Source organism: Lepus europaeus, chromosome 21, assembly GCF_033115175.1.
Source record: "Lepus europaeus isolate LE1 chromosome 21, mLepTim1.pri, whole genome shotgun sequence".
NCBI lineage: Eukaryota > Metazoa > Chordata > Mammalia > Lagomorpha > Leporidae > Lepus > Lepus europaeus.
This window is the reverse complement of record NC_084847.1, coordinates 59,548,479-59,612,467: the sequence shown is the minus strand read 5'-3', so window position 1 is coordinate 59,612,467 and position 63,989 is coordinate 59,548,479. Positions and strand designations below refer to the sequence as shown.

Genomic DNA, 63,989 nt, shown 5'->3' with positions numbered 1-63,989 from the left:
CTGGGCTGGTCCTGGGCTGGATGGGGTTGGTTCTGTGCTGGTCCCTGGTTTGGGTCCTGGGCTGGGTTGGGCTGGTCCCTGGTTTGGGTCCTGGGCTGAGCTGGGCTGGGTTGCGCTGGGTTGAGCTGGTGCCTGGTTTGGGTCCTGGGCTGGGCTGGGCTGGGTTGGGCTGGGTTGAGCTGGTCCCTGGTTTGGGTCCTGGGCTGGGCTGGGTCCTGCTTTGGGCCCCTGGTTTGCTCCCTGCCGCTGGGCCCCTGCAGCCAGCCATTTTGGGTCTCGGGCAGGGCTGTTGCTGCTGGCCGAGGACCTCGGCTTGAGCAGGAAGGCCGGGACCAGGGCAGGGCCAGCCGCCGGGGGAGAGGAAATGCCATGGCTTCCGTCCTCCGAGGAGTCACCCTTGTTCCTGGCGCCCTGTGGCGGGCGCTGCCTGCCCAGCCCCGCGCCCAGCAGCCTGGGGTTCCTGGGGCCAGCCGGGGAGAGGCCCTCGCCTGTGCCCCACTTAGGACCCCCTCCCGTGGGGTGAAACGGACAGGGTACAAAGGTGCTGGCCAGCTACAGACATGTTCTGAGTGCAGGCTACTGCCTGTGAGGCCACGCACACGCACCGGGACCCTGCATAGCACCCGCCCGCCCCCGGGCAGCCACACATCGCCTTCTGCCACTTGGCTCTCTGGCAGCTCAGGAGACAGGTGCACGAGGCCCCGCCCACTGGGCTCCGCCTCCATCTGCACCTGGCTCCGCCTCTCTCGGGAGGAGCCCCCCCCACACCAAGTGCAGCAGGATTGAACCTGGGGGACACACAGGCTCATCCCAGGGCGACTCCTGGGTGGGGCGGGGCGGAGGGCTGTCCAGCCCCGCACCAGCGCCTCCCCTGTTCCGGACCCTGCCAACCTGGCTCCCGCCCCGGGGACCTCGATGTGCGCTGGTCCCTGAGTGTGTGTTGAGGGCATCTCATGTCCCTTCACCTTGCTCCAGGGACCCAGATGTCACCTCCACGTCTTCCTTTATTCTCCCACCCACTGGCTCACTCCCCCAAATGCCACAACGGCTGCGGCTGGAGCCAGGAGCTCCGGGCGGGTCTCCCCCGTGGGGGCGGGGGCCCAAGTGCCCATCAGCAGGGAGCTGGAATTGGGTGTGCAGCCCAGGACCGAGCTAGGGGCACAGCATCCACACCGCCCAGTTAACTGTTGGGCCGAGTGCAGCTCCTCCATCCCCTGGGACCCCGAATCACATGGCCTGGAGCCGCCCCCGGAGCCGCCCCCAGACCCGGCCTGCCTGGGCCCCACCCCCAGGACTGCGCCCCACCCCAGTCAGCGCCAGCGAGATGGGTGACAGGTGCGGATGCCGACTCCCCCAGCCTGGACTCCCTTGCTGTGACCCTGGGGCCTGCCCGGCCCCACCTGGTGCCGCTGTGGGACACTGTCCCCACCACAGAGCAGACCCCAGGGGCTGGGGCAGAGGGTGCAGCTGCGTGTGGTTTAACTGCCCCAAGCCAGGAAGCAGCTGCTGCCGTGTGTGCAGCCTGGGCCTGCACGGCCAGCGCCCCCCGGGGCCCTGGGCTCCCGGCCTGGGTCCAGCACCCCCAGTTCGGACCAGGCCCACTGCTCCCAAGGGGCCTCCCCAAACCCTTCCTGCCCCGCCCGCCCCCAGGGCAGCTGCCCCCTAGCTGGCATCGCTCACCTGGGGTGGGGCAGACCCCATCTAGGCAGGCAGGGCCATGGCCACACCCAGACGGAGCGGGGAGGGGCAGCGTCCCCAGGGTGCCCTCAGCCCCAGCTCTGTGCCCTCGGAGCCGGGCGGGCAGCCACAGGAGAGTGGGGAGTGGAAGCTGGGGCCCTGAGCCCCCAGAGGACCAGCGCTTCCTCTGCAGACCCCCCGCCCCCTAGGGCAGCCCCCAGCCCTCTCCAGCAGCCTGCACTCCCGGCCTCTCCCTTCCCCGTGTCCCACCGCCCGCCCAGGTCCCAGTGCCCGGGAGCCCCCGCCGCCCCCACGGCCCGTGTTCCACCCACCCCAGCCTGATGCACGCCACTGATGCTGACTGCTTAAAATTTTAAAAAATATGTTCATTTGAGGTCTGGGCGTTTGGCCTCACGGTGGAGATGCCCACATCCCACACTGGGGAGCCCCCGGGGTTGGGGTCCCAGCTCCCCTTGCGGCTCAGACACTTGTGTGTTTGGGGACTGAGAGAGTCCTCCCTGCAAATAAATAAGATAAATGTGTGCACGTTCTGTTTGTGAAGCTGTGAGCACTTGAGAGGCGGGGGAGCCCGGTGCGCTAACCTCACCGCTGCCCCCAGCCCTCACCGCTGCCCCCAGGGCCTGCAGGGCAAGAAGCTGCAGCAAGGGCGGGGCTGGGACTCGAACCCAGGCTCAGGATGTCGTCATGGTGAGGCCACCCCCAGGAGCAGCAGCCACAGGTGCGCGGGGGGAGGGGGGACGCTGCCCCCAGGGGGAGAGTCACGCCACCTGACTTCTGCACCCTCCATGGCCCCCCAGGGGACCTCCAGCTGGGGGGCAGGGCGGAATGGGGCCCTCAGGAGGCGTCTCCACCCCGCATCTGGCCCGGGGCTCACTCGTGGGGCCACTGATCTCCACGCGCATGTACGTGTGTGTGCAGGTGTGTGTCAGGCTCTCATTAGACCCCTCGAGCCGGGCCGGCTCTGCCCGCCCGTCCAGGCCTGTGTCTCTGAGGCCGGCTGCAGCTGCCTCCCCCAGGGGAGAAACAGAGACTCCGGGCAGCCCAGAAGCTGGGGAGACTCCAGCCCCCTAGCAACTGTTCCCAGCCCACAGGGCTGCCGAAGGGCCCGGGACATCCGAGTCTCGGTGCAGACATCACGGGCGGCGGGCCTGTCCCCAGAGCCGGACAGGAGTGGGCCCAAACCCGCCGACACCCCAGCACCGGGAACCTGGGCAGGCGACTTGCTTCCGGAATGTTCAGCCTGGGGGCCTGGGGGGTCTGTGGGGGGGGGCAGCCGCATGTTCCTCGGATGGGGTGGGGACAGAGCAGACAAGGAAGGGGCAGGGAGAGGCTGGGAGCCTCCTAGGGCCAGCAGCGGTCACCAACCCCAGGGGGCCGAGGCCAAGGCCGGTACCCAGAACAGAGAGACTGAACCGGAGCTGGGGGAACCTGCAGGGAGCAAGGGGCACCTGCACCCCACATCTTTGAGCCCCTGCCTCCTGGGAGGCCGCTGGTGAGGCTCGAGTCCCTGGGGCCCTGCCACCTCCTCGGGAGACCTGCGTGGACGTCCTGGCTCTTGGCTTCAGCCTGGCCAAGAGCTGGGAGCAGCTGAAGAGTGAACCAGCGGACGGAAGCTCCCTCGCTCCCTCTCTCTCTCTCTCTCCCGCTCCCTCTCCCGCTCCCTCTCTCGCTCGCTCCCTCTTTCTCTGTTACTCTGCCTTTCGAATAATTGTTCTTATATACACCTTGCTGGTGAGGACGTGAGAGGGAACGGCTGTGCCCTGGCCCGGATGCCGGCGCTCTCCCCCCTCCCCTGGTACGGCACTGGGCAGACGGCCTGTGTGAGCCTCAGCTTAGCTGCCTGGGAAAAGGACACAGGGACGTCCTGCCCTCCAAGGGCCCTCGGCCAGCCGCTGCCCCCGAACCCCAGCTCAGGGCGGGCAGGGGGCTGGGGGTGCCCTAGGGGGTTCCCACCCATGCTGCCCCACGTTTAGCCCCCACTTCTCCCACGCTGGAAGCCGGGTCTGTCTCGGAGCCGGGAGTCGGGGGGCGCCTCTCAGACCCGAGGTGCCCGGCCAGAGGTGGCGGGCAGCGTGAGCCCCAGGTCCACTGCAGAGCACCCCCGTGAGTCCATGCACTGGGGCGCACGGCCCCCCGGGAGGCACGGCAGTGGCTCCAGCAGCGGCACTTGGGACGCCGGGCAGCCAGGCCTTGGTGGGGAGTGGAAGGCGGGCAGTTGTCCGAAGTCAGAGGAGATGCTGCAGGCAGGATGGCCGTGGGGCAGGGAGGGCACCCAGGGCCCTGTGGGAGACAGTGAGACTGGGGGCACCCTCCCCCAAAGGAGCCCCAGAGAACTCCAGGCCAGGGGCGCTGGAGGGAGGACCTGCCCTGGGGTCCTGGCCGACCCCGGTGGGGGCAGGCCCCAGCCCCGCTGTGCCCGTGGCCTCCTGAGCACCGTGTCTGTCCGCGGTGGACCCCAGAGCCGTGGTGCTGGCTCAGAAATCGGGTCTGAGTGGACGTTCCCCGGGTGCCTGGGCTTCTCGGCCGAGGAGGGCCGCGTTCCCAGGCACCAGGTGGGCGCTGCTGGTTTCCTGGGGCGTGCAGGGTGGGGGCTCACAGCCCAGGCTTTCTGCCCTCAAGGCTCCGGGGTCAGCCGCGCTGAGCCGGGCAGTTGTGTCAGGGCGCCCATCGTGTGGCTGCAGGAGGAAGTGGCCGGGCTGCCCTCCCTGGTGCTGGCCGTGGGCTGGGCCTCCACAGGAGCCCACACCGTCCCTCAGTTAACGCTGATCTTTTTTAAAGCTGGTGCTGTGGCGCAGTGGGCTAAGCCTCTACCTGCGGCACCAGCATCCCATATGGGTCCCGGCTGCTCCACTTCCCATCCAGCTCTGCTGTGGCCTGGGAGAGCAGTGGAGGATGGCCCAAGTCCTTGGGTCTCTGCACCCGCGTGGGAGACAGGGAGGAAGCTCCTGGCTCCTGGCCTCTGATGGGCTGTTGTGGCCATTTGGGGAGTGAACCAGCAGAGGGAAGACCTCTCTGTCTCTCCTCTCTATCTAACTCTACCTCTAAAATAAATACATAAAGTCCTTTAAAAAAAAAGTTATTTTTATCACATTAAAAAAAGGTGACAGAGAAAAGAGGGTCAGGCCGGAAGCCGGCAGCAGGGGCCCACGCGCTTGGTCCGTCCTCGGCTGCTGTCCCAGGCCATTAACAGGGAGCTGGATCAGAAGCCGAGCGACTGGGACTGGAACCGGCGCCCACGTGGACGCCGGCGTGGCAGGCGGTGGCTTCACCTGCTGCGCCACAGCACGGCCTCCCAGTCAGAACCTTCAACTCCAACTGAGCTGGGGAGAGGAGGGGCTGGGGTGGGGTTGGTCATCCCCGTGGAGATCAGGACCCTAAAGGACACGGAGCTTCCGCACGGGCGGCCACCTTTCCGAGCTGGGCGGGGGACACTTCGTGTGGCTGCCGGGCAGCCTCCCCCAGGCCCGGGCGACGATGGCCTTTCCCGAGTCCGCCTTGTCCTGTTACAGAGAATGTCCCAGCCTCGGTCGGACCCACGTTTTCAGTCAGGGAGCGGGAGCCCCCTGCAGAGTGCTCACCCGAGTCACCGGGCATGGCCGAACCGCAGCTCCCTGCCAGGCTCGGGGCCCGGCCCCCGGAGGGCTGTGGTCGCCTTCTCTGTTTGGCTACCGGCCCTTCCGGAAAGGAATCCGGCCGCTCTGAGCACGGCCACTGAGGCCCAGGGCCCTGAGCCGTGACTGCCCAGCACGCGCAGGTGCCGGTGTGCAGGGCCCACGCCTTCCCGCGGTGTCTGCGTGGTTGGTGGGCAGGCTCAGAACGCCCGGTCCTGCTACCAGCCAGGGGGGACGGTGCAGGGAGCCTCACCTGGGCCAGCTTGAGAGAGAGAGAGAGATTTCTCAGCCGCTGGTTTGCTGCCCAAACGGCAGGAGCCGGGACCCTGCAGCTGGGCTCCCACTGGAATGCCAGGGACATCGGCCGCCTCCTGGGCTGGGTGCAGTAGCAGGGAGCTGCATCCGGGCCTGGGCTGGAACCTGAGGAGGTCCAAGTGGCAGCGCCACAACTCCCACCCCAACGTCCCCCTCTGACCCCCACTTAGGGGCTGGGAGACGCTCGGAGATGGCGGCTGACCCACCCCAGGCCACACAGAAGCCGGATCCACCCCCTGGCTCTCCAGGCCTAGGGGTCTCAGGACCACCCCTCCCCAAGTGCAAACCTGGGCCTCTCTCTGGCTTCCAGGTGAGGGACAAAGCAGGCAGAGCGGCCCCGGCCCCTCCCAAGCCCCGGCAAGACCCCTGGCTTCGGCTGCTTCCTGGCAAAAGGAGAGCAGGGTACGAGGCCAGTCGGACACCTGCCGGCCTGAGAGGAGGCACCTGCTGCGGCCCGGGGAGCAGGCGAAGGCGCAGGGCAGTGAGAGCGTCCGGTCAGCTCCCCCACGTCTGCAGCGGCCAGGGCTGTGCCAGAGCAGGGGCCGGCATCGGAACCCGGCGACCCCGCACCCAGGCTCAGGAGGCCTCACGCCCTCCTGCCCCTGTCCAGTTCCCCCGTGCAGCCCGCAGAGACCGGCCTGTCAGACCCGGCGCGCCCGTGCTGGGGCGGCTCAAGCACCAGAGTGCCCGTGGGAAGCTTGGCGGCCCGGTCACCTCCGGCACGCAGGGGTGTTCCACTCGGTCCCCCCTCCACCAGCCCTGGTCCCCGAGCTGGTCCTCAGAGCGGGCGGGTCCCCCGGCCACGGCAGCAGCCGAAGCCCCCGGCCCAGAGCCACCCCCACCTGCGGATTGCTGTACTCACGGGATCTGGGGACCAGGGCCACCCGACCTCACCTGGGGCCTACCTCGCGAGGGCCTACATGGGGCCCTGTGCCCCCAGCTGCCCCCTCCGCCTAGGGCCGCATCCACGGAGGATGCTGATCCTCCCGACCCTCTGCTGCGGCCCGCGGGGGTCGTCAGGCGTCTATACCCGTGCTGTGGAGTGGCAGCTATGACCCCGCGCTCGCCCCAGCGCACCTGGGACCCAGCAGGGACCCCTGCAGCGTACAGGTGGGCGGCGGAGGCGCAGACCGCACGCGTGGCATGCGGAATATGGGGTGCGGGAGCCATCGTCGTTCAGGGTCTCCCCCGCACCCCGACTCTGCAGAGGAAGGAGCGCAGGTGCCCCGGCTCAGGTGCGCGCCGCAGCCCGCGGAGCAGCCGGGGGCGGGGCCAGCGAGGGGCGGGGCCGGGAGGGAAGGTCGCTTCCTGGGGGGCGTGGCCGTCCGGGGCGGGGCCTGAGGGCCGGGGCGGGGCCGCAATGGCGCACGGAGTCCGCGCACTATGGGGCGGGGCCGGCGAGGGCGGGGCCTGGACAGGAGAGCGTGGGCGGAAAGGGTAGCGGCCTGGGGGCGGGGCCGTTCGGGGGCGGGGCCTGGGGGCCGGGGCGGGGCCGCGATGGGGCTCGGCGTCCGCGCACTGTGGGGCGGGGCCGGCGAGGGCGGGGCCTGGACAGGAGAGCGTGGGAGGAAAGGGTAGCGGCCTGGGGGCGGGGCCGTTGGGGGGCGGGGCCTGAGGGCCGGGGCGGGGCCGCGATGGGGCTCGGCGTCGCGCACTATGGGGCGGGGCCGGCGAGGGGCGGGGCCGGCGAGGGCGGGGCCTGGACAGGAGAGCGTGGGAGGAAAGGGTCGCGGCCCGGGGGCGGGGCCGTTCGGGGGCGGGGCCTGAGGGCCGGGGCGGGGCCGCGATGGGGCTCGGCGTCGCGCACTATGGGGCGGGGCCGGCGAGGGCGGGGCCTGGGCACGAGAGCGTGGGAGGAAAGGGTCGCGGCCCGGGGGCGGGGCCGCCCGGGGGCGGGGCCTGCGGGCGGGGCGGGGCCGCGGCGTGACGCGCGCCGACGCGATCCCGGAAGCGGTGTCAGATGCTGGGAGCCGGCGGCGCGCGGGCGGCGGGCGCGGGGGGGGAACTTGTTGTTCTTCGCGAAGTCGGAGCCCGAGCGGGAGGCGGCGGCGGCCGAGGGGGAGCGCGGGAGTGAGCGCGAGCGCGAAGAGAGCGCGTGCCCGCGAGGAGCCGCCGCGCGCCCGCCCGCGCGAGCCAGGTGAGCGCGGCGGGCGCGGGGCGCGGGGCCCGTGGGGGGCGGGGGGCGCCCGGGGGGCCGCGCGGCCGCGGAGTCACGGCTGCCGGGGGCGGGCCCGGCGCTGCGAGCCGAGGGGCGCGGACCCAGGCCCGGCCGGGGCCCTGGCACCTGCGGGGCGGGACGGCGGCGCGCGGGGCCGCCACGTGCGGGTGCGGGGCCGCGACCGCGTGTCCGGGGGCGGCAGGTGCCTGGCGTCGCGGAGCGGGGCCGGGCGCGCCCCGCCCTCGCCACGTGCCCCGGCAGACTGGGGCCCGAGGCCGGGGAGGGTCTGGGCCGGACTGGACACTGGAAGCCCTGGGCAGGTGCGGCGCCCGGAGCTCTAACACAGGTGTCGGCCCGGCCGGTGGGTGGGGCCTGGGGGCGCGCAGCTGGGCGGGACGCACCTGCGGGGCTTGGCTGGGGAGGACCTCCTGGTGCGAATGCCCAGGGGCCCTGCCCGGAGGACCCGGCCCGCGGTAGCACGGTCATGAAGGCAGCCCCGGGGCCAGGGTCCCAGGGAGCGCCCGGGACGGCGGGAGTCGGTTTAGAGCCTGGGGCGAAGCGGACCCAGAAGAAGCCGTGCCTGTTGGCGGCCCGGCGGCTCCGGGTCTAAAGGTTCCTGGAGTGGACGTTCTGGGTTCCGGGTGCAGTCCGCACGGGAAGTGGCGATCGGGCCAGCTGGGAGCGCTCTCCCGGGCTGTAAACAGTGACTCACGCGCTCCGTCGCCTGGATGGGAGGCGCCGCTCCCGCACGCACGGGGGCTGCAGGAAGCGGGAAGTTATCTGACAGTGCAGGGCAGGTGGGGGTGGGGCGCCACCCCGGGCCGCGGGGTCCCCTGCCCCCTGCCTGGCTCGCCCGCCGGCTCAGCTCCGTGGGGTCTTGGGGGAGAGCAGGTGCCTCCCACGAGGAAGGTAGTGGGGAGAACCTTCTGGAAGAAGCAGCGTTGGGGGAGGGCTGGGTGCCCGGTGCACCTGGGAGCTGTCAGGAGCGAAAGGTAGAGGCCAGGGACGGTGACAGGGACCCACCCACGTGCACCTCAGGGCTGCGGCCGAGCAGGGGCAGCTGCCCCTTGGGGGCGAGGTCATCGAGCTGGGTCAGCACAGACAGGGGAGAGAGCCCGGGGTCAGGGTGAGGGCGAGGCTGTGCGGTGCAGCGGGTGGGGTGGGGTGCTGTTACCTGAGCTGAGGCGGGCCGGGTCTGTGGGCTTTCCCAGGGCTCGTCCCCGGCTGACCGCGGAGCTTGGGGCCTTGCTGAAGCGCCTGGGTGGCCGGCAGAGGGCCGGCTCCGTGAGCGGGGCTGTGTCAGCCTCACCCTGGCTCACCTCTGGGCATAGCAGCTTCCTCAGCCCAGACGCAAGGCCACCGGACATCCTACAGGCCTGTGGCTGCCGGTGGGGGGCACTGTGGGCACCTCCCACCTGCCCGCCGAGGGGCCATGTCCCGGCCAGGCTGGGGTGCTGGGGGACACTGTGGGCACCTCCCACCTGCCCGCCGAGGGGCCATGTCCCGGCCAGGCTGGGGTGCTGGGGGACACTGTGGGCACCTCCCACCTGCCCGCCGAGGGGCCATGTCCCGGCCAGGCTGGGGTGCTGGGGGGGTATGGTGGGCACCTCCCACCTGCCTGCAGAGGGACTGTGTCCAGGGCCAGGCCGGGTGCTGGGGGGCACCGTGGACACGTCCCACCTGCCCGCAGAGGGGCCGTGTCCAGGGCCAGGCTGGGTGCTGGGGGGCACCGTGGACACGTCCCACCTGCCCGCAGAGGGGCCGTGTCCAGGGCCAGGCTGGGTGCTGGGGGGCACCGTGGACACGTCCCACCTGCCCGCAGAGGGGCCGTGTCCAGGGCCAGGCTGGGTGCTGGGGGGCACCGTGGACACGTCCCACCTGCCCGCAGAGGGGCCGTGTCCAGGGCCAGGCTGGGTGCTGGGGGCACCGTGGACACATCCCACCTGCCCGCAGAGGGGCCGTGTCCAGGGCGGGGGCAGAGGTTGTCTGCTGTGGGGCCTGGTCTTCAGTGGGGTGGGAGTCAGCGTGTCTGTGGCCCCAGCTGTGGCTGCGATTGGCTGACGTGTTTATTTGACAAGTGTCTGTGGCCCCAGCTTCCGCGCCGGGGCGGCCACATCCTCCGTGTGTGGATTTGCATGTCACGGTAGCTGCCTGGGTCTTGACTGTGGCTCCCGGCAGAAGTCTGCCCGGCTGTCCTCCCGTCCCGCCTCCTCGCCCCCCACTGGACGCCCCCGGGCAGGACGGGGCAGATGGGACCGGGTGTGGGTCGCAGCCCAGAACCAGAGCCAGAGCTTCGGCAGCAGGAGAGAGAAAGGGTGTAGCCGGTCACTGATGAGGGAGGCTTGGAGCCCTGTGCGGCTTGGGGACTCCCGGGGACAAGAGCAGCCGGGGACCTGAGTGCTGGCCTCTGCGGACCGGGGCCCCTGCCCCCAGGAGCCCCCGGCCGCATCCCCGTGTCCCTGCACCTGCCCAGGCCTCTCTGCCGCGGCCCCAGGCGGGCACCGGCACATCCTTTGAGAGGAAGCCACCCTTCCTGTGGCGCGGGGGCTGGATCGCTCACGAGAGTTGCTGGCTATGGGTTTAAAACCCACGCGGGAGTCGCCCGACAGGTGTTGTGAGTCTGCGGTGCCAGTGCCGGTGCCGGCCAGGTTCCGGGCGGGCGTCGCCCGTCCCCGAGGTCCTCACACACGTGGTGGCCGGGGCGGGACCTGGCCTGGCCTCGGTGCTGGCGTCCCGGTGGCTTTTCTGAGATTTTGAGGCGCTCGGGTGCCGGGGTGGGGGTGGCGCTGCCGAGGGGTGCCTTGGCCGGCTGGGGTGCTGGCCTGGGCGGGAGCAGGTCCGTCTGGGCTGGGCCCCCTGCAGCCCCTCGCCCCAGCTCTGCCTGAGGTGGGATGGTGTACGAGGCCCCGCGCGGAACGTTCGTTTCCGAGTCAGTGCTGTTGCAACCTTGCAGGTGCGAAGCTCTTCCCAGAACTGTGTTCCGGAACCCTGCTGCCCTGTTTCTCACCTCTCATGTTTGAAGCAGCCTTGGGCATACGGGGCTCACGAAGGGAGTGCCCCACCCAGGCCGCACCCTGCCCCCGGCACCAGGTCGAAGGGCAGCAGGCTGAGCTGTGCCCATCCAGGCCTGGCCTGGGCTGGGGCCAGGGTCCAGGCGCCCCGGAGCTCTGACCCACCTAAGGAAGTGGCGGCGGGAGTGCTGTGACGAGCGTCTCCTGCCGGGGGAGGGCCCCAGGACAGGTGCACCCCAGGGTGCTGGGCGCTCTAGAGAGGCATAGGCGTGGTCCGGGAGCCCCGTCATTGCCCACGGGCCCTGGCAGTTCTGGGAGCCGGGTGGGACCCTGGGCTCTTGATTGCGTCCCCTGGGTTTTCAGAGGCAGAAGCGAGGACCCTCGGTGGGGTCGGGAGGGTCCTATGTGTGGTCTGCAGCCACCCTGGGCGTGGTGGGAGGCGTGTGGGTCCCTCGTGTGTGCACGCCTCGCTCCCCGTGCTCCTGTTGTCGTCCTTGGAACAGTTCCCAAGGGCAAGAGCAGGTCTGGGGTCCTCGCCCTGGACCCGGCAGGGTCTCATGCACTGGTCTGGAGGTCCTGGGGCCCAGGGCGAGGCGGGCCCAGTGGGCTCAGAGTTGGTGCATGGTCCCTGTGCCAGGCTTGGGTCTCTAGGGTCGGCTCCTGTTGCCGGATGTGCCCGACCTTGACCTCATGGAGGTGGGGGTCCCCTGGGGGGGCGGAGCCCCATCCTGCGCACCCTGGCTGCTGCTGGGAAGTTTCCCGGAAGGAGCCGGCTGAGCTTGGTGCCTGCTGGACGCCCCTCTCAGGCCCTCCCTCCTCTGGTGGGCGGCGTGGGGCGTGGTGAGCAGCGCAGGCCGGTCTGTGTGGGGTGGGAGGGGCCTGGCTGTGGGAATGTGAGCCGGCTCTGTAAACAGCGGGTGACTCACCGCATAGCTATGTCACTGGCGGGGAGATACGCGGCCCCTCCTCCCTCTCCCGGCCGGACTGGAAAAGTTTCCAGGGCTCACCAGGCTCCTCAGGTGCCACACGCATGGTGGCCTCTGCAGTGCCCTGGGTGGGGGTGGGGGCTGTGTGCTGGGGGTCAGGTCTCTGGGCGCCGCCAGCACCGCCTGCCTGTCTCAGGCTCCCGCGCGGCCAGGTGAGGGTGCTCGGGCCCTGCAGGTGCACCTCGGCGCCCGTGGGAGTGGCTGGGTCCTGTGTCTGCGTGGGGGCTGTGGAGACCAGCAGGGGCCTCCCTCAGAGGCGGAGCCGGGCGGGCATGGAAGGAGCCGTGCCCCAGAGCTCAGCTGTCCCACTGGGGGTCCGGGGGTCCCGGGGTCTCTGTCCTACACCTGAGGCCCCCGCTGCCCTCGCCCCTGTCTGCCTCTGGACTCTCCTCTGGCATCTAGTGCGGGAGGGCTGGGGGCGGGGTGGAGGGCCGTGGGCCCACCCTGTCCGGTCTCTTGGGTGAATGGGCTTGTTTACCGTCTGATGTCTTCCCGGGCCTGACCCAAGTCAGGATTGCTTTTGGGCTTCTCCGTTTCCATGACGACTGTGGGGGCTGGCTGGTCCCAAGGTCGCCATGGCAACTATCGGAGGGGAATCATGCTTGGGATGCTCCGGCTGGTTGTTCGTGAATGATTAGAATGTGTGACACAGCCCGGAGCAGGGGCAGGCGGGCGGCTCGTCCGGCGGCCCCGCGCCCACCTGCTGCTGGCTGGGACCCCCGCCCCCGTGGCCGCACACGGGACAGCCTGGGTGCAGGTGGTGATGTCACAGCTGCAGTGCCCTTCTCCACGGTAGGTGTCCCCGGGCCTGCGGGGAGGGGCGGCAGGTGCTCCCGTGATGCGACTGAGCCGGGGCGGGGGCTCCCCAGAAGAGGGGCGCCAGGCTGGGTCTGCAGGGCCGGCTGGGCTCCTTCAGGGCTGGGCGTGGCTGACCTCAGCAGTGGCCGGCTGCTGGCCACTTGGGTCCTTGGGATGAGAGTACCTTGTCTGAGTTGGGAGGGGTGAGGCAGGAAGTGGTGGCTGGTGGGGGGGCAGCAGGACCCTGTGTCCCCGCTGCTCTAGGGGCTGGTGGGGGGGCCAGCAGGACCCTGTGTCTCCGCTGCTCTAGGGGCTGGTGGGGGGGGCCAACAGGACCCTGTGTCCCTGCTGCTCTAGGGGCTGGTGGGGGGGCCAGCAGGACCCTGTGTCTCCGCTGCTCTAGGGGCTGGTGGGGGGGCCAGCAGGACCCTGTGTCCCCGCTGCTCTAGGGGCTGGTGGGGGGGCCAGCAGGACCCTGTGTCCCCGCTGCTCTAGGGGCTGGTGGGGGCCAGCAGGACCCTGTGTCCCCGCTGCTCTAGGGGCTGGTGGGGGGGCCAGCAGGACCCTGTGTCCCCGCTGCTCTAGGGGCTGGTGGTGGGGCCAACAGGACCCTGTGTCCCCGCTGCTCTAGGGGCTGGCACTGGAGACAGGGACCAGCCAGGCCTCTGCTGAGCTCCCTGGGCAGAGACAGAGTGGGGCCAGGCTGCACACCTCGGAGGCCCCAGGACTGTCCTGTGGGCGGGGTGCTGTGACGGTGACGGGGAGGGAGGGCCCGACTGCCAGGGTGTTGCTGTGGGAGGCGGCCGGCGCGGCCTGAGCCCAGCACCTGACCCGTCCTGCCCTGTGTGCTTCTTGTGTCTTTCCAGCTACGGTTTCCCGGCAGCTCTGTCCTGGTGACCGTGCCCAGGTTATGACGACTAATCCCAAACCAAACAAGGCACTAAAGGTAAGGGGAGCCCTGGTCGGCTTGGGAAAGACCCCGCACCTGTCCCACCCCTCCTCAGCCCTGTCCAGGGAGGTGACACCAGGCAGGGGGCGGGCGGGCGGGTGGGCGGGCAGAGCCTGCGGCCCTGGTGAGTCCCGTGCCCCGGCTCCCAGGGGTTCCCTGTGTGCACATCCAAGCCCTCCCGAGGTCCCTGCCGTCCCGAGGGAGCCCTGTCCAGCCAGCCCCTGGTGGGGGAGGGTGGCCTCCATGCCCCCGTGGCTCGCCGGGCACTGGAGCTCCGTGGCGGGCAGCGTGACCAAGCTCCAGGCCCCGCTGACGTCGCCCGGCCCTCCTGAGGGGACGGCCTGGGGTCTCCCCCGTAGGCAGGGGTCCCGGGGCGCGTGGCACGGCACGGCACGCGGTGCTGGGCGCTGACCCCGGCGGCCCCGCAGGTCAAGAAGGAGGCGGGCGAGAATGCCCCGGTGCTCAGTGACGACGAGCTGGTGACCATGTCCGTGCGGGAGCTGAACCAGCACCTGCGGGGCCTCACCAAGGAGGAGGTGACGCGCCTGAAGCAGCGCCGGCGCACGCTCAAGAACCGCGGCTACGCCGCCAGCTGCCGCATCAAGCGGGTGACGCAGAAGGAGGAGCTGGAGCGGCAGCGCGTGGAGCTGCAGCAGGAGGTGGAGAAGCTGGCGCGCGAGAACAGCAGCATGCGGCTGGAGCTCGACGCCCTGCGCGCCAAGTACGAGGCCCTGCAGAGCTTCGCGCACACCGTGGCCCGCGGGCCCGTGGCGCCCACCAAGGTGGCCACCACCAGCGTCATCACCATCGTCAAGTCGGCCGAGCTCGCCGCCTCCGTGCCCTTCTCGGCCGCGTCCTAGTGCCCGTGGGGCGCCCCGCCTGGACACGGACGGGCGCCCGGGGCTGCAGGCGCGGGCCGAGGAGTAGGCTCTTGTGAGCTGAGCGCCGCACGCCACCCCACACGCGCACACGCGTGCACACACGCCCTCACACGCCCGTCCCTTCTCCCCAGCCGCGTCTCGTGCCCGTGAGAGTCAGGATGGACGGAGGGAGGGTCCTCAGAGGGCCCCACCGTCCCCCGCAGGGGCTGCCACAGGGGCGGCCCCAGGAGTCAGAGCCGGGCGGTAGGGTGCCCGTCTTCCATGCCTCCGACAAGTGGTCCGTCCATGCCTGTCCTGCCGCAGCCCGCACCTCCCAGCCCCGATGGCTCGGGCCCCCAGGGGCAGGTGGGGGCAGCTGTGGCCCTGGCATGCCCCGTGGAGGAGATACAGGGAGGCTGCCTGAGCAGCTGGTGTGTGCGTGGGGGGCTAAGTACACATGCAGGCACACACACGTGTGCAGGTGTGCCGCCCCAGGGGTTCTCGGAGGAGCAGCTTGTTGGGTGGAGAGTGGGTCCCAGGCCCGGTCCCCACCAGCTGTGCTGCGCTGCGCAGGGCAGAACGTGCAGGTGCCTTGGGGGCTGGAGGGAGGGGAGAGGGAAGGGAGAGGAGGCAGGAGCAGCGAGGCCGGAGCCTGGAGCGGGCCCGGGACACAGCACGGCGTGGTCTGGTGGCCCAGGTGCTGTGGCAGGGGGTGGTGGGCACTGGGCAGGAGAGCCATGTGGACGCGCCCCCCACCGGGTCCGCTGTCAGGAGGGGGCACACCCCTGGTGCTTCACTGTGGCCTGGAGCCTTAACCGGAGCCACCGGTGGTCCTGGGGAGCCTTCCTGGGCTTCCTCTCCGTGGACGCCCCGGGGCCCCATCCAGGCGAGCGGGCGGCATGAGAGCCCCGAGCTCTGACACCCAGAGGCCACCACACGGGACGGGCAGGGGCAGCCCTTGGGGCCCCAGCTTCCGCCTCCCGGTGAGGTCCCGGGCCAGGGGCCAGGTGGGCAGGAGGAGGTGAGGTGAGCCCCGGGGGCTGTGCGCAGCTCCACACCTGCTGTTGGAAGCAGTCCGCGTGCAGCTCCCCCTGCCGTGCCCAGGGCCCCTCAGAGCAGACGGCCGGGCCAGGTGTTTCTAAAAACAGCTGTTGATACCATAGCCATGGTAGGTAATCCATATTGGATATCAGTAAGGACCATGGGAGATATTTAAAAAGAGAAAGAAGAGATATATATCTATAGAGTTACGCACGTTTTATCGCACAGATTCCGTAACGCCTTCCTTCCCATTGTATACTGTAAGTCTTCGCTGGGGCAGAGCTGCAAGGGGCTCGGGGGCTGGGGTCCCGCCTGCCCCGCCCCCACCCCGGTGTCCCTCGGGCACACGGGCGGCGGGCAGGCCCCTTCTGCCTGCCTAGCAGGGCGTTGCGGTCTCACCGTCACGGTTTCATACATGGGTTTTTTATTTAAGCAGAAGGACAAGGACCTCTGTCGGGGGTTCGTTTTCGGTCTCCCTCGGACAGGGCGCCCACCCGCGCCAGCTTGCCCGGCTGCGTCTTCCCGGCAGGCTCATTTCAATATTTATTTTTGTGCCGTCACCACCACGACCACCGAGACGCGGCCACATGCGGAGGGCCCGCCCCGCCCCTCGCGGCCCCCCTAATTTATTGCTGGACATCTCCCCGCTTCACCCCACGACAATAAAAGTCCTGGTTCAGAGCCTTCCCGCCTGCGCTTGGTGCTTTGCCACACCCACCCCAGGACCGTGGCCCCCACAAGAGTGGGCTTCCTCTGGTCAGCCGGGACCCCTGTGGCATTGGGACAGCGGGGGGCGGGGGGCTGTGCTGGGGTTCACTCCTGGAGTAGCCCAAGGTGGCCTGACCAGGCGCGCTGGCCGGGGCGGCAGGCACCAGGGGGTCGGTAAGCAGTGGCCCCCTCACTGGCTAGAGAGAGGGTCTGGGGGCACTGAGCAAAGTGGCCTGCCTCCTGGAGGGGGCCTGGGCAGCAGCATGGGCCCCGGCCTTGGCGCCACGCGTGCTGAGACCTGCGCTGGCCAGGGCAGGAATACACTGGACAGAACTCGGCACAGGCTGGGGCTGGGCAGCTGCGAGCCGGGGACGCCACCCCTGGGAGCCTGAGGAGCTTCCCAGCCAAGCCGTCCAGCCCCGGGGCTCCTGGAGGCTGTGGGCGGCGGGGGAGCTGTTGGCGGGGACCCTGCCCAGGTGCTGGCCTGGGCCCTGGGCTCCCACCCCTCCTACCTCTGCACGCCCTCGTGTGCCACAGGCCCCGGTCCAGCCCTCCCTGGGGCTGGATTCCTTGTGCAGGTGGCAAAGCCCGCGAGGCTTCTGTCACCTTAGAGTGGTGACCAGCATGGGGGGGCAGGTAAGTGGCCGCTGGTGACGCCACGTCCCTGCTTCAAGTCCTGGCCACCCCACCTGTGCCCCAGCTTCCTGCTGTGGTGATGGCCCAGTGCCTGGGTCCTGGCCACCCACGTGGGAGACCCAGATGGGGCTGCTGGCTGCACCTGGCCCAGCCCCAGCTGGTGGGGATGAACCAGCGGATGGAGGACTCCCCGCCCCCACCCCAGTAGGTGAGAACAACAAAAATACAGCCTCTAAACAAAACCCAGGTTGGGGGGAGCTGGAGGCGGGGAGGAGCCGGCAGCAGGTGGAGTTGGGCCGTGTCCCAGCCCTGCCCACTGGGACACCCTGGGCTCTGTCACGTGGGCTCAGCGGGGAGGTGGCCCACACAGGGATGCCCGGTGGGTGCTGACGCCTGAGTGAGGCTTGGGGTGACCTGTGCCCCACGGTGAGGGGAAGCAGGGCCTACCCACCCAGCCTGTCCCCGCCTTCCTGGGCCTGCCTGGCCTTGGGGTCAGCCGGCTACAGGGTCTCGGTAAGGGGCAGGGGCGTGGCTTCTTACCAGACCTTGGCCTTGAGTCCTGCCAGCCGTCCCCAGGCCCTGCATGGGCAGTCGGCGTGCCTTCTCCCAGTGGCTGCCGGGCAGGCAGGGCAGCTGTGGGGCCTCCTGTCGGCTGCCCCAGGCCTGGCCAGCTCCTCGGTGCAGCCTCGAGCCCCCAGGCTGCCTGCCGCCTCCTCTGCACCTTCCCTCAGCACCCCCCATTTGTGCTGTGGACCACAGACAGTCGGGGCTCGCTGTGCCTCCTGCCTGGGACCCCCCCCCCCCCCATGTCCTCGCAGTCCTGGAGTGACGCACGGCTCCCGGGCAGGCCTGAAGACAGGGCAGGCCCCTGGGGCCCGGCACGCTGGGGGCTGAGCCACCCTGGCCTTGCTCGGCGCTGGGGGTGGGGAGGAAGCCGGGGCGTCCGAGCCAATGCCCTGTCCAGCAGTGCCATGGGCTGGGAGGGCAGGGGCGCCCCCCAGCCCCCAGACTCCCCCACGGTGGCCTGTGACTTGGCGTGCTGGCCGGCCAGGATGGAAGCCAAAGGAGTTGAGAAAAGACCTGAGGTGTTTTTATAAATAAGGGTGCCTCGCGGGAGGGAGACAGTGAGGGCCGGCGAGCCCCACGCACACACAAGCGGCACCTCCTCGGGTGTGGCTCCACCAGGGCTCCCCGTGGCTGGGGTGTGGGCCTCACGGTGCCCAAGACCCCTGTGTGGGCCTCAGGCTGGGCTGCACAGCTCTCCCCTGGCTGTACCTCGACACCGCTGCCCGCCTGGGATGTGTCCACTGCGTCTCGTGCAGCTGCTAGGAGCCGTGGCTGCAGCGGCCCCCCGCCTGCCGGCCGGAGCCCCCTCCTCCACCCCGGCTCTCCTGCTTTGTTCCAGCAGTTTCTCTGAGGACACAGGGGTGCCCAGTGTGGCAGCTCTGCCAGGGGCTCCACCTTTGGCAAGAGGGTCGGAGTGGGGGGCCTGCCCCTTCCCAGAGGCCCCTACAGGTCCTCCGAGGGGATTAGCATCCGCTTCTCCACGTTCCGGCTCCTCCTGCCCCCGCCGGAGCCGCCAGGGTGGGGGCCGGGCGAGGGGTGGCCGCCCTGGCCGGGCGCAGGGCTCTCGTGGGTGGCCTGCTGTGTGTACTGCTGGTAGGTGGGGGAGAAGTTGTGGACGGCGTCCTGCACGATGTCCTGGGGACTCACTGCCTCCCGCAGTCCGGAGGAGATGCTCTGCATGGGGGCCGGGGGCGCTGCAGGGAGGCGGCGCGTGAGCTGGGGGCTCCCCGGGCCCCGGAACCCCACAGCTGCCTGGCGCTCCCCCAGGCCCTGACCCCAGCATGCGTCCCCCAGTCCAGCTCCTCCGCCAGGCAACCCGACACTGGCCACTGCAGAGGTTGGGCGAGGCTGGGCTGGGGTGGGCGGGGCTGTGGGTGGGCGGGGCTTGGGTGGGTGGGGTGGGGCGGGGCGGAGCTGGGGGTGGGCGGGGCTGGGCTGGGCTGAGCTGGGGGTGGGCGGGGCTGGACTGGGGTGGGTGGGGCTAACTGGATGGAGCTGGGGTGGGCTGGGGCTGGGCGGGGCTGGGCGGAGCTTTGGTGGGTGGGGCTTTGTGGTGGGCGGGGCTTGATTGGGCGGAGCTGGGGGTGGGCAGGGCTGGGCGGAGCTGGAGTGGGCTGGGGGTGGGCGGGGCTGGACTGGGATGGGCGGGGCTAACTGGACAGAGCTGGGGTGAGCTGGGGTGGGCTGGGGTGGGCTGGGGTGGGCGGGGTGGGGTTGGACTGGGGGTGGGTGGGGCTGGGCGGAGCTGGGGTAGGCGGGGCTGGACTGGACTGGGCAGGGCTGTCCCTTCACACTCTGTGGGGCAGGTGGCCTGCACGCTGGCAGCATGGGAGCTGGGCGGGCCCTGGGCGGCCACAAGCCATCCAACCGCACGTGACCCGTTTTCGAAGGCTGTGGGTCTGGTGTTCCTGACGGCTGGGTGTGGGAGGGGCTCTGGTGTGGCCTTGCTCCTGGGCCAGCCCCAGCCGCCTGCTGCCACGCAGAGGGGCTGCCTGTCCCAGGCACACAGTGTGGATGTTCCCACGGCCTTGAGCCTCGTGTCCCGGACACCCCCGCGGGCCCCGTGTACCTGGCGAGTTCTTCTCCGCATACACCTGGCAGGTGAAGGCGTAGCGCAGGGCCACGGCCGCAAACAGCATCTCGATACAGATGAGGAAGTTCTGGTAGCCCGCGGCCAGGGTGCCGGCCCCCACCGTGCTGCCGTCCACGGTCTGCGCCTCGGGGAAGGCCCCGCATCGCTCCAGCAGGGCCAACAGCACCCCTGGGGGAGTGCCGGCCACTCAGGCACCAGCCATCCGGGGTGGGAGGCTGGACAGCGCCGGCCCAGCCAGGCTCCCCCTCCCCCCGGGCAGCATCAGGCCCACGGTGACCGCTCCGAGTGCCCGGGACCTCCCGTCCGGCTCTGCCTGCCCCTTCCGTGTGGCCTTGCTCCCTGACCCCGGGCAGCATCAGGCCTACGGTGACTGCTCTGAGTGCCCGGGACCTCCCGTCCCTGCCGTCTGGCTCTGCTTGCCCCCTCCGTGTGGCCTCGCTCCCTGACCCCGGGCAGCATCAGGCCCATGGTGACCGCTCCGAGAGTCCGGGACCTCCCGTCCCTGCCTCGCTCCCTGACCCCGGGCAGCATCAGGCCCATGGTGACCGCTCCGAGAGTCTGGGACCTCCCGTCCCTGCCTCGCTCCCTGACCCCAGGGCAGCATCAGGACACGGCGACCGCTCCGAATGTCCGGGACCTCCCGTCCCTGCCTCGCTCCCTGACCCCGGGCAGCATCAGGCCCATGGTGACCGCTCCGAGAGTCTGGGACCTCCCGTCCCTGCCTCGCTCCCTGACCCCGGGCAGCATCAGGCCCACGGTGACTGCTCCGAGTGTCCGGGACCTCCCGTCCCTGCCTCGCTCCCTGACCCCGGGCAGCATCAGGCCCACGGTGACTGCTCTGAGTGCCCGGGACCTCCCGTCCCTGCCGTCTGGCTCTGCTTGCCCCCTCCGTGTGGCCTCGCTCCCTGACCCCGGGCAGCATCAGGCCCACGGTGACCGCTCCGAGAGTCCGGGACCTCCCGTCCCTGCCTCGCTCCCTGACCCCAGGGCAGCATCAGGACACGGCGACCGCTCCGAGTGTCCGGGACCTCCCGTCCCTGCCTCGCTCCCTGACCCCGGGCAGCATCAGGCCCACGGTGACCGCTCCGAGTGTCCGGGACCTCCCGTCCCTGCCTCGCTCCCTGACCCCGGGCAGCATCAGGCCCATGGTGACCGCTCCGAGAGTCCGGGACCTCCCGTCCCTGCCTCGCTCCCTGACCCCAGGGCAGCATCAGGACACGGCGACCGCTCCGAGTGCCCGGGACCTCCCGTCCCTGCCGTCCGGCTCTGCCTGCCCCCTCCGTGTGGCCTCGCTCCCTGACCCAGGGCACACCGGCGCGGGGGAGGGGCAGGCTGTCCCACACACCTTGCCAGAAGGACAGGAAGATGACGGCCTTGATGGTGAGGAACTTGAGCACGGGCTCAAAGGGCTGCAGGAGCTCCCTGGTGGCGAAGTAGAAGAGGAACAGGGCGTAGAGGGCCAGGCTGACGGAGGTGTTGTAGACGAGTGTGACGTACAGGTAGCCGCTGCGGACGCTGGGCCAGAGGAGGGCACGGTCAGCCTGGCCGAGTGCCCCGGGCGGCTGGGCCAGCAGCCCCCACCCCACCTCCCTGGGGCCCCTGTGCTGTGCACACGCAGGAGAGCACGCGTGTGCTGGGTGCCTATGTCTGTGCACACGCCCCTGTGCTCCACTCAGGGCCCCGCCCGGGCCACGCCCCTCACTTGAAGTCCCCGTCGTGGTATTTGCCGAACGCCTGGAGGACGATGGTGGTCAGGGCCATGATGGGCTTGACGATGCAGAACTGTAGGGTGGCCTGCAGACGGCAGCGGCGGGGGAGGGTGGGCAGCGGCGGGGGCGGGGCAGCTGCCCAAGCCCCGCCCTGCCCTCCCGGCGGTCCCACCCACCTGCTTGCAGAAGCGCAGGAAGCCGATGGAGTAGGACCAGTCCCGAAGGCAGCAGGTGCCGTAGAGGCAGCTGGACCTGGGGCAGAGACGGCCTGAGCAGGGCTCGGGGCCACGGCCCCGCCCTGTCCCGGCTGCACGGGCGGCCGCGGCCAGGGCCTTACCTGATGGGCTTTCCCCGGATCTCGGCCATGATGGCGCTCTCGCCCCCCAGGTACTGGAAACACAGGCTCAGGAAGCTGTAAATGACAAAGGCTGGGGCCGCGCCCCGGGGTGGCGTGAGCCCCTGAACCACGGCACGGCGGGGGGGCTCCTGCCAGGCCGGCACAGGACTCCCGGTGCCTGCTTTCTGCGGGGCGAGCCGACACTCAGCACCAGCCGCCCCCCTGCCCGCCTCCCACCCCCGCCCTGCCCGGCCAGGGTGCCACCTGCCACCGGTCACGGCCCCCTGGGTCGGGCAGCAGCCCCTCCCCCCTCACCCTCGTAGCAGTCCCGCACGGAGTCGAAGTAGACGTAGTACGGGTGGCCTCCCAGGAGGAGGAGGCTGAGCCAGGAGTCGAAGGCGTAGACGGGCACGATGAGCAGCAGGCGGACGATGTAGCGCTGCTCCAGGGGCACCGTGTAGGAGCGCAGGTGCAGGAAGATCTGGCGTGGGCAGGGTGCGGCTGGGAGCCAGGCCCGGCGCCGCCCTCCCCCTCCGCGTCCCCACTTTGCTACACTGAGCTTTCTTGTGGCTGCTTCCGCTGTTAACCAGAGGCGTGCGCCTCCCAGAACAAACACCGGGCACAGCGAGCAGCCCCCAGCACAGGGACACGCCTCCCTCCTGTAGGCTCAATCAGACCTAGGTCTGACTGTAGCTGATGGTAGCTGTATCCTTCACAGGACAGCCGGCTAACACCTGTATGTGCTGCCACCCCAGGCCCCACCCCCCACTCATTCTGTGAGGACCCTGGACTCGACCCCCGCTCCTGAGCGCCAGCCCATGGTACATGGCTGCCCACAGCCACAACGCCCGCTGCACTGAACGCCTGTTTTGTTTTAATACCAGGGGCACGAGCCGGGCAAATACTCTGGCCAAGCGAATATTGTTCACACACTCACTCATCCCAGGAGGATCCCGGGAGGCCGTCCCCCTCCCCCCACCAGCAGCTTGGCTCTCAACACGCGGGCATCGGACCCACTCAGGCTCTCGGACCCTTTCTAGGGACTTGTCCCTCGGAACAGCTCTACACAATAGAGGGAAAGGCTTAGCCACAAGGATGTCCGTCACGGCCAGCGACGGAGCCCCACCTCGCGGCTGGGGATGCCACACTGCCGGCAGAGGTGGCGCCTGGCACTGCGCCCCACCAGGGCACCCCTGTCGCTCACGGCCTCTGTCTCAGCGACCGGGTGGGGCATCCACTGGTGCTGTGGACGCCAGTGGAATGGCCGCGCTCCACACCAGTGCCCCCGGGCTCGACCCCAGCTTCTGACTCCAGCTTCTAGCTAATGTGCACCCCGGGAGGTGACAGATGGGGGCTCAAGTAGCTGGGCCCCTGCACCCACGGGGGAGACCTGCATGGAGCTCCCGGCTCCCAGCTGTGGCCCGGATCAGCCTTGGCTGCTGGGGGTGTGAACCAGCAGATGGGCGCTCTGGCTCTGTGTCTCAGACAAACAAAATCCATGGAGCTCTGGCTCGGTGGCACAGCAGCTAAAGCCACCGCCTGCAGCACCCGCGTCCGTGTGGGCGCCAGTTCGAGTCCCAGCTGCTCCACTTCCGATCCAGCTCCCTGCTGTGGCCTGGGAAAGCAGCAGAAGATGCCCAAGTGCTTGGGCCCCTGCACCCACGAGGGAGACCTGGATGGAGCTCCTGGCTCCTGGCTTCAGCCTGGTCCAGCCCTAGCCATTGTGGCCATTTGCAGAGTGAACCAGCAGATGGAAGACCTACCCCTCTCTCTCTTTCTCTGTTATTCTGTCCTTCAATTAAAAAAATAAATCTTTAAAAAACCAATCAGGACAAGCGACAACGTGAGCAGGATCCCAAATACGTGAACAGGTGAGGCAGACACCAGGGGCTTCCTCGCCCCCAGCCCCCACCCCTGGGCGTGGGGAGAATGGTTCTCGCCTTTATAGATTGCTAGATTTTCCGTCAAAAACAACAGGGTCTTCAGGAGGAGGAGCCGGGAGTGGGGGCGTGCACACAGGCAGCTGGCAGTGAGGACTTCCTGGAGGAGGTGCCGTGAGCAGAGGCCACAGGAGCCCAGCTTCCTCTGCCCGGCCCAGGGAGTGCGGGGGCAGGCTGGCATCTGGGTGGCCTCGTTATCAGTTCAGTCACACGCTCCACTCCCCGCGGGTGCAGCAGGCGGGCAGGGCGAGGCCAGCCCTCAGGCGACCGCTCCTGGTCCTGGCACCGCCTGGCTGGGTGACCCCGGCAAGCCACCGTCCTCTGGGACCTCAGTTCCATGTGCAAGGTGAGGGCCCAGCCCCTCTGTTTTGTCCAGCTCTGCACGTGGAAAGAGCCCTGGGCTCCTGCGACAAGGCTGGGCCTGGCAGGTGCAAGATGGGGAGGGGGCCTGAAGCCGCAGCCGCAGGGGTCTCCACGGGCTCTGACCTGGCAATGTGAACCAGGACATCGGGCCACGGTCTCGCACATGGCCAGGCGTCCACCTCAACCCCTGCCTCCCCGGCTCGGCGGGACCGACGACCTCCACGCTGCCCCTGTGGCTCTGCACACATCCTGCCCAGCCCCCGTTCGGCTTGCTGGCGCTGTGCCTGGATTGTATCAGCCTGCAGGCGGTCATCCCCAGGAGGGGCACCCGCCCACCCCAGGTCCCCGGTGCCCAGCTCCCCCGCCCAGCCATCCCCTACGTCGGGGCCAGAGGAGCCGTCCTAAAGGCCACTCTGCTCTCGGCCCCGTCCTTGGCTCCCCGGCACCCCTTTCTCCTTCCACTGGGTCCGAGGGCCCTGGACAAACCCCTCCAGCCAGGCGGCCCCGCTGTCCTGCGCCAGCTCCTACCCTCCCACCTCAGGTCCATGTTTCTGTGCCTCCGCCCCCGCCCCGGCCAGCCTCCCAGGGTCTCTGCCCGTCTACTCCCTGGCCCATGCTGGCTGCCCGGCCCTGCTGCTTCTGCACTGGGCGACCTGTCCTACGTCCCCCCTTGCTAACCCCTCAGCCAGGGACTGCGGGAGGCTCGTGGCTTGGGAGAGGCACCTCTGTGCCAGACCCTGTCCTGCCGCCCAGCTCTGGCCTGCTCCCTGCTCCCCCGTGCCCCCTGTGTGTGTGGGGGTCTCCCCTGGGGCCCAGCCTGGCGGCACCTGGGTGTCCCTGAGCTCTAAACCTGTACCCCAGCCAGGCTCCAGCACCAGCACCCCACGGAGCCAGGCCGAGCTGCGTCCACATCCCTCGGAGACAGGGGCCCCCGGGGGGTCCGAGGTGGGGAGGACATACCTGGTGGCAGGTGAGCAGCAGGGCCGTCCACACGAAGACGCCCGAGACGCCACGGGCCAGCGGGGTCATGAGGAAGAGCTGGGGAGCGCTCTGGGAGCCGTTGTCCACGCGGTCCATCTGCGGCTCGGCGGGCACTGCGGGCATGGCTGCCGGGGGGCTGGGCTGCGGCCAGGTGGCGGACACCAGGGGGACTCCCGCCGCTCCCAGGAGCCCTGAGCCATTACTCACCTGCAGAGCGGGCAGGACACACAGGAAGAGTGGAGGCCAAGGTGCAAACTCCAGGCGGCAGCCCAGGTGGGGGAGGGGCCGGGGCCGCCGCGGAGCCTGCCCTGGGCGTCGGGGTGCCCGGGTGAGGGTTGCCCAGGGCCACCGTCCTCTCTGTGGAGTCGGGCTCTGCCTGTCCCACCCACGGGCCACCTCCAGTCCCTGAGGCTTCTCTCTCCACCTCCCTGCCTGTTAGATAAACTTTGACCTCCGATGCCCTGGGCTTGCGATGTTGGGGGTGGGGAGCCTGCTTTTTTGGGGCGCGCAGCTGTCTTCCTGCCAGGTCTGAGTCTCGGGGGACCCGGCTTGTCCTGGCAGCTCAGGGAGCCTGGGGCAGCGTGGATGGCACTGGTGTGACAGTGTAGGGGGTGCAGCCTCCTCACCGGGCCAGCCCCTGCCCAGTGCCCATCCAGGCGCTCAGCTCGGCCACGGAGCTCTAGGCCACACCCTGCTCACGTCCCGACTCTGGACACCTGCTCTCCAGCCTCTTGCCAACCTGCTGGGTGCTGGGCTCATGCCCCGTCCAGCCTCCTGCCCTCCCTCCAGCTGGCAGCCCCAGGCCCCAGCACCTACCTCTGTGAGCAGGAAGCTCCTTGGCCCAGCTACGGGAGGCCCAGTCTCTGGGGAAGGCTGGCCGGTCGTTTGCATGGCCACGTGGCCCCACTGGTGGCCTGCAGTGGGGAGTGAGAGGGGTGAGACTGCCAGCCGGAGGGCTGCCCTGGGCCGGGGCCGCCTGGCACCTCCTCACCTGCCCGGTGGCCCACCTGAGCTCCGGCTGGGGGGCGGAGCTGGGGAGGAGAGGGAGGAGGGAGGCCCGGCCCCTCCCTGCTGACACCCTATCCCCCTGGCTGTTTGCTGGGCGGCAGCTGGCTCCCAGGAACACGCTGGCCGCCAGGTGCCCTCACCTGCCCGTGCCGGAAGGCCAGGCAGCTGCCACCTGGCAGGGACAGGCAGAAGGGGCCCGCGTGGGTCAAGGTGGCCGCACGCTGGGGGTGGGGGGCTGCTGGGGATGGGGTTTCCCTTTAGGGTGAGGAACGAGCTCCGGACAGAGGAGGTGGCCGCAGGCGTCCTGCCTGTGCCGCCGGCTGCCCCACTGCGGCCCACGCTTCTGGGTTTGGAAGGGGCGGGGCCTCCCCTCTGAAGCCCCAGTGCCCGAGGCCCTGGCCTACAGGAGAGCTGGGGGTCTCGGCGCTGCCCTTAGCCTGCTGGGCCACCCACGGCGGCGGCCCCAGCAGCAGGGCCTCGGAACGCCCACTCCTGCCCGGCCTTCCGTCCAGAACCACTGCACCTGCCGTTCCCCTCTTACAGAGGGGGACTGGGGGCTCGAGAGGCTCGCCCGTGTCTGACACCCCCAGGGGCACGCGAGGGTCCTGGGACACCCCCACCCCCAGGGAGCTCCCTGCCCAGGCTCTGCTCTGGGCTGCCTGGGGCCTGCGGTACCTGCTTTCCTTCTAGGGAAAACCAAAGTGTCGTGTGTGGCCTCCCGTCTGCCTCTTGAACATCACGTGGAATTCCCTGTGCCCCTGCGTGCCCTGGGCCCCAGACGTGGTGCCGTGGACACAGGTGCTGCACACAGGGGGCCCTCCTAGGGGCGTGGGGGGTGCCCTGCTGCTTCTGCAGCCAAGGCCTGGTCCCACTGTAGGTGCCCCCCCAAGGCGCCAGCCCTGTGTGGGGACGCTGCTCTCTGGCCGTGACACTGTCCCCGTCCTGGGCATTTACGAGGGCAGGAGCTACCACTGCCGGCTGCAAGACTCGGATGGGACCCACTCGCAGAACAGGAGGGAAACTGAGGCCTGGCCAGGCTCAGCCCAGCAGGGGCAGATCCCGCGTGCACCGGGCAGTGCTTCCTGGCCGGGCTGGCAGGGCCCCAGCAGCACCTGGGAGCTCCTGGGCCTCGGCTGGTTTGTGGCCCCGCAGGGGCTGTGATGCAGGGGGGAGTGGGCGTGCCCAGGGCCTTATGGCTGCTCTCTCTGGGCACGTTGTTGTTCAGCCGCTGCCTCCCTCGAGCCCAGGCTCTGGCTCCGAAACCCACCCACGGCACACCCTGGGAAATGACCGGGACTCGGGCGACAGCTGTGGCTGCTCGGCCCCTTCCTCTAGCCGGGATGTTCGGGGAGCTCTCCGCCACCTCTCCCCCTCCCTCCCTCCCTGGCTCGCTGGCCAGCTTACTCCCAGAGGCAGTTCAGTGCTTAGCTCCTGTCCTGCCCACGTCCTTGCTCATCCTGGAGGGCCCTCCGGCTCATCTGGGCCCGGTTTTCTTATCTGTAGAGTGGGCATAGTCCATGGCCTCACCAAGGCCTCGCCCGTTCTGCAGGACTTTCCCCAGCCCGGTCTGCCTCTGCAGAGTGGCAGCCAGACCGCTGGTGGCTCCCAGAACAAACTGCCCAGCCGGCACGCCCGGGGCCCCAGAGCAGGTGAAGAGGGGCCCAACTCCCCTGGGTGGGGACCAGGTCTCCCCAGGGGCGGGAGGGCGAGGGCCGGGATGCTCCTCGACTGATCCCCTCTCAGGGGTCCTGCAGGGAGCTGGGGACGCTGCTGAGACCCTGGGGCCGCCTAGACACCTGCGGGGGAGTGGGGCCTCAGCCATGTAGACCGGAGGAGGGGGCCTCAGTCCTGTAGACCGGAGGAGGGGCCTCAGTCATGTAGACCGGAGGAGGGGCCTCAGTCATGTAGACCGGAGGAGGGGGCCTCAGTCCTGTAGACCGGAGGAGGGGGTCTCAGGCCTGTAGACCGGAGGAGGGGGCCTCAGTCCTGTAGACCGGAGGAGGGGGCCTCAGTCCTGTAGACCGGAGGAGGGGGCCTCAGCCATGTAGACCGGAGGAGGGGCCTCAGCCATGTAGACCGGAGGAGGGGCCTCAGTCCTGTAGACCGGAGGAGGGGGCCTCAGTCCTGTAGACCGGAGGAGGGGGCCTCAGTCCTGTAGACCGGAGGAGGGGGCCTCAGCCATGTAGACCGGAGGAGGGGGCCTCAGTCCTGTAGACCGGAGGAGGGGGCCTCAGCCATGTAGACCGGAGGAGGGGCCTCAGTCCTGTAGACCGGAGGAGGGGGCCTCAGTCATGTAGACCGGAGGAGGGGGCCTCAGTCCTGTAGACCGGAGGAGGGGGCCTCAGTCCTGTAGACCGGAGGAGGGGGCCTCAGTCCTGTAGACCGGAGGAGGGGCCTCAGTCCTGTAGACCGGAGGAGGGGCCTCAGTCATGTAGACCGGAGGAGGGGCCTCAGTCATGTAGACCGGAGGAGGGGGCCTCAGTCCTGTAGACCGGAGGAGGGGCCTCAGTCCTGTAGACCGGAGGAGGGGCCTCAGTCATGTAGACCGGAGGAGGGGCCTCAGTCATGTAGACCGGAGGAGGGGGCCTCAGTCCTGTAGACCGGAGGAGGGGGCCTCAGTCCTGTAGACCGGAGGAGGGGGCCTCAGTCCTGTAGACCGGAGGAGGGGCCTCAGTCCTGTAGACCGGAGGAGGGGCCTCAGTCCTGTAGACCGGAGGAGGGGCCTCAGCCATGTAGACCGGAGGAGGGGCCTCAGCCATGTAGACCGGAGGAGGGGCCTCAGTCCTGTAGACCGGAGGAGGGGGCCTCAGTCCTGTAGACCGGAGGAGGGGGCCTCAGTCCTGTAGACCGGAGGAGGGGGCCTCAGTCATGTAGACCGGAGGAGGGGGCCTCAGCCATGTAGACCGGAGGAGGGGCCTCAGTCCTGTAGACCGGAGGAGGGGGCCTCAGTCCTGTAGACCGGAGGAGGGGGCCTCAGTCCTGTAGACCGGAGGAGGGGGCCTCAGTCCTGTAGACCGGAGGAGGGGGCCTCAGCCATGTAGACCGGAGGAGGGGGCCTCAGCCATGTAGACCGGAGGAGGGGGCCTCAGCCATGTAGACCGGAGGAGGGGGCCTCAGCCCTGTAGACCGGAGGAGGGGGCCTCAGTCCTGTAGACCGGAGGAGGGGGCCTCAGCCATGTAGACCGGAGGAGGGGGCCTCAGCCCTGTAGACCGGAGGAGGGGGCCTCAGCCCTGTAGACCGGAGGAGGGGCCTCAGTCCTGTAGACCGGAGAAGGGGCCTCAGTCCTGTAGACCGGAGGAGGGGGCCTCAGTCCTGTAGACCGGAGGAGGGGGCCTCAGCCATGTAGACCGGAGGAGGGGGGCTCAGTCCTGTAGACCGGAGGAGGGGGCCTCAGTCCTGTAGACCGGAGGAGGGGCCTCAGCCATGTAGACCGGAGGAGGGGCCTCAGTCCTGTAGACCGGAGGAGGGGGCCTCAGTCATGTAGACCGGAGGAGGGGGCCTCAGTCCTGTAGACCGGAGGAGGGGCCTCAGTCCTGTAGACCGGAGGAGGGGCCTCAGTCCTGTAGACCGGAGGAGGGGCCTCAGTCATGTAGACCGGAGGAGGGGGCCTCAGTCCTGTAGACCGGAGGAGGGGGCCTCAGTCCTGTAGACCGGAGGAGGGGGCCTCAGTCCTGTAGACCGGAGGAGGGGCCTCAGTCCTGTAGACCGGAGGAGGGGCCTCAGCCATGTAGACCGGAGGAGGGGCCTCAGCCATGTAGACCGGAGGAGGGGCCTCAGTCCTGTAGACCGGAGGAGGGGGCCTCAGTCATGTAGACCGGAGGAGGGGGCCTCAGTCCTGTAGACCGGAGGAGGGGCCTCAGCCATGTAGACCGGAGGAGGGGGCCTCAGCCATGTAGACCGGAGGAGGGGGCCTCAGTCCTGTAGACCGGAGGAGGGGGCCTCAGTCCTGTAGACCGGAGGAGGGGGCCTCAGCCATGTAGACCGGAGGAGGGGGCCTCAGTCCTGTAGACCGGAGGAGGGGGCCTCAGTCCTGTAGACCGGAGGAGGGGGCCTCAGTCCTGTAGACCGGAGGAGGGGGCCTCAGCCATGTAGACCGGAGGAGGGGCCTCAGTCCTGTAGACCGGAGGAGGGGCCTCAGTCCTGTAGACCGGAGGAGGGGCCTCAGTCCTGTAGACCGGAGGAGGGGGGCCTCAGTCCTGTAGACCGGAGGAGGGGGCCTCAGTCCTGTAGACCGGAGGAGGGGGCCTCAGTCCTGTAGACCGGAGGAGGGGGCCTCAGTCCTGTAGACCGGAGGAGGGGGCCTCAGCCATGTAGACCGGAGGAGGGGGCCTCAGCCATGTAGACCGGAGGAGGGGGCCTCAGTCCTGTAGACCGGAGGAGGGGGCCTCAGTCCTGTAGACCGGAGGAGGGGGCCTCAGCCATGTAGACCGGAGGAGGGGGCCTCAGCCATGTAGACCGGAGGAGGGGGCCTCAGCCATGTAGACCGGAGGAGGGGGCCTCAGCCCTGTAGACCGGAGGAGGGGGCCTCAGTCCTGTAGACCGGAGGAGGGGGCCTCAGCCATGTAGACCGGAGGAGGGGGCCTCAGCCCTGTAGACCGGAGGAGGGGGCCTCAGCCCTGTATACCGGAGGAGGGGGCCTCAGTCCTGTAGACCGGAGAAGGGGCCTCAGTCCTGTAGACCGGAGGAGGGGGCCTCAGTCCTGTAGACCGGAGGAGGGGGCCTCAGTCCTGTAGACCGGAGGAGGGGGGCTCAGTCCTGTAGACCGGAGGAGGGGGCCTCAGTCCTGTAGACCGGAGGAGGGGCCTCAGCCATGTAGACCGGAGGAGGGGCCTCAGTCCTGTAGACCGGAGGAGGGGGCCTCAGTCATGTAGACCGGAGGAGGGGGCCTCAGTCCTGTAGACCGGAGGAGGGGCCTCAGTCCTGTAGACCGGAGGAGGGGCCTCAGTCCTGTAGACCGGAGGAGGGGCCTCAGTCATGTAGACCGGAGGAGGGGCCTCAGTCATGTAGACCGGAGGAGGGGGCCTCAGTCCTGTAGACCGGAGGAGGGGGCCTCAGTCCTGTAGACCGGAGGAGGGGGCCTCAGTCCTGTAGACCGGAGGAGGGGCCTCAGTCCTGTAGACCGGAGGAGGGGCCTCAGCCATGTAGACCGGAGGAGGGGCCTCAGCCATGTAGACCGGAGGAGGGGCCTCAGTCCTGTAGACCGGAGGAGGGGGCCTCAGTCATGTAGACCGGAGGAGGGGGCCTCAGTCATGTAGACCGGAGGAGGGGGCCTCAGTCATGTAGACCGGAGGAGGGGCCTCAGCCATGTAGACCGGAGGAGGGGCCTCAGCCATGTAGACCGGAGGAGGGGGCCTCAGTCCTGTAGACCGGAGGAGGGGGCCTCAGTCCTGTAGACCGGAGGAGGGGGCCTCAGCCATGTAGACCGGAGGAGGGGGCCTCAGTCCTGTAGACCGGAGGAGGGGGCCTCAGTCCTGTAGACCGGAGGAGGGGCCTCAGTCCTGTAGACCGGAGGAGGGGGCCTCAGTCCTGTAGACCGGAGGAGGGGGCCTCAGTCCTGTAGACCGGAGGAGGGGGCCTCAGTCCTGTAGACCGGAGGAGGGGGCCTCAGTCCTGTAGACTGGAGGAGGGGGCCTCAGCCATGTAGACTGGAGGTGGGGGCCTCAGCCATGTAGACTGAATTGCATTTAAGCTGTGAACTCTCTACACACTGTGCACTCTGCAGCGCACAGGCGCACGGCCCTGCTCAGAGAATGGGCCGCTTGCCCCCATTTCACAGCTGAGACAGGCTGAGGCCGGAAGCGAACCTTGATGGGGGTCCCATAGCCCACGGGGAGGGGGAACAGGCAAGGAGGGGGCCTGCCGCTCCTCGGAGGGCTGGGCGTCTCCCGAGTGAGCTGCCCCCGGTCGCCCCAGGCCCAGCACGTGGGCAGGGTCGTAGTTTGAAGTCTTGCTTCTAGCCTGAGACGCGAGGGCTCGGCCAGTCCCAGGTAGGACAGAGCAGTACCAGGACATCATGTTCCCGAGGGCCTCCTGGCCAGGGCTGGCCCCACTGTCACTGAGCCTACGGGGAGGGGGCTGGCTGAGCAGGCCCCCAGGGTTGACCCCTTCCACTGCCCTGAGCGCCCACCCAGCCTCTCGGAGGAGAAGAGGGAGGAGGAGGGAGGAGGGGGAGGGGGAGGAGGAAGAGGGCATCCTCCCGGGGGGGGGGGATCCCTTCCTCAGGCCCATGGGGGGGCCCGTCACCTCAGGGGGCCCAGGAAACCCCCTCTGCTGGGTTCCAGGGTGGGCTCCGGACCCCCAGAGCAGCACCACATGGCAGGGGCAGACATTTGCCGCAGGTGCGGCAGGACATGGGTGGGGGAGGGGCACTCATGAGCTGTCGGGTGAGTGAGGTGTTGTCGCTCCGGCAGGGGGGCCCTGCCCACTCAGGCGACGCAGTGCAGCTGGGCGGCCCTGGATGTCCCGAGCCCGGCCTCTGACCCTCTGACCACTGAAGCTTCCTGTGACCGGGGCACTGTGGGTGCCCCGGGGAGCTGTGCCGGGCAAGAAGCTGCCTAGCCGGTCCCACGCCTGCACACCACCCTCTGCCCCGGGCCTGGCCCGCCTCCACACTGCCCTGGCAGGGCCACCCCGGGTCCCCCTGCAGACAGAGGACAGGGCCCCTGCTGTGCTTGGGGCCACCCAGGCCTGGGCGCACGAGCCTCCCACAGAGGGGACAGGGGTGTGCACCTCCCACCCCCAGCAAAGCGGCCGGTGGCACTGTCTTGGGCAGCACAATGGCCCTGACCCAGTGGGCGCCCCCTCCTGGGATGGGGCAGGGGTGGGGCAGGCGGGCTGGGTGGCCTGGCGCTGCCCTTCCCTCCCTGCCCTGGCTCTGGGATTCCCCTGGCCCCCGCCCCGCAGGTGTGCCGGCAGCATCGCTCACCTGGACAGGTGCAGCCCCCAGAGCTGAGCGTCCCCGCGGTGGCTGGAGGCGCCGGGCACTCAGGCTGGCCTCCCTGCCACCTGCCCTTCCTGGGCGGCCCCAGGCAGATCGGACCCGGGCAGAGGCTGCCTGGCAGGGGCCGGAACTGGCGGCGCCGGCTCTTGGCCGCCTGGTGTCCCTACGGCGTGGGCGGCCCTTCTTCCAGCTCCGGGGCTGAGACAGGCGGGGGAGCGGGGCCGATCCCCGCCCCACCAGCCCACGCCTCCTGCTGCTGTGCTTTGCCCCTCCCCCAGGCCTGCTGCCCCAGCAGACGGCCAGCCTGGGGGGGCCGTCCACGCCTGTCTTGGACCCTGGGGACGGGGTGCTGACCCGGCTACCAGAGCCCCTTCCCAGGAGGAGCCGGGTGGTCTCCGGGGGCCTCCCTGCAGGGGCTCCCACGCCAGCCTGGCCGCCACACCCTGCGCACACACACTCACCTCCCTGGAGGCTCTCGGCCGCCCCACGTCTGGCGGGCAGGTCTGTGGCAGGCCTCCAGTGGGGGGCTGTGGGGGCCTGGGGGCCCAGCGCTCTGCTGCCCCCTCCTCACAGCTGCCAGGGAGGGGCCTACTGCTCCCGGAGAAGCCTGGCCTCTCACACACCCAGCAGCTCCCCAGCCCCGCCAGCCCGCCCGGCCCTACCTGCCTGGGTACAGCTGCCGCGCCGCGCAGCCACACCCTGCACACCCCCACCCAGGCTCCAGCACCGGCCTCCACCTGCTTCTCGCACAGGGGGCAGGGATCCACAGGTGGACGTGGGCTGGCCCCTGCAGCCCTCTGGCTCTCAGTGTGGTGTGAGGGCTCTGCCCACCCCAGCCTCGCCAGCCCCACCCACACCTGTCACAGGACGCTGCACTGGCCCCGGGTAGGTGCGGGGGCCCCAGCCCTGGGCCCCCTGGCTCTCCTGGGTGGCCGTGCACCTGTGTCCTGCCGTGAGCGTCTGCCGCTCACCGACCCCTCTGCCTCTCGCTCCCGGCCCCATTCCCTCCACGCCACCATGTGTGCCACACGCGTGCGAGGCAGCAGCTCCTGGCCTCTCCTCCCCGCTCACCTGTGCTGGGGGCTGGGCTGCAGCCCACGTGGCCCACCACCCACAAGCGCCTGGCCCGACGTCCCTGCCACCGCCGCCCCCCGAGGCCTCCACCAGCCCTGCTTCACCCCAACAGCAAAGAGGCCGCCCTCGGGCAGCGTGGGCCGTGCTGCTCCCTGGCGCTGACCCATAGCACCGAGGGCTCTGCGTCGTCCCAGGGTGATCTGTCACACAGGGCCGCCCTGAGGCCCGCGGTCGGGGACCTGGGCAGACAGCACCGGCAGGGCCCGGCCTTCGGGGCTGCTGCTGGTACAGGCGAGCGGCTTCTTCCCCGGCTCCACTGGGGCCTGGCAGACGGGAGCCGGGGCACGGGGACCACGGAGGGAACAGCCCCTGGGGAACAGCGGGGCCCCGCTCCGGCCCTCAGCTTCCTCACCTGTGAGATGCCCAGGGGCGGGCAGCGGCCTCCCGGGCCCTGAGCACCGAGGGCGTCTCCGGCAGGCAGGGCCGGCAGGTGGAGCAGCCACAGCTCAAGCCCAGGCTGCAGCCCTGAACCAGCCGCAGCCTGGGCCGTCCAAGCTCCCCCGACCCCGACCCCGACCCCGACCCCCGAGTTAAAGGCAGCAGGCGCTGGGGCTCCCTGGGCCAACACGCCTCCCTTCCGGGCACCAGGTGAGAGTAACGGAGCCACTCGCGCCCGGCAGGGTGGCACCCTCCTGGAGCAAGTTTCTGGGCAGCCCCCCTCCCCCCCCCCAGTGCCGTCCAGCTCCCACAGCACGCGGGACACGGGCAGGGGGCAGGGGTGGAAAGACCAGGCCATGGAGCTGTGACCTGGGAGTCCCGCCTGCCAGGGACTGGGCTGCCTCAGCGGCCCCTCCCCGCGTCCCCTCTGCACACTGGCACAGGCGGGGCGGGGCCCCTCCCGACTCCTGCAGGGGCGTCAGTGACCCAGGTACCCCAGCAGCTGGGGGGCCCTAGAAGAGACCGGGGGCTCCCCAGGGGCAGCGGCCGCGGCCGGACAGTTTCCTTCTGTCCCGTCTCGGGCACCTGCAGGCCCGGCGGCCCCGGGAAGGACATCCTGGGAGCTTCTGGAGTCCACCCGGCCTTGGACCCGGGACGCTGAACCGGCTTCCCCTGCACGGGGTCACCTCCCGCCCTGCCACCATCCCCCGTCAGGACCCTGAAGCGCTCTGGGAAATGTTTACTTTTAATTTAGAAAAATATCCTGCGAGGGGTCCGGCACCCCGTGGGAGGGGCAGCGCCAGGCCGGCCCTGCGCCCGGGCCGGGGTCCGCAGCCAGGGCAGGGGCCGGCCCTCCGCCCCCTTCAGCGTCCGAGCCGCCGGAGTCCAGCCGCGGTCACCACACCTGGCAGAGCCGGATCAGCGCCTTCAAGGCCTGCAGCCCCGCCAGGCTCTTGTCTTTCACGGCCACGGCCAGCAGCACGGCCCTGTTCCCGGCCTCCTGAGACACGAACGCCACCAGGTTCTTCGCGAAGACGTGGATGAGAGGCTGGGGGAGGGGCAGCAGGCCGCTCGTTGGTTCCCCCGGGGTCATCGCTGAGCCGCCGCCCCCACGGAGGGACCCCCGGGCCGCAGACAGGAGCTCTGCGCGACCTCCCAGCGGCCCAGCCATCGCCCCTCGCCCCCGTGCTGACGGACAGCGGCAGCCGCGCCCGCCCCTACCTCGTCCTGCCCGAGGAGCACCCTCGTGGAGACCACGGGCCTGCCGAGGTCGCCGGCCACGCTGCTGGGCTCCAGGCTGACCAGCGTGCCCATCTTCCCGAACTGGGTCACGACCACCAGGATGTGGCTGGCGAAGGCGGTGCAGACCACCTGCGTGGGGACCCCGCACACCACGTCCGTCTTCTGCTTGGACACCACCATCGGCTTGCCCTCCATGGCCGGCCGGCGTCCGCTGGGGGTCGACGGGGGGGGGGGGGGGGGGAGAAGTCAGGAACCAGGCACCTGCGGCGGAGAAACACAGCGAGGCCGCCCGCCGGGACCGCAGGGCGCCCCCGCCCCCGCCCCCTCCCCCCGGCGGCGGCCCCCGCCCCCGCCCCCGCCCAGCCCCCAGGCTCTCGGGCCCGCACCGACCACCGACCCCGGGAAGCGGACCCGCAGTCTGCACCTGCGGCCCGGCGCGCCGGAAGTGGCTCAGCGGGAGGGCGCGGGCCCGCCCCCTCAAGTCCCGCCCCCGCCGGAAGTGCAGCGCGCGGCTTCCGGTCCTGGGCGCTGGTGTGTGGGAGGTCCCGGGGGTTCTGCGGGGCCGGGGGACCGGCTGTCCGAGAGCCGCGGCCGCGTCCTCAGGCCGGCCCCTGGGGCTCGGCGCAGAGCGGGTTCCCGGGCCGTCGCTGTGTCCCGGGTTGCGGGTGCGGGGCCCGCGTCCCCCGGAGGAGGGTGCGGGTCCGCCGGCGAGGGGCCAGTGTCCCCCGGAGGAGGGTGCGGGGCCGCCGCGGGGGTGGCCAGTGTCCCCCGGAGGAGGGTGCGGGGCAGCCGCGGGGGGGGCCAGTGTCCCCCGGAGGAGGGTGCGGGGCAGCCGCGGGGGTGGCCAGTGTCCCCCGGAGGAGGGTGCGGGGCAGCCGCGGGGGGGGCCAGTGTCCCCCGGAGGAGGGTGCGGGGCCGCCGGCGGGGGGCCTGTGTTCCCCGGAGGAGGGTGCGGGGCAGCCGCGGGGGGCCCGTGTCCCCCGGAGGAGGGTGCGGGGGAGCCGCGGGGGGGGCCGTGTTCCCCGGAGGAGGGTGCGGGGCCGCCGGCGGGGGTGGCCAGTGTCCCCCGGAGGAGGGTGCGGGGCAGCCGCGGGGGGGGGCCCGTGTCCCCCGGAGGAGGGTGCGGGGGAGCCGCGGGGGGGGCAGTGTCCCCCGGAGGAGGGTGCAGGGCAGGGGCAGCCGGCGGGGGCCCGTGTCCCCCGGAGGAGGGTGCGGGGCCGCCGCGGGGGGGGGGGGGATCTGTGATAGCTAAAGCGGAACCAGCCGGTGCTGCGATGCGGTGAGCGGGGCTCGCGGCGTCTCCCGCTCCCAGGCGGCCCCTCTGTCCAGGCCCCGGCAGGTGCACTGGGCTCTCCCAGATCTTCCATCCGCTGGTCACTCCCCAGGTGTCCACGACAGGCCAAAGCCAGGAGCTTCTCCCGGGGCTCCCACGCGGGTGCAGGGGCCCAGGCACCTGGGCCATCTTCTACTACTTTCCCAGGCCACAGCAGAGAGCTGGACTGGAAGAGGAGCAGCCGGGACTCGAACCGGCGCCCACCTGGGATGCCAGTGCTGCAGGCGGCGGCCCCTAGGAGGCCGGTCCCTGCAGGGGAAGCGGGTGCCAGGCCCCCTAGGCAGGGTCGTGTCCCTGGGAAGCCCGAGTCTGTAAGTTTGTAAGTTGGTACACTGGCCACTGCCCGCGCCGGGGGAAACCTTGCACGGGCCGGCTCGCTGGGATTCACCTGTTGCAGGCGTCTCGCTGCCAAACCCACTCCACACCTGTACCGGAGGGAAGCCCTGACGAGCAGGTTCTAGTCTGGCTCAGGGAGGAGCCTGGCGCCGTCCAGGGAGGGGACTCCTGGTGGCCGGGGTGATGGTGGGGGAGGGGCCTGCCTGCCCTTGACCGGCCTCCAGGGTGAGGGGTAATTGGAAAAAGACCCCAGGTGAGCTCACTCAGAATGGGACCCAAGTAGGAGTAGGGCCAGTATTGGGGTGAGAGTTTGGGAGTCACCCTGAACAGTGTAGGATGGGGCCCCTCTGCAGTGCCGGCATCCCCTGTGGGCGCCGGTTCCAGTCCTGGCTGCGGCTCTTCCATCAGCTCTCTGCTGTGGCCTGGGAAAGCAGAGGAAGATGGCCCAAGTCCCTGGGCCCCTGCACCCACATGGAGACCCGGAGCGGGTGCTCCTGGCTCCAGATCGGTGCGGCTCCGGCCACTGCGGCCATCTGGGGAGTGAACCAGCGGATAGAAGACCTCTCTCTGTCTCTACCTCTCACTGTCTGTAACTCTGTCTCTCAAATAAAGCTTCCCAAAAAAAGTAAAAAAAAAAAAAAAGAAAAAAAGTAAAAAGAAAAATATCTGGAACTTGTCTCATCTTCAGGAAACCCTACTAGCAATCGCAGTTGAGGGAGGGGAGGAGAGGGCCTCACCCAGCACCTTTCCAGCACGTGTGGCCGCCTGGCGCTGGTTCCTGGGGCTGGGTGGGCACCCAGGGCTGTGTGGCCGCCGGGGTCTGGTTCCTGGGGCTGTGCAGGTTCCTGGGGCTGTGTGGGCGCCCGGGTCTGGTTCCTGGGGCTGTGCGGGCGCCCGGGTCTGGTTCCTGGGGCTGTGCGGGCTCCCGGGGCTGGTTCCTGGGGCTGTGCGGGCGCCCGGGTCTGGTTCCTGGGGCTGTGCGGGCGCCGGGGTCTGGTTCCTGGGGCTGTGCGGGCGCCGGGGTCTGGTTCCTGGGGCTGTGCGGGCTCCCGGGGCTGGTTCCTGGGGCTGTGCGGGCGCCGGGGTCTGGTTCCTGGGGCTGTGCGGGCGCCGGGGTCTGGTTCCTGGGGCTGTGCGGGCGCCGGGGTCTGGTTCCTGGGGCTGTGCGGGCTCCCGGGGCTGGTTCCTGGGGCTGTGCGGGCGCCGGGGTCTGGTTCCTGGGGCTGTGCGGGCGCCGGGGTCTGGTTCCTGGGGCTGTGCGGGCGCCGGGGTCTGGTTCCTGGGGCTGTGCGGGCGCCGGGGTCTGGTTCCTGGGGCTGTGCGGGCTCCCGGGGCTGGTTCCTGGGGCTGTGCGGGCGCCCCTGTCTTCCCCCAGAGCTGTGTGTCCCGGACACACTGGCTTCTCTGGGCACCGTGGGCTCAGCTCAGCTTTGGCAGCCTTGCCCACGCTCCCCGCCGGCTTGGGCTCCCTCTTGCACCCCCAGTGCTGCACCCCCAAATCAGGGCTCCTCTGAAAGACTGACAGCTCGGCTTTGTAGTTCCCCAGCGTCACAGGGAGGGGTTCTGGGGCTGTGGGGGAGGGGCGCGGTCCCTCGTCCCTCCGTGGGTCACACCTGTGGTGACGACTGCCACTCTGCAGCCCTGTGGTGGTGGGGACCCGGGTGACAGACGGAACCTGGACACGGCGGGGACTCGGGGTGCAGCAGGTCCTCGCCGGGGGCCCTGGCACTCAGAGCCTCTGTGACTTTGGAGCAACTCTGGTTTTTAGCTTGAAGATGGACATAGCTGTCGGGCCGCCTCCCGGGGCTTGGGGAGGTTCCCTGGGGGCCACCTCCAGGGGCTTGGGGAGTTTCCCTGGGGGCCACGGGGGGGGGGGCTTGGGGAGGTTCCCTGGGGGGCCGCCTGGAGGGGGCTTGGGGGGGTTCCCTGGGGGAGAGGGCCTTGGGGAGGTTCCCTGGGGGGCCGCCTGGAGGGGGCTTGGGGGGGTTCCCTGGGGGGCCGCCTGGAGGGGGCTTGGGGAGGTTCCCTGGGGGGCCGCCTGGAGGGGGCTTGGGGGGGTTCCCTGGGGGGCCGCCTGGGGGGGAGGGCCTTGGGGAGGTTCCCTGGGGGGCCGCCTGGAGGGGCCTTGGGGAGGTTCCCTGGGGGGCCGCCTCCTGGGGCTTGGGGGGCTGCCTGGGGTGGGCTTGGGGAGTTTCCCTGGGGGCCGCAGCTTGGGCGGCTGAGTTTGCTGCAGACAGCAGGGGAGCTCTGTTGGGACAGCACATTGGAGCTCCTGGGTTCGAGTCCCAGCTCCGGCTCTTGACCAGCTTCCTCTAGCGCAGGTGCCCGGAGGCAGCAGGGGTGGCCCGAGTGCCCGGGTCCCTGGGCTCCGATGGCCCAGCCTTGGCGGCCGTTTGGGCAGTGCGTGGGAGTTGTCTGCCGTCTGGGCTCTCAGGGAAGAAGGAAGCTCGTCATTAACCAGTGTTCTCCCATCCCGGAGTGGACGCAGCGCGTGGGGTCAGCCACCAGGACTCAGGGGGTGCTGGTGGCCCCAGCCTGGGCAGCCACAACGCCCCGGGCTCGGCTGGAGGCCGCTCTCAGCCGTTCCGACTGCCTGGGAACTGGTCTCAGGGACACAGCGTCCCCTGCGTGGTTGTGTGTGGCTCCGTGGTGGCGTCGGCGTGGTAGTAGGCAGTGATAATTTCCCTCCCTGGCACCCTCCCGGCACAGCATGGCTGGGGCAGGATGCACCCCTGCATGGTCCTCCAGAGGTAGAGGCTGAAACCCAGAGGGGCTCCGAGCGCGGGGCCGCCCCTGCCCACAGCTGGGCGGGCCCACCTGGCGTCTCCGGGAAGCCCCCGGGGGAGGGGGCGCTGGCCCTGAGCCAGGCACCACTGAAAACGCCCGTGAGCGTGGGCACAGCTTCCCCCGCGCGGGGTCAGGGAGGAGGCACTGGACGGGCTGGACTCAGGTCCCTCCCCCAGCCCCCGTGCGCCGTGGATCCGCCCCTGCTCGTCCCCCAGGGACGGAGCCCCAGCCTTCCCACCCGCCCGGTGGCCCCGGGGCCCCTGTCCCGGTGCGCGCACTCCTGCAGAATGGGTTCTTGGGGCTGGGCGGTCTAGAGGGTCAGGCGACCTCATGTTTGCCGAGGGCCTCACTGGGCACCTGACACGAACTTCTCGGGTCGCTGGAGTCCACTGGGGACCCCGAACAGGAGACACTTGTGGTGGCCCACGGCCGCCAGGCTCTGCGCCCCGGGCTTGTGCAGGAAGCCCCGCCCTCTGCCCAGCCCCATAGATGTCCCCTGGCCACACGGCCCTGATGCCTGGGCCCTGATGGGCAGTGCCTTGTTGGACGTCAGCTCTTGGGCAGTGGGGCGGGGCCATGGGGCGGGGCCAGGGGTACCCGGGGCCTGCGAGGGGGTGGGTCCAGGGCATGTTGGAGGCGGGGCCAGGTGCGACCAAGGGGGCGGGGCCAGGTGCACAGGGGCGTGCTGAGGGGGCGGGGCCGAGGGCGGGACGGGGCAGTGGCTTGTTAGACATCAGCTCTTGGGCAGCCAGAAATGGGACCGTGGGGCCGGATCAGGGGTACTCGGGGCGGGACCAGGGGCGTATTGGAGGCGGGGCAGGTGTATATCCGGGGGGCAGGCCAGGGGTTTCCGGGGGCGTGCCTCAGGTGCGGGGGCCAGGGCTGCGACCTGGGCGGGGCCGGGGTCTGACCGGGGGCTGGCCCTGGCCGTCCGTTGGGTTTTCCTGGACGCCAGGGGCGGTGGACCCGGCCCCGGGCCTTTCTCTGCCTTTGCCCTGGTCGGGTGTCGGGGGAGTGACTGTCTCTGGCCTGCTGGGCGCCTCCGAGGTCGCCGTGTGGCCGTGTCCTCGCACACGAGGGCCACGCGGCTCCACTCAGGGTGACAGGCGGGACAGGGAGCGCCTTTGTCGGGACCCCGCTTTCCGACCGACCGTGCCGCTCCGAGTCGGCGGGCGCAGCAGGCGGCGTTTGGCCGCCGAGCGAAGAGGATTGGAAGCCACTCGAGTTATGAAGCCGGACCAGACCCAAGCCTGCGTGTGTGAAAGCCAGCTCTCTCCCGGGGGAGACGAATGAGCCCTGGGAAGAATTCTGTTTATCCAGGTCCCAGAGCGGTCGCTACGCCTCGCGGGAGCAGCCGGGGCCGGTCCCTGGCTGGGCGCCCACCTGGATGGACAGTGCCCTCTCCGAGTCAGGCCCCGCCTGGGGACCGTCACCTGCTGTCCTGTGGTGTTTCCCGGGTGTCTGGTCCCTGGCTGGGCGCCCACCTGGATGGACAGTGCCCTCTCCGAGTCAGGCCCCGCCCTGGGACCGTCACCTGCTGCCCTGTGGTGTTTCCCGGGTGTCTGGTCCCTGGCTGGGCGCCCACCTGGATGGACCGTGCCCTCCCCAAGTCAGGCCCCGCCCTGGGACCGTCACCTGCTATCCTGACTGTGGCGTTTCCCGGGTGTCTGGTCCCTGGCTGGGCGCCCACCTGGATGGACCGTGCCCTCTCCGAGTCAGGCCCCGCCCTGGGACCGTCACCTGCTGTCCTGTGGCGTTTCCCGGGTGTCTGGTCCCTGGCTGGGCGCCCACCTGGATGGACGGTGCCCTCTCCGAGTCAGGCCCCGCCCTGGGACCGTCACCTGCTGTCCTGTGGCGTTTCCCGGGTGTCTGGTCCCTGGCTGGGCGCCCACCTGGATGGACAGTGCCCTCTCCAAGTCAGGCCCCACCTGGGACCGTCACCTGCTGCCCTGTGGTGTTTCCTGGGTGTCTGGTCCCTGGCTGGGCGCCCACCTGGATGGACAGTGCCCTCTCCGAGTCAGGCCCCGCCCTGGGACTGTCACCTGCTGCCCTGTGGTGTTTCCTGGGTGTCTGGTCCCTGGCTGGGCGCCCACCTGGATGGACAGTGCCCTCTCCGAGTCAGGCCCCGCCCTGGGACCGTCACCTGCTGTCCTGTGGCGTTTCCCGGGTGTCTGGTCCCTGGCTGGGCGCCCACCTGGATGGACGGTGCCCTCTCCGAGTCAGGCCCCGCCCTGGGACCGTCACCTGCTGTCCTGTGGCGTTTCCCGGGTGTCTGGTCCCTGGCTGGGCGCCCACCTGGATGGACGGTGCCCTCTCCGAGTCAGGCCCCGCCCTGGGACCGTCACCTGCTGTCCTGTGGCGTTTCCCGGGTGTCTGGTCCCTGGCTGGGCGCCCACCTGGATGGACAGTGCCCTCTCCAAGTCAGGCCCCACCTGGGACCGTCACCTGCTGCCCTGTGGTGTTTCCTGGGTGTCTGGTCCCTGGCTGGGCGCCCACCTGGATGGACAGTGCCCTCTCCGAGTCAGGCCCCGCCCTGGGACTGTCACCTGCTGCCCTGTGGTGTTTCCTGGGTGTCTGGTCCCTGGCTGGGCGCCCACCTGGATGGACAGTGCCCTCTCCGAGTCAGGCCCCGCCCTGGGACTGTCACCTGCTGTCCTGTGGCGTTTCCCGGGTGTCTGGTCCCTGGCTGGGCGCCCACCTGGATGGACGGTGCCCTCTCCGAGTCAGGCCCCGCCCTGGGACCGTCACCTGCTGTCCTGTGGCGTTTCCCGAGTGTCTGGTCCCTGGCTGGGCGCCCACCTGGATGGACGGTGCCCTCTCCGAGTCAGGCCCCGCCCTGGGACCGTCACCTGCTGTCCTGACTGTGGTGTTTCCTGGGTGCCTCTTCTCTGGCCCCACAGACTCCCACGCCAAGGTGGGGCCTTGGGCACCAGGGAGGGGGCAGAGCTGACGGCCACACCCACCCTCTCCTGCTCTGGTGCCCAACAGAAAGGAACAGGAGAGAAGTGTGCAGCCTCGCAGTCCAACATGCAGGCGCTACCCCAAGAAAGGGAGGCTTGTGCTCCCAGGAACACCTGCACCTGAATGTCCACACAGGCCCAGAGTGGACACAGCCCAGTCTCCACAGTGTGGGAACAGCCGCTGCCACCTGGAGCAGTGGCAGCCACCGTGCGCTGTGAGGAGGAAGGGGCCTGGCCACAGCCCTTGTGGAGGGGCAAGACTGCGACCGCAGGCAGCCAACAGCGAGCCCGAGGGGTGCTGGGCCCTCGTGTCCTGTCCATGGCTGTGGCCCTAGGCCGTTTGCATTCGCCTGCATCTACAGACGCCCACATATTGCGTCGGAGTGCCTGATCCCCGTCCTGGCTCCACAGCTTCTGACCACGTGCCGATGGGCTCCCTGGAGGGAACGTGGATAAAACAAGGACTCGGGTCCCTGCCACGCACAGGGGAGACCCAGATGGAGGCCCTGGCTTCAGCCCCCCTCAGCCTGGGCTCTTGTGCTCACCATCCATCATCCACCATCCATCCATCCCCCACCCCCACCCCCCTCCCCCATCCGTCACCCATCACCCCCCATCCATCCACCACCCCCCACTTCCCATCCCCCATCCCCCATCCGTCACCCATCATCCGTCCATCACCCCCCACCCATCCGTCTCGCCCGCCCCCCGGCCCGCCGTGCAGGAGAGACGGCTGCTCGCTCCTCTCGCGCGGGAGGCGGCCCCACGGCCCCGCAGGTGCCCTCAGCTCACTGAAGAGCTGGCTCAGGCAGGGGGAGGCAGAGCTGCTGGAAACAGAACCCCACCCCTCACGTTAACCACGAAGGCGGCGGCAGGGGTTTCCGGGGGGTTTGGAGGAAGAAAATCCTCCGTGGGAAAACAGCCGAGGAAAAGGTGGGGGTCGGGGAGGGCTGCCTGGCCGCAGGGAGCTCCGTGGGGGTCTCCCACGTGGGCGCCTCCCAGGCACAGCAGCAGAGAGCCGGGCGGGAAGTGAGCAGCCGGGGAGGACCAGGCACAGCGTGCCGACCCGCACACCAGTTTTTTAGCCCCGACACCCCGGTGCCGTGGTGGCTGGGGGCGCCTGCCAGGCCGGGCGGACCCGGGCGCCGCTGGGCTGAGCGGGAGGCCGGGGGCGTCTGTGCTGCCAGCGGAGGCCGCGCGGGGGCAGCAGAGGCCGCAGAACGCGCTCGCCAGCCTGGGCGGTGGAGTGGGCGGGGACTCGCCGCTCGGCGGGGGGGCGGTGCCTCCTTCCCCGTCCGTCAGGCTGGCTCCTCCCCTGGGGCGGGGCCGGCGGGCGGGTCTCTCCAGGCCGGGGTCGGCCGCGCCCGCCCGGCTCAGTTCTTGTCCGCCTGTCCCGCTTTCGGGGTCACTCGCTCCTGGGCAGTCACGTGATGACGAGGCCGGGGGGGGGCGGTGTGCTCCGACGGGGCGGCCCCTGGAGGCGGGGCGGAGCGGCCGGGGGCCGGCGGGGGCGGAGGGACCACCCGGCGCGTGTGCTCCTGACGTCACAGCCCCTGACGTCACAGCGTGGCCCCCAAACCGTGCCCCCCCAGGGTTGCTGCTTTCCTGGAGGACAGGGAACGGTTCGGGGCCCAAGCTCCGGCCTGGGGGGCACTGAGGTGTCCCTGGGCGTGGGGCGCAAAGTCCAGGACCCGGGGAGAGGAGGCCACGGGGGCGGGGCTCGAATGCACCTGTTGGTTTTCCGCGGGAGCCTTGCAAGATTTCCGTGGGAGCTGCGGTCCGCTCTCTCCCGGCTCCCATCACCGCCCCCTCTGCGGTCAGCGCCTGCCCGCCCCATCCCCGCCCCGTCCCCACGGCCTGTTCCTCCCCCCTCTTGCGCAGAATCCCGCAGCGTGCGCGGGCCTGGCCCTGGCAGGGCTGAGCTGGGCAGCCCGACCTGGGTCATCACCCGGGCGTGACAGCTGCCCGTCTGAACCAGGGGTCTGGGTTTCCCGCCTCCGCGTTCGGGCCGAGGCCGGGGGCGTCCCTCCCTCCCCCAGCACCCACACCATATGCTGGTTCCTGGCGTCTCCGTACCTGCCGGGGGCCGCTGTCGGTCGCTGTGCCTTCCGCATCTTGCTGGGGCTCTGTGCCGCCTCCATGTCCCGGCCCCTCTGGGTCAGCAGCGGGACCCGGGTGCTCTCTGTTCTGACGTCCTCTGTCTTCCGGGCTGTGGCAGCTGGCAGGGTGGTGTCCACCAGGGAAGGCCTGCAGCCCTGCCGTCAGCCCAGGACGCTGGACTCGGCCCCAGGCCCCTCCTGGGCTCTGCCTGGGTCTGAGTGGCTGGGTGGCTAGAGCAGCCCCTGCCCCAGCCCCTGGTGTCCTGGGTCACCAGGTCTGCCTCCATCATTGCCAAGGCTGCTGCATGGACCCTGTGGGGAGGGGGTGTCTGCTGCTGGCTGTACCTTCCCTCGTCTGGTTCCCCTCTGTGGTCCCCAGGGTCTGCCCCCGCCCCCTCCCCAGGGAGCAGAGCTGTGGGAACACAGGGGATCACACACGGGGAGCCAGGGACCCCGCACCCAGCGAACCGGGGATCACAAACGGGGACCCCGCGCCCAGCGAACCGGGGATCACACACGGGGACCCCGCGCCCAGTGAGCCGGGGATCACACACGGGGAACCGGGGACCCCGCGCCCAGCGAGCCGGGGATCTCACACGGGGAGCCGGGACCCCGCGCCCAGCGAGCCGGGGATCACACACGGGGAGCCGGGGACCCTGCGCCCAGCGAGCCGGGGATCACACACGGGGACCCCATGCCCAGCGAGCTGGGGATCACACACAGGGAACTAGGGACCCCGTGCCCAGCGAGCCGGGTCATCACACACGGGGACCCCGCGCCCAGCGAGCCAGGGATCACACACGGGGACCCCATGCCCAGTGAGCTGGGGATCACACACAGGGAACCAGGGACCCCGCGCCCAGCGAGCCGGGGATCACACAAGGGGACCCCGCGCCCAGCGAGCCGGGGATCACACACAGGGACCCCGCGCCCAGCGAGCCAGGGACCCCGTGCCCAGCGAGCCGGGGATCACACACGGGGAGCCGGGGACCCCGCGCCCAGCGAGCCGGGGATCACACACGGAGAGCCGCGGACCCCGCGCCCAGCGAGCCGGGGATCACACACAGGGACCCCGCACCCAGCAAACCGGGTCTGTGCAGGCCCTGTAATCTCATGGGGGCCTGGGGGTAATTCATTTAGCTGTGCTCATCGGCTGAAGGTTAATTCAATTGGACCGGGGTTATTTCTCTGTGCCTGGGTTTGCTGTGTGCGTGCCACTGCAGGCATAGGTCTCCATCAGGCACACCAGGAGCCCAGGGAGGGGGCTGGGGCACTGGGAGGCCCTCGGGAGGGTCCAGGCCCCCATGTGGCTGGTGTGGGGTTGCCCAGCCCTGTGCCGGGAGGCCGACTCCCCCCAGCTGTGGCACTGACAGCCCCGGGTGCACCTGACCCCGGCTTCCCTGCACTCGGCCCCCATGGACTGAGCTGCAGCAGCCGAGGTGGGCAGGAGGTGGGCAGGTGATCCAGGGTGCCCCGCCTTCCCCAGGGCTGCCAGGGGGCAGGGGCGAAGGAAGGCTCCTCCTTGTCACCTCCATGCTGCAGGAGAGGGCGCGTGGGTGTCGATGCCCCCACCCCACCCCAGCCGGCTGCCCTCCTCTCTTCCTGCAGAGACATCCCGCTCTGTCTGGGCTGTGTTTGTGAGTGTTTCTTTGTTACAGTTGAATTTATTTGAAAGAGTTACAGAGAGAGAGAGAGCGAGAGACACAGAGAGAAGTCTTCATGGCTGCTTCACTCCCCAAGTGGCTGCAACGGCTGGGGCTGGGCCAGGCTGAAGCCAGGAGCTTCTTCTGGGTCTCCCGTGTGGGTGCAGGGGCCCAGGGACTTGGACCATCTTCTGCTGCTTTCCCAGGGGCATTAGCAGGGAGCTGGATGAGAAGTGGAGCAGCTGGGATTTGAACCGGCGCCCGTATGGGACGGCGGTGTCTCAGGTGGCGGCTTCACCCACCACGCCTTGCACGCGTGCTCAGAGGCGTGTGACTGTCACATTGCAACAAGCGTGTCCCTGTCCAGCACTCGCCCCCCCGGCCACGCACTGTCCCTCTCCTTCCTGTCCCCGGGGCTGTGCAGTGGAAGCCTCGAGGTCCGTCCTTGTGGCCCAAGAGCTCAGAACCTTCCTTCCCACCGTGTGGGTGGACCAATCGTCTCCGCCTTGGCCCTGGACTGCGTCCACCCCAGCTGTTACAGCCGGCACCTCGGGGAGCCAGAGCCGTCCTGGGGCTGTGCACTTGCCCCCGAGTCCACGTGAGGAAAGGACAGGGGAGGGACGAGGGTGCTGGACGTGGGCTCCTGGGGCCGCGTGGTGGAGGCGGCAGAGCGGCTGGGCAACCCCATGGTCCAGCCGTGGTGGGAGCCGGAGGAGGAGGAGAGCCATGGGTTTGCGACAGGCCTGGTGCAAGGTCGGTGCCCCCCACCTCTGAGACCCCAGATGCCCTCCCAGGCAGAGGGGTCGCTGGGAAGCCCCCGCTGCGATGTTCATTTGTGGCATCCACCCCTCTGGGCCCTGGGTGTGCTGTGGGCAGCGCCACACCATCCCCCCAGGAGTAGGCGGGGTCAGGGGCCAGCTCTCTTCTCCCCCTGGGTGGGCGCCCCCAGGCTCCCGGTCCTTGGGCCCCAGACTCTGAGGCAGCAGCACCCCTACCCCGACTCTCGCTCACACCCTGACACACTTGCAGTCACACTCTGACACGCTCTCACACCGACATGTACACTGTGACAGCCACACACTATACACACTGATACATACACACCAACACACACAGCCACACACACCCTGATACTCTCACACAGACACACACACCCTGACACACAGTCACACAATACCCTGACACACTCTGTCATGGAATGCACACCCTGACACACAGTCACACACACCCTGACACACTCACACTGACACGCACACCCTGACAGTCACACACACCCTGACACACACAGTCACACAACGCCCCAACACACTCTCTCACACGGACACGCACAGCCTGACACACTCACACTGACATGCACACCCTGACATACACAATCACACAACGCTCCGACACACACTCTCGCATGGACACGCACACCCTGAGGGACGCACAGGCTCACAGGAGAGCCCAGAGCCATCAGCTGTTGGCAGGGGCGGGCACTGGTGAGCGTGGGGAGAGGGCGGAGCCGCCAAGGAGCAGGGGAGGGGGTGCGTGGGAAGCAGCCGTGGGAGTGACGGACACATCCTAGACTCGAGTCCCCAGGCATTCAGTAGGCGCACACTTATTACACCGCGGGTGAGGGGCAAATGACCAGAGTGCGCATCCTGCCCAGCCGTGGGCTGTGGCTCCCCCCAGGCGTCCACGGCCCCTCCCTGCAGGCGCCCCCTCCCTCGTGCCCCCCGCCTTTTCCGCGCACGGCAGCCACGGCGGACTCCCCGGGGACTCAGCGCGTCCCCTCTGCCTCCTCACCTCCATGACTCCGCTCGCGGCTTCAGCTGCGCCTGGCTTCTCAGCTCCTGCAGGGCCTCGGCTGCCCCCGCGCTGTGGCGGTGGGGGGGTGGGGGTAGGGGGGCCCGGGTATGCCCTCGGCGGAGGGAAGACGGCAGCCACCCCCGGCTGTGTGTGCGGCTGCCCACCCAGCATCTTCCAGCACCTTCCGTGGGCTCTGGTGCCTCAGTGACTCTTGCCTGCCGGACACGGGGGCCCCCGAGGTCCCTGTGCCACTCCCGGGACGCCAGATGGTGCGGGAGCTGCAGCACAGGACGGAGGGCGGCTCTCCCCACGGGTCGATGGAAGGGGCGGAGCAGGGGAGCCGTGGACATGAGGCGGGCACAGGTGCAGGCTGGGAGGCACCCCAGCCCCTCCTGCCACGTCCACCCCCCGGACAGGGCTGTGGGCCACAGCAGCCGGCACTGGGGTTTGAGAGCCGGGCCGTGGCCGCCTGCAGGGTCTGGTTGGGTGCTGATCCATCGATCGTCCCCAGGTGTTCTGAGTTCACTGTGGGGCCTGGGATGGGTGCCGCACCCCGCCTGTCAATCACAGGCTCTCCGGGCCTCCTGCTTCCGCCTGATTGGCAGACACAGTGGACACGAGGCGGGGGTGAGCAGGTGCTGCAGGCCCAGGCCTTCTGCAGGCTGGCCCAGTGGACTCAGGCTGTGGGCAGCAGGTGGGTGGGAGGGAGGCAGCAGGGCAGTGGGGGACACGGGCATGACGCACACACAGGCGTGTACGAACACAGGTGTGGGAGTGGACAGGGGTGGGTGTGGCTGTCCATGGCCTCCACCCTTGGACTCGGAAAACCATGCTGTGTAGGGACCTGGCCACTCAGCGAGAGTGGGCGGGGCAAGGGGACCCTGGTGTGGCCTCGGCAGAGCTGTGCCCACATGGCCGGGTCAGAGGGGCACTGCACAGTGCAGACACCCGGCTGAGCTCACGGCAGGGACAAGGTGGACGCTTTGGCTTCGGCTCCGCATTCCAGGGTCCGGCCGGGCAGACAGCCTGGGGAGAGCGCAGACAGGGGGTAGCTTTGGGGGTGGGGTGCCTGAGGACAGGGGAGGACAGGGAATACAGGGGGGAGGGATCTCGTCTCTGGTGCTGCAGGGGCCGTGGTGCCCACGCAGCCCCCCCCCCCCCCCCCCCCCCCCGTGCTGCTGAGGGTCCCTGGGAAAAAGCCGGGGAGGGGAGTCTGACCCCGGCCATCGGGGGCCCTGAGGACAGACAGGCGTTTCCCAGAGGCCGGTCAGGGGACAGAGCGACCTCAGCGGCCTTGAGAGGGGACGCCGACGCGGAGCCGGGCTCGTGAGCGGGCAGCCGCGGCTGTCCCCGCAGGACCCGGCGCGCTGCTCGGCTGGGCAGACGCCGCCGGTTTTCATTTGTGAGGGAAGTGACCTTTTACGTCTCTGATCACAGGAAGTTAATTTGCTCCACAAATGTGGTTTCCCGCCAGCTGTTACCGGCGGGCTGAACGACACGGCAGTGATGAGCAGTGGGGACAAGAGGGACGCTCGCTCCCGGGCCCCTGACCCAACGCCCCTGGGACGGGGAGCTCACCCCCCACGGGAGCAGCCAGGGCTCAGGGCGAGAATTTCCAGGGTTTGGCTCGAATTTCGCCTGTCTGAGGATGCACAGAGCAGCGCCTTCTCCCTCGCCCCTCCCTGCCCCCACCTCCTCTCTGCCGGCCACCTGTGGGCCCTTGTGCCCAGCTGCTGCCCAGGGAGGCTTCCCCAGGAAGTGGGGTGCTGGGACCGCCTATTTCTGTCCCCAGCCTCCCGATGCTACAGCCCCACATGCTGGCCACCGTCACGTCTCTGCGGGCTCCCCGGGCGCCCTGCCAGCTGCCTCGTGCTGGCCACAGAGCCGCCACGACCTCTCTGCGGGAAAGACAAACCCAGCCAGGCCTGCGTGGAGCTGGCCCTGGTGGGATGAAGCCCCAGTCCGTGGTGGACCCCGCATGGGCAGACCGGGGCTGGCCGTGTGGCTGCAGCTGGCAGGCACGCCCTCTTCCCCAGCCGTGGGAGTGGGCACAGAGCCGGGAGACCCTGCGGTGGACTGCAGCCCTCCTGGAGCCCGCGTTCCCCGACGTCCTCCGGCCCCGCCCCCTCCTGCAGACGGAAGGCCCCAGCCGCCCGCCGGGCTCCCCCTGCTGCGCTTGCTGGCCCGGGTACCACCTGCAGGGGTGGGGCTGCCGAGGCAGGGGCCTGGGGGCTTGAACCAGAGCCGGCCTGCCCAGGCTGTAGCAGCACCGTCAAGGCGTCGGCCAAGGGTGGCCTGGGCCGGGCGTGCTCCAATCCTGCCGCGCCCCTGGCCACACGCATGTGGCCCTGCCCCCGAGGGTGACTGTGCAATGAAGGCTGAGTGGGATCACCAGGGTCCTCCAGACACCAGGGGCTGAGGACAGACCCACGGTCGGGCGCCCGCGAGCAGCAGCCCCGGCTGGACCTGGGGCTCCAGGCCCCGGATGTGAGGGCACAGGGGGCTTACTGCTTTATTTTTTAAAATATATATTTATTTGAAAAGTAGAGCTACAGAGAGAAAGAGAGAAAGAGAGAGAGAGAGGTCTTCCATCCCCTGGTTCACTCCCCAGATGGCCAAAACGACCAGGACTGGGCCAGGCGGAATCCAGGAGCCAGGAGCCTCCCCCCGGTCTCCCTCGCAGGTGCGTGTCCTCAGCGCCAGTCTCCTCGTCATGGCGACAAGGGGGCACAGGGCACCCGCCCCCTGCTGGGGAAGGTGCTGACCAGCCTGGGACCGGCTGCCCCCTGCTGCCTGGCCAACCCGATGGGGGAGGCCTTTGCAGGGCTCAGACAGGGAGGGGGGAGCCGTGGGGCAGCGTGGGGGGGGGGGCAAGCAGACCCAGGTGCCCAGGGCACGAGGGGAGCCAGCGTGGTAGCACAGAGGCCCAGGCCGGCCGAGGGGTCCGGGAAGCAGGGTGGAGGCTCTGGGGCTGGGCCCCGGTCCTGGGCCTTCCAGGGTGGAGAAGTGGTCAGTGACAGGAAGCAGCTCCTGGCCCAGGGTCCGGCACAGAGCCCCAGGCCCCTGGGGGCCGCTCCTCCCAGCCCCCCCTCCCCGGAAGCTCCCAGACCTGCGGGCGGGCGGCCTCGGGTTTGTTCCGCTGGCTGCTCTCTGTAGCAGCTGCCGCTGACGGCTCGGGGCGGGAAGTCATAGTGTTGGAGCTGCTGTCAGAGACAGGTTGGAGGGGGGTGCAGCCGGGCAGCAGGCGCCCCCACGGCCCCCACGCAGAGCCAGCCGAGGGTGGCCACCCTGGGCTCGGCCCGCTCACACCTGGGCACAGGTGCACCTGGGGGCCCGGCTTGAGCTCGAGCCAGTTTAAAAACCCAATTTCTCCTTTCTCACCTGCTTCCTCTCCCCCACGTCCCTCAGTCTCCATCTTTATCCACTGACACAATCACGCATCCATCCGCTCTGTGCTCAGCTCCAGGGAGACCCAGCCCAACGTGGGAGAACCCCCGGGCTCGAGGGTCCCGCCTCCCCCTCCTGTCCCTTCTGTCTCCCTCTCCCCGACCCTGGAGGACGGCTACCCCTGTGCAGCTGGGGACAGCGTCCTGCCGTGTCCCCGCTGGGAAGGCCTGAGTGGCCACAACCCTGGAAGCACTGGGGCACGCGCTGTCCCGGAGCCGGTCACTCGGCCAGCTCCCACCACAGCGGCCGTGGAGAGGGCCGTGTCCAGCATGGGGGAGGCTGGGCCAGCCCGGGGCAGTGGCAGTCTGTGTGGTGGGCGGTGTTGGGGTCAGGGCCTGGGGCACCTGCCTGAGTGACCGGGCGGTGGCCTCGTTTCCAGATGGAATTTGGGGGCAGCATCTGGGGTCAGCGTCCAGAGCGAGGTCGAGCAGGGACACTGGGGACCATCACGGGGGGTCCAGATGACGTCAAAGGTGAGACCTCATGATGGGGAGGGGACGTGGCTGTGACACGGCTGCTGGGGAGCAGGGGTCTGGGAGGAGGGGCTGCCGGACTTGGACCCTGTGCCCACAGACCCCCCTCCTCAGGGGAGCCCCAGGGACCGAGGCTGAAGCAGAGGGCAGCAGGTCCCTGGCGGGGAGGCCCTGCTGGCTCAGGTGGACCCCAGGCCTGGGGGCTGCTAAATGCACCTTCCCTGGGCTCCCAGCATGCCTTGCAGCCCTCGTGGACCCCAGAGCTGGCCAGTGCACAGGCGCCACCCTCCCCCAAGCCCCACCCCTTGTCTTCCCAGGGCCTGGCCGGCAGTGCCCACACTGGGTGAACTCCTCCAGCTCAGCCGAGACCCCGGGGCCGGCAAACGCAGTATTGAGGCCGAAGCCCCCAGGGGCCGAGTTTGAGTGGCTTCCCGGTGTGGGGTCCGGTAGGAGCTGGGCTGCCCGGTGGGGTCTGGGGTGGCCGTCGGAAGCCGAGGGGAGGGCACGTGGGGAGCCCCCCCAGCCCTGGCAGAGAGGCCGCGGCACGGTAATGACGGCCGCACCCATGCTGCCGTCTGGGGCGGCTGCGTGCCAATTAAAGATGAGCCGAGCCTCTCGCTCGCTCCCAGCTGCCGGGAATCCAATTAGAGATGTCTTAGAGCCGCTCCGGCAGCTCTGCCACGTCCTCCCCGGCACAGCGGAGCCGCGCGCCCGGGCCTCAGCCAGCGTCCTCTCCACTGTGGGGAGTCGGCCCCAGACCCCCCTTTCGTCACCCTGGGCCCGAGGGGCCTTCTGGGCTACCCACTCACTCCCCAGTCGAGGGACGGAGCCCCCCCCCCAGGGGAGGGGCTTTGAATCGCAGAGCCAGACCCCAGAGGCCAGAAAGAGACTTCTAGAAGGCAGATTCTGGGCTCTGCAGGTCCAGAGGGGCCCAGCCACAGGGCTGCCACCCCCATTCCGCGGTTCCGCCTGGGGCAGAACCCGGCGCCTGCCCCAGGCGGGATCCACTTCCTGCAGCTCTGGGGGAGTCCAGGCCCAGCGGCTTGGGGACCCCTCCCAGCCCACAGGCCAGGGTCTACAGGGAGATGGCTGTGGGCACCGTGGTGGGGGAGGAACGACTCGGGGTCAGTGGCAAACACGAGGCCCACAAGGTCGGGGGAGTCTGTTCTTGCCGCCCCCCACCCCCACCCCCACCCCCAGGGCTGAGCTCACCCCGGCGCTCTGATTGGCTGCCTTCGGATCTTCCTGGCTCGCCAGGTCTTTCGGGGTTGACAACCTGCGAGGTTTCCCGCCCCGCGCTGGTGATGTGAAACCTGGTGCGAATGAGCTCCAGCTGACCCTGACTCCGGCGACTCGCTTCTCCCGCGGGTGTGGCTGGTCTGCGCCTCTCTGAGCCGCCCGCGGTGCGGACCCCACGTGCGGACAGTGCTCTTCCTGTGCCCTGCCCTGCCCAGCTGCGCACCCTGGCCTTGGGGCTCGGGGCAGGGGCTGCGACAGGTGCGTGGCCAGGCAGAGCGGCCGGGCCACAGGTGCAGCGTGGACGCGACCTGTGAGTAACCCCCTGGCGCGTCGGGGTGGGGTGGGGTCCCGCGGCTCTCGGGCCTCCCCGGTACCGCCCTGGGGTTCATGCACCTGGCGGTCTGGGCTGCCTCTCCCTGAGGTTTTCTCGGATCCGTGCGGCGGCTCAGCGCCCCCTGGTGGCAGCCCCTGCCGGGACTCCGCAGCCGGTTTCCGTCTGGGTCCGCTCTGCCTGGGCCGCCGGGGGGTTTGCGCGCGGCCTCGGTGCGTGGGTGATTTCTGTTGCCGACAAACCTGGTGCGTCTGCCGCGTGTCTGGCTGCCGGTTCACGGCGCGCTTGGTCTCATGGAGGTTTACTTACCCATCTTTCTCGGCCTGGTTGTGTAAGCTCAGTTTGTGTTGGGCACTGCGGCCTTGCTTCCGGGGGGTGTGGGTCTGTGACAGTGTGAGGTGGGGGTTTTCTTTAGGACCCCCGCCTCGCTAGCCCAGGCTCATTGCGCCATCTGCCCCCAACCCCACTAGCGCCTCGCCCGCGGGGTGGCACTCCGGCTTCTCCGTGCCGCTCGCCTTCTGGGTCTTGGCCTGCTCCAGGCTTCCTGCACACAGGTGGGGAGGGGGCCGGCCTCACGGCGCCCCGGCAGAGGGGGGAGGGGGCCTGGCCTTGCTGTGCCCCGGCAGAGGGGGGGGGGTCCCGGCCTCGCGGCGCCCTGGTAGAGGGGGGAGGGAGCCTGGCCTTGAGCTCTGGCAGAGGGGGAGGGGCCCGGCCTTGCTGCACCCTGGCAGAGGCGGGGAGGGGGCCGGCCTCACTGCACCCCCGCAGAGGGGTGGAGGGGTCCCGGCCTCGCGGTGCCCTGGTAGAGGGGGGAGGGGGTCTGGCCTTGAGCTCTGGCAGAGGGGGAGGGGCCCGGCCTTGCTGCACCCTGGCAGAGGCGGGGAGGGGGCCGGCCTCACTGCACCCCGGCAGAGGGGTGGAGGGGTCCCGGCCTCGTGGTGCCCTGGTAGAGGGGGGAGGGAGCCTGGCCTTGAGCCCTGGCAGAGGGGGAGGGGCCCGGCCTCGCTGCACCCTGGCAGAGGGGTGGAGGGGTCCCGGCCTCGCGGCGCCCTGGTAGAGGGGGGAGGGGGTCTGGCCTTGAGCCCTGGCAGAGGGGGAGGGGCCCGGCCTCACTGCACCCCGGCAGAGGGGTGGAGGGGTCCCGGCCTCGCGGCGCCCTGGTAGAGGGGGGAGGGGGTCTGGCCTTGAGCCCTGGCAGAGGGGGAGGGGCCCGGCCTCGCTGCTCCCCGACAGACGGGCGGAGGCCGGGGGCAGGTGCAGTGGGACGCCTGGCAGCGTTGCAATCGGTAAGGGAAGGTGGTGTTCACGTTCCTGCACCTGCTCTGGGAGGCCCACCAGGTCCCCTCGCGGCCCCAAACTTCCTGAGTCCACCAGACCCCTGCCGGCTCCGCCCGTGTGGCCTCAGCTCCGCGTGTGAGCTCCCTCGTGGGAGGCGAGGGGCTGTGCAGAGGGGCCCGGCTCTCTGGAGGCCTCACTGGGAGGGAGGGGACCCAGCACCAGACAGCGGCTCTGAGCGCCCGGCGGCCCCACCCTCCCGCCAAGAGGCAGTCGCTCTCCTCCCTCCACCGGCTTGGGGTCGTGACCGTGGAGGGACAGGCGCGTGGGGCTGCTGGCCTGGCTCTGAGGCTTGAAAGCCAAGGCCCAGGGCCAGACGAGGGCAGCAGCGATTGTCCCCAGCAGGACACAGAGCCCGGAGCCCTGGGACAGGACAGGTGGGGGCAGCGGGGCCCCCACAGCCCTGCATTTGTCCCCCAGGGTCCCACGTGCAGGTGCACAGGCCCGGCAGGCTCGGCTCCTCCTGGGGCCTCTGCAGCAGCGGTGGGGGGTGGGGGTGGGGGTCTGTGCCCTTGACCTCCGTTCCTGTAAGGACCCCAGCTGGTCTGGACGGGGCCCACCCTTTGGACTGTGCCCTCCTCAGACCCCATCTCCGGAGGCCGGGCGTCCACTCGGAATTTCCCAGGATGCATCTGGGCCCCTGGCAGGGGAGGGGCTGAAGGGACTGGCCTGGGGTGTGTGTGTGTGTGACTGGGGTGGGGACAATGACGTGGAGGCGCCGGTGGTGGGTGGCAGGCAGAACACAGCCCGGCCCCTGCACACTCAGGGGCTGAGATGGCCGGGGGTGTGTGTGTGTGTGTGAGCCTGGCTGCTGGGGCCGCTGCCCACGGCCCTGGGGAGCCCAGGAGGGCGTTGGGTCCCTCGCAGGCATGGCCCATGGCTTCCCTGGGTGCTGAGGTCACCAAGTCCGGTCCAGGCCAGAAGAAGCCGCTGGACGTCACCATCTTCACCCAGAGACCCCCGGCGGGCCAGGGCCAGGGGTCCCGCCTGTGTGCTGCCCCGGGGGCGGGGGCTGCCGGCTGCTCTGCCCTCGGCTGAACTGGACCCGCAGCCTGGCAGCTTTGGGCCTGGCAGAGCTGGCGTGGGGTGTAATGGATGCCCGGGTCTCGGCGGGGAACAGCCGCCCCAGGTCCAGCTGCTGGGCCGGAGGCCGGGGGACACAGATGGGGAGGCGCTGGGCCTGGCCGGGCACTGCAGCCTCTGAGGGCTCCACACCTCACCTGTGCACCCCCACCCTGCACATATCTCACCTCACCTGTGCACACCCCCTCACCTGTGTACAACCCCACCTGTGCACACCTCCTACCTGCACACGCCCCCTCACCTGTGTACAACCCCCACTTCTGCACACCTCCCACCTGCACATGCCCCCTCACCTGTGCACACCCCCCTCACCTGTGCACGCCCCCTCACCTGTGCACCCTCACCTGTGCACACCCCCTCACCTGTGCACGCCCCCTCACCTGTGCACAACCCCACCTCTGCACACCTCCCACCTGCACACACCCCCTCACCTGCGCACACCACATCTCACCTGTGTACAGCCCCACCTCTGCACACCTCCCACCTGCACACGCCCCCTCATCTGCGCATGCCCCCTCACCTGTGCACACCCCCCACACCTGTGCACACCCCCTCACCTGTGTACAACCCCCACTTCTGCACACCTCCCACCTGCACATGCCCCCTCATCTGCGCACACCCCCTCACCTGCGCACACCCCCTCACCTGTGCACAACCCCACCTCTGCACACCTCCCACCTGCACACACCCCCTCACCTGCGCACACCCCATCTCACCTGTGCACAACCCCACCTCTGCACACCTCCCACCTGCACACACCCTCTCACCTGTGCACACCACATCTCACCTGTGCACAACCCCACTTCTGCATACCTCCCACCTGCACACACCCCCTCACCTGTGCACACCCCTCACCTGTGCATACCCCATCTCAGCTGTGTACAACCCCACCTCTACACACCCCCCACCTGCACATGCCCCCTCACCTGTGCACACCCCATCTCACCTGTGCACACGCCCCCTCACCTGCGCACACCCCATCTCACCTGTGTACAACCCCACCTCTGCACACCTCCCACCTGCACACGCCCCCTCACCTGTGCACACCCCATCTCACCTGTGCACAACCCCACCTCTGCACACCCCCTCACCTGTGCACACCCCCTCACCTGCGCACACCACCTCACCTGTGCACACCCCCTCACCTGTGCACACCCCATCTCACCTGTGCACACGCCCCCTCACCTGTGCACACCCCATCTCACCTGTGCACAACCCCACCTCTGCACACCCCCTCACCTGTGCACACCCCCACCTCTGCACACCTCCCACCTGCACACGCCCCCTCACCTGTGCACACCCCATCTCACCTGTGCACAACCCCACCTCTGCACACCCCCTCACCTGCGCACACCCCCTCACCTGTGTAAAACCCCACCTCTGCACACCCCCTCACCTGCGCACACCCCCTCACCTGTGTAAAACCCCACCTCTGCACACCCCCTCACCTGCGCACACCCCCTCACCTGTGCACACCCCCACCTCTGCACACGCCCCCTCACCTATGCACACCCCATCTCACCTGTGCACACCCCCTCACCTGCGCACACCCCATCTCACCTGCACACACCCCCTCACCTGCGCACACCCCATCTCACCTGTGTACAACCCCACCTCTGCACACCTCCCACCTGCACACGCCCCCTCACCTGTGCACACCCCATCTCACCTGTGCACAACCCCACCTCTGCACACCCCCTCACCTGCGCACACCCCCTCACCTGTGTACAACCCCACCTCTGCACACCCCCTCACCTGCGCACACCCCCTCACCTGTGCACACCCCCACCTCTGCACACGCCCCCTCACCTGCACACGCCCCCTCACCTGCGCCCCTGGCCAGGCCAGAGCACGCCTGGCAGGTGGGGCTGACCCCCGGGGAGTGGCTGGTGCTGGTTTGTGGCAGGTGCGCCGTGGAGCAGGCAGGGAGGCATTTATCTTCTCTCTGGCCCCTGCTGGTGAATCGGGGGCCCCAGCTGCCACAGGGGAGGTGCAAAGAGCCCAGGACGGAGAGCTCGGTGGGCTTCCTGGGGGTCTTCACAGACCACGGTGCAGGCAGCGTGCGGAGCCCCTCGGGGATGTCTGCGAGAGCGAGGCTTCTGAGGTGGAGGTGGCTTTGGTGGGGGGCTGCTCCCTCCCACATAGGAGGGGAGTGGGATGGCGGGGGGTGTGGCCCTGCCTGGGTGAGGGCTGTGGAGGGGCCACCCGGAGCTGCAGCGAGCGGGGGTGTTGCTGTGGGTGATCTGGAGGAGAGGACCCCCCAACAGCACAGGGACCCCATCCTCCAAGGCTCGGGCAAGCCCAGGGGCAGCTCAGGTGACACCGGTGGCCACCAGGCACGAGGGGCCTGGGAGCGAGTGGCCGCCCTGCCCCCGCGGCCGCTGCCTTCCGTGGGGGTGACGGCCTCCCTGTGCAGGTTGTGTGCTGAGGATGGGAGCCGCCCGGGGGGGCAGGGACTCGGGGGCACGGGGAGGCCACGGGTCTGTCCTCGTCACTGTCAGGGGTGACATCTGTGCAGACGGGTGGGGACCTCCGTGCTGTGGGATTCTCTGGCCCTGCTTGGTCCCGGCTTCTCCCGGGCTGGGTGCTGAGCCTCATGGGGGCCTGGACAGGGACCGGGGGCTCCTCCCGCCTTCCTGCACAGACCGGAGCAGGTAGCAGGGGGCCACCCTGCAGCTGCGGGCCCAGGCGCCGCTGTGCCTGCCGCCTCAGAGAAACAACACGAATCGATGTGGAACCGCAGCTGGTTCCCAGCTCCTGACGGAGGGCAGCGGTCCTTAGAAGCTTCCAGAACCATCAGCTGTCCACCTCCCACCCCCACCGGCAGCCGGGGCAGACAGCAGCCCGCTCAGGCGTCACGGATGCTGGAGGGTGTGGCCCAAAGGACGTGCTGGCAGCCGGGCACATCCGCCCAGGCCCGTGTCCGCCAGCTCGTGGGGTGCACACGCGTGTGTGTGGCATCCTGGAAGGTGGCTCTCACTGGCCTCTGGGGCCTGGTCATGGCACTGGAGGGTCCTGTCTAGGGGGCAGTGTGCAAGGTGATGTTGGAATGCTGCCTGCTGCAGACACACACTGGGGGGAGTTACTACCCACCCATGGGCACCCACAGTCACCCACGGCCACCCATGGGCACCCACAGGCACCCACGGCCACCATAGTCACCCACGGGCACCCACAATCACCCATAGTTACTCCTGGGCACCCACAGGCACCCACAGTTACCCACGGGCACCCACAGTCACCCATGAGCACCCACAGCCACCCATGGGCACCCACAGGCACCCACAGGCACTCATGGGCACCCACAGGCACCCACAGGCACCCATGGGCACCCACAGGCACCCACAGGCACCCACAGGCACCCACAGACTCCCACATGCCACATGGCAGCTGCCCAGCAATGAGCAACCCCAACGGTGGCCACTGGGTCCACTGTCGCTAAGACCAGGTCCCGCGGGGGATGGGCCCGACACCCCCCTCCCAGCGGGGGTCTGTGGGGGCTCTGCCCGGCCGTGGGCTCCTCTCCACCCGCTGCTCCCCAGGCCACTTGCACTTCTCCCAGCTGGGCGACGGGGATCTGAGCACGGATGTCCCGAGGGACTTCGTGCCTGCCTGGCCCTGGGCGGGGTCTTCATGAGACCCCCGACTCACGTTGTCTCCAGGCGAACACCACCTATGCAGCCCCCCGGGCCCTGCCAGGGACCCCCATCAGCGAGGAGGGCGGCTCTGGGGACCCTGCGTCGAGTTCCGTCACTTCCAAAGCCACCTCCCGCCCACGGCCTGCAGGGGCCCTGTCCCTGGAGTGAGTGGCCTCGTCCTGAGGCCGTGGGCTAGGGGGCGTGTTGGCCTTGCCACACTGCCCTGGCACGCTCGCTGTCGCTTCTGCCTGTCCGAACCCTACAGCAGTGGCTCCCGTGTTCCGTCTGTGGCCGCGTTGCAGATCGCCCCAAATTCAGTGAACTAGGGCAGTCGGCGTGGGCCACCCCATGGCCCCTGGGACGGCTCCGGCTCAGGGACTGGAGTGGACTCCGCCCGGCTGCAGGGTCCGAGGGCTGCATGGGGGACGCTGCCCACCCTCCACGGGGCTGGGGCGGCCTCAGATGGGGGCAGTGCCTCCTGCTGGGTGTCCGGGTTTGTGGGGTGGCTGTGTCCCAGAGACGGGGCCAGAGCCAAGAATGGAAGGGGTGGTTCCGAGTCAGCAAGCGGTGGAGGGCCTGGGTGCGCAGCAGGGGGACCCGGGACTCAGCCTGGGCCCCCTCAACAGACCCCCGGGGGACCCGGGTAGCGCTCAGCCCAGACTGGTGAGAGCACGCCCCAGCTGGGCAAGCTGCTGACTGGTGGGGGCCCCGGCGGCTGTGGGTGCCGCATCTCTGGGCAGCCTGGCACGCGCGGGGAGCGCCGACCGGTTGGTGCCATCACTGTTGTTAGTAATGGCTGCCCTGTGTCGCTGTCCTCCTGCCCACCAGTCTGCAGAGGGGAAGCTGAGCCAGGTGCTGGCGGGGACCGGCCGGCAGGTTGGGTGTTGGGGGCCGCAGCCACCAGGCGTCTCAGAAGACCCCAGGCCAGACACAGGGTTCCCTTCCCCCATTCCGTGCTGAGGGGCCCAGCTCCTGCGTCCCAGCCGCCCTAGAGGGTGGGGGTCTCCAGGCTTTGTCCATCGCAGGCCTGGGGCAGCAGGGACTGGGAGCAAAGAACACTTCCGGACCCCCTACTCCGTAAGCTCACCCCCAAACAGGAACACTGCTGGGAGCCCCAAGACTGAGTCCCGAGACCGTCTCTCCTGCGGGCCCCGCCAGCTCACCACATGGTGCCTGTGCCCCTGCTGCCTGCTAACTTGGGGCTGAGGACGGGGCGGGGCGGGGCTGCAGGGGACCAGCGTCTACAGTAGGCGTCACCTCTCTGGTCAGGGTCCCTGAACACTTGAGTGACAGCTGAGTCACCAGGGTGTCCCTGTGCCGGTCACCGCTTCCCCAGACTCTGGGGGTCTGCCACAATCCTGCCACAACCCCCAATCCCCCGTGACGACTTTGTGCAAAACAGCTCCATCCTCATCCTGTGGCCCCGTCTTCATTCTATAGCCCGTGTCCCTGTCCTGTGGCCCCGTCACATCCTGTGGCCCCCGTCCCTGTGGCCCTGTCCCCATCCTGTGGCCCCATCCCCGTCCTGTGGCCCTGTCACATCCTGTGGACCCCGTCCGTGTCCCTGTGGCCCTGCCCCTGTCCTGTGGCCCCGTCCCCGTCCTGTGGCCCCCATCCCTGTCCCTGTGGCCCCGTCCTGTGGCCCCATCCCTGTCCCTGTGGCCCCGTCCTGTGGCCCCATCCTGTGGCCCCCATCCCTGTCCCTGTGGCCCCATCCCCGTCCTGTGGCCCCATCCCTGTCCTGTGGCCCCGTCACATCCTGTGGATCCCGTCCATGTCCCTGTGGCCCCGTCCTGTGGCCCCTTTGCATCCCTGTGGCCCTGCCCCTGTCCTGTGGCCCCGTCCCTGTCCCTGTGGCCCCGTCACATCCTGTGGATCCCGTCCATGTCCCTGTGGCCCCTGCCCCTGTCCTGTGTCCCTGTCCCCGTCCCCGTCCTATGGCCCCCTTTGCATCCCTGTGGCCCCATCACCGTCCTGTGGCCCCGTCCATGTCCCTGTGGCCCCATCCCCGTCCTGTGGCCCCCATCCCCGTCCTGTGGCCCCATCCCTGTCCTGTGGCCCCGTCACATCCTGTGGACCCCGTCCATGTCCCTGTGGCCCCGTCCTGTGGCCCCGTCCCTGTCCTGTGGCCCCGTCCCTGTCCTGTGGCCCCATCCCTGTCCTGTGGCCCCGTTACATCCTGTGGACCCCGTCCATGTCCCTGTGGCCCCTGCCCCTGTCCTGTGGCCCTGTACCCGTCCTATGGCCCCCTTTGCATCCCTGTGGCCCCATCCCCGTCCTGTGGCCCCGTCCTGTGGCCCCTTTGCATCCCTGTGGCCCTGCCCCTGTCCTGTGGCCCCGTCCCTGTCCCTGTGGCCCCGTCACATCCTGTGGACCCCGTCCATGTCCCTGTGGCCCCTGCCCCTGTCCTGTGGCCCTGTCCCCATCCTATGGCCCCCTTTGCATCCCTGTGGCCCCATCCCCGTCCTGTGGTCCCCGTCCTGTGGCCCGCATCCAAGTCCCTGTGGTCTCTGTCCAGCTCAGTCCTTCCGGCCACCGTACACCACAAAGGCTTCCCAAGCCCTGAGCTCTGGCCTGGGCCTCAGCCACAAGCAGGGGCCCCTTCACCACTTGGGGGAGGCGTGGCCTTGGCAGCAGGTGTGCAGAGGAGGGGGCAGCTCCCAGCCCTGGATGCCCGGGCAGAGACTGGGCAGAGCCTCCAGGATCCACTGTCCATGATGGCAGCCCCTGGGGGGTCAGCAGCCTGCTGGGGGCCTCCCCCACGTGACGGGACCCACGGCTCCTTCCTCCCCTTTCCCCCGCCCCCGCAGGCTGAAGAGGGGGCAGGCAGGTGCAGGGCTGAGCCCCAACCGGGCGCCCGCGGCCACACAGCGGATCTTACTGGGGAGGGAGATAGAGCCCCCTGGCCTGGCCCTGCCCGGCCCTGCCCGGCCCTGACCGCCCCAGCCCCAGCCCCAGCCCCAGCCCCAGCCCCAGCCCCAGCCCCAGCCCCAGCCGCAGCCCCAGCCCCAGCCGCAGCCGGGTTCTCATGGCCGCAAGTTCAGGTTCTGATGATTAACTAGATTCACAAAGTTGATGAAAAAACCGGGATATAAATAAATATTCCTGGAGCTGGTCCACCCCCTGCAGGCGTGAACTTTGAATAATTGGACAGAATTATGTGGAGCACTAATCAGAACTTTTTCCCTTCGCTAATTACCTCTGGGTTTCATCAGTGTCAGAACCTAATCAACTCCAGACGTCTTAATTGACCCTTGGGAAACGCCAGTCATGGGAGAGCTTGGGGCTCCTGTCAAGGGGGCTGGGAGCCCCTGGGGGGTGCTGGTGCTGGTGCTGGGTGGGGATTCCGGGAGCCCCAGGGGGGTGCTTGCACTGGGTAGGGTCTCAGGTACCCCTGGGGTTGGCTGGTGCTGGGTGGGGGGCCCTGTGTGCCCCTGGGGGGTGCTGGGTGGGGGATCCTGTGTGCCCCTGGGGGGTGCTGGTGCTGGGTGGGGGTCCTGAGTGCCCCTGGAGGGTGCTGGGTGGGGGTCCTGAGTGCCCCTGGGGGGTGCTGGCGCTGGGTGGGGGTCCTGAGTGCCCCTGGAGGGTGCTGGGTGGGGATTCTGGGAACCCCTGGGGGGTGCTGGTGCTGGGTGGGGATTCCAGGAGCCCTAGGGGGGTGCTTGCACTGGGTAGGGTCTCAGGTACCCCTGGGGTTGGCTGGTGCTGGGTGGGGGGCCCTGTGTGCCCCTGGGGGGTGCTGGGTGGGGGTTCTGAGTGCCCCTGGGGGGTGCTGGCGCTGGGTGGGGGATCCTGTGTGCCCCTGGGGGGTGCTGGTGCTGGGTGGGGGTCCCAGGTGCCCCTGGGGGGTGCTCGCACTGGGTGGGGGTCCCGGGTGCCCCTGGGGGGTGCTGGGTGGGGGTCCCAGGTGCCCCTGGGGGGTGCTAGCACTGGGTGGGGGTCCCGGGTGCCCCTGGGGGATACTGGTGCTGGCTGGGGTCCTGGGTGCCTCTGGGGCAGGGCTGCCTTGGGGGGAGGTGCTGGACCTGACT

The 63,989-nt window shown here is 69.6% G+C and overlaps 3 protein-coding genes across 7 annotated transcripts; 1 reads left to right on the top strand and 2 right to left on the bottom strand.

Moving 5' to 3' along the window:
* Positions 1-7,604: 7,604 nt before the first annotated feature.
* On the top strand, positions 7,605-16,196 carry MAFK (MAF bZIP transcription factor K). 3 transcript variants are annotated; one of them, XM_062179880.1, is made up of 3 exons: positions 7,605-7,761; positions 13,444-13,523; positions 13,955-16,196. In XM_062179880.1, exons 2-3 carry the CDS (start codon positions 13,488-13,490, stop codon positions 14,384-14,386), a joined length of 468 nt encoding a protein of 155 aa, XP_062035864.1. In that variant the 5' UTR covers positions 7,605-7,761; positions 13,444-13,487; the 3' UTR covers positions 14,387-16,196. The 3 variants fall into 3 exon arrangements, with proteins under 3 accessions (XP_062035864.1, XP_062035866.1, XP_062035865.1); XM_062179882.1 differs by lacking the exon at positions 7,605-7,761 and adding an exon at positions 8,064-8,102; XM_062179881.1 differs by lacking the exon at positions 7,605-7,761 and adding an exon at positions 8,190-12,571.
* Positions 16,197-17,636: 1,440 nt separating this feature from the next.
* On the bottom strand, positions 17,637-33,950 carry TMEM184A (transmembrane protein 184A). The gene is made up of 11 exons (XM_062180137.1): positions 33,781-33,950; positions 31,598-31,830; positions 25,909-26,006; positions 24,740-24,967; positions 21,792-21,957; positions 21,477-21,567; positions 21,316-21,391; positions 21,133-21,224; positions 20,776-20,945; positions 19,407-19,598; positions 17,637-18,531 (listed from the first exon to the last, which is right to left on the bottom strand). Exons 1-11 carry the CDS (start codon positions 33,948-33,950, stop codon positions 18,281-18,283), a joined length of 1,767 nt encoding a protein of 588 aa, XP_062036121.1. The 3' UTR covers positions 17,637-18,280.
* Positions 33,951-34,948: 998 nt separating this feature from the next.
* PSMG3 (proteasome assembly chaperone 3) lies at positions 34,949-35,923 on the bottom strand. Of its 3 annotated transcripts, none has more exons than XM_062179883.1 (3): positions 35,888-35,923; positions 35,443-35,674; positions 34,949-35,269 (listed from the first exon to the last, which is right to left on the bottom strand). In XM_062179883.1, exons 2-3 carry the CDS (start codon positions 35,656-35,658, stop codon positions 35,117-35,119), a joined length of 369 nt encoding a protein of 122 aa, XP_062035867.1. In that variant the 5' UTR covers positions 35,659-35,674; positions 35,888-35,923; the 3' UTR covers positions 34,949-35,116. The 3 variants fall into 3 exon arrangements, with proteins under 3 accessions (XP_062035867.1, XP_062035868.1, XP_062035869.1); XM_062179884.1 differs by having other exon boundaries at positions 35,861-35,905; XM_062179885.1 differs by having other exon boundaries at positions 35,875-35,905.
* Between the last annotated feature and the right edge of the window lie 28,066 nt (positions 35,924-63,989).

What these genes read in the sequence shown, in the direction of transcription:
- MAFK (XM_062179880.1), top strand. Translation starts at nt 13,488, where the DNA reads ATGACGACTAATCCCAAACCAAACAAGGCACTAAAG. An exon ending in AACCAAACAAGGCACTAAAG is followed by an intron (nt 13,524 to 13,954) that starts GTAAGGGGAGCC and finishes GCGGCCCCGCAG; the next exon opens with GTCAAGAAGGAGGCGGGCGA.
- TMEM184A (XM_062180137.1), bottom strand. Translation starts at nt 33,950, where the DNA reads ATGGGTCAGCGCCAGGGAGCAGCACGGCCCACGCTGCCCGAGGGCGGC. An exon ending in CTTGCCTGTTCCCCCTCCCC is followed by an intron (nt 26,007 to 31,597) that starts GTGGGCTATGGG and finishes CCCCATCCCCAG; the next exon opens with CAGCCCCCCACCCCCAGCGT. An exon ending in TACCACGACGGGGACTTCAA is followed by an intron (nt 20,946 to 21,132) that starts GTGAGGGGCGTG and finishes CCTCTGGCCCAG; the next exon opens with CGTCCGCAGCGGCTACCTGT.
- PSMG3 (XM_062179883.1), bottom strand. Translation starts at nt 35,658, where the DNA reads ATGGAGGGCAAGCCGATGGTGGTGTCCAAGCAGAAGACGGACGTGGTG. An exon ending in TGCTCCTCGGGCAGGACGAG is followed by an intron (nt 35,270 to 35,442) that starts GTAGGGGCGGGC and finishes CCCCTCCCCCAG; the next exon opens with CCTCTCATCCACGTCTTCGC.